At 38.7% G+C, this 53,307-nt stretch overlaps 1 long non-coding RNA gene across 1 annotated transcript; it reads right to left on the bottom strand.

Moving 5' to 3' along the window:
- Positions 1-21,216: 21,216 nt before the first annotated feature.
- LOC150001795 (uncharacterized) lies at positions 21,217-29,217 on the bottom strand. Its single transcript, XR_016512949.1, has 3 exons — positions 29,054-29,217; positions 28,081-28,187; positions 21,217-21,627 (listed from the first exon to the last, which is right to left on the bottom strand). It is a non-coding gene; the product is annotated as an uncharacterized LOC150001795 (long non-coding RNA).
- Positions 29,218-53,307: the final 24,090 nt, after the last annotated feature.

Raw genomic sequence — 53,307 nt, 5'->3', positions numbered from 1 at the left:
AACCAAAATAAAAAAAAAAAAAGAAAGTGTGTCATTTGAGAAAGTGAACACCCAAGAGGGTGCAGTAGGAACATCAACATCTTGAAACAGATAAAAAGAAGCTCATGAAGGATGGAGGTGAGGAACCAAAAGAGGGTGACATCATAGAAATCAAAGGAGCAATAATCAATATTGCCAAGTACTATAAAACGGTCAAACAAACAAAAGGAATGGTCAAATAAATGTGGACTGAAACAAAAAACTTGATGTTGCCATCATAAGAGTTTTTAGTGGAGTGGTCTGGAGAAAGTCACTTGAGGAGAGAATATAAAGTCGGGAAGTGAAGACAAAGAGAATCTTTGGAAACTTAAGGGTGAAGAAATGTAGAAAGATAAGGAGCAGTTGCAAGGGGATGTGGTGGTGAAAGGCTGGTCATATTCTTTTTTTTCAATAAGCTGGAAGAGGTTTGACTGTAAAAATGTTGATTTTTATATGGGTCAGAAGTTGAAGAAATAGTATCCCTTGAGGAGATGGGAGGGCACAGGTGGAAGAAACAGCCTCAGATGAGAGGAGGGGCATCTTCCAGCATGACCAGAGGAAAAATTATAATGTCTTTCTTCATCTCCTTTCCCTCTATTTTATTTAATTAAATGTATTATGCTTTCAGTGACTCTTTTAGCATTTTATGCAAATTATTTCTATTACAAATATCTTGGAGGTTTCTTATGGTCCAAAAATGTTACCATTTAAAAATTTACTTCCATAAACTATGTTTTAACCCAGTCAATCCATAATCACAACTATTTAAAAATTTATATGAATTGTAAGGAAAAATGAAAAAAGATTAAAGCATCCTCTTTATACCCATACAAATGGTCCCAAATTGAAGTAACACATCTTATTTGCAATTATATTACTTGGGCAAAATTATTTCAAACTTCAATGGAAAGAAGTCTATACATTTCTGTCCTGTTTGGTACTTTGCCCTCTCAAGCTCCTGTCTTTTTCACTGTATGATATTATATATAATATATAACATATATACCAGTTAATCAGAGATGCTTTCACTAAACCTTCATTTTATATTTGTGCTGTTCAATGGAAACATAAATGTTACTAACATAAAATGTTCAGCTAGGCTTGGTTCGGGTAGGAGTTCAGACTTCTACCTCTTTTCTTTTATCTGAAAGAGAAAATGTTAGGATACTTGTCAACTTATTTTCCACTTATTTACTCATTGGCAAATATTTATTGAACAGCAAGGTTTATTCTAGAGCCTGAAGTCACAGAAAGAAATATTACTTAGTTTCTTCCATGATCTCACTCTCTGGTACTGTCTCTGCATCGTAAAGGAAAGGTGTTATGATGTTATATGCAGTGAAGTTGGTTAAAGGAAAGGTTTATAACAGCCTGGAGGTAGGGAAGGGGCATCATGAAATTCTGACACATGAGCCTTTCTAAAGGATGAACAGTAGTTAAGTGTTCTTTCTGCTCTCCATAGTGGATAAGAGGCAAGAGCAGAAGAGAAAGGCAGTTGGAGATAAAGGGGGCACAAGGGAGAAAGGCAACTCCAAGGTAAAGAAAACAGTCATAGAGGGTTGAAAGAGCCTAACATACAGAGTGAACTGTGAATGTGATGCTATCCTGAAATGAAGGATCTGCGTGAGATCATGATGAGTTAGGCAATGCCAGCTGGGCCTAGAGCACAGAACTTTCCACAAATATGATAATAGATTGAGCTTCATATGACAACAGTGTGAAGCATCTCAAAGTTCAGTGGGAAGATTTACAACAAAAGAATGGCATTAAAAGATCTCAATTTTAGAAAAAAACACTGTGACATCAGTGTAGCAACTGAAGAAAGTGTGGTTGGGCATGAAACAGGAGATACTGAGATAATCAGAGGTCTGCTGCAGCAATCCGGGAGAGCAGGGCTAGGGGCCTAAGTGAAGACAAGACCACAGGTAAAGAGCAAAGAAGACAACTTTTCATATATTTGGGGGTGGATATCAATAAGATTTGGGGAGTGATTCTTTGTAGGGGTCACTTTGTAGGAGAAACAACCAAAAACTCCTAAGTTTCAGATGGGGATGAGTGAGTGATGTCTTTCACATGAATAGGGGTGTAAATGGAGGACCAGACCTGGAGGGAAGCTCATGGTTCAAGTCTGTAACATGATAAGGTGAAAGGAGGAGAATTATTACCACTACTGACAATTAAATTAGGATTATTATGATACACAGCATTGGTGAATCCCAAGGGAACAGTTAGTAGGGCAAAAGCCTTTCTGCACCATAGCATTAGACTTAAGTAATAACATGTTCAAGATCAACCTTGCTCTGTGCTATCCGTAATTTGTAAATAAATAAAGCTGATTACATATACTAAGGCCCTTTTAAAAAATCTTCACCCAAGAATATTTTTATTGAGTTTAGAGAGAGAGGAAAGGGCAGGGAGAGAGAGAGAGACATCGATGTGAGAGAGAAACCTGTATGTGCCTCAACCTGAGATTGAACCCACAACCTAGGTATGCACCTTGACCTGGAATTGACCTCACAACATTTTGGTGTATAGGATGACTTTTCAACCAACTGAGAAACCTGGCCAGGGAAAGGCATTTTTTAGCTAATCTGCCCTCTGCTCCAACACACTTATACATTTTCCATGAAATTCCCATGAGACAATATTTTGCAGTGGTGGTCTTTGTGACCATCAGCAAGTTGCTTAACCCCTCGGCACTCCAATTTCTTCACTGGAAATAATAATGGAACCTGTTTAATCTATTCTGTGAGGGTTCAATGATTTAAAATATATAAAATTTTCATTCATCCATTGATGGTCACTTAGGCTGTTTCCAGGACTTGGCTATTGTAAAAACTGCTAATATGAAAATAGGGTTGCATAGGTTCTTCTGAATTGGTGTTTCAGGATTCTTTGGGTATAATCCTAGCAGTGGAATTGCTGGATCAAAAGGTATTTCCATTTTTAGTTTTTTGAGGAAATTCCATACTGTTTTCCACACTGGCTGCACTAGTCTGCATTTCCACCAACAGAGCACTAGGGTTCCCTTTTCTCCACATCCTCACTAGCACTTGTTGTTTATTGATTTGTTACTGACGGCCATTCTGACAGATGTGAGGTGGTATCTCATTATGGCTTTAATTTGCATCGCTTTGATGGCTAGTTATGTTGAGCATCTTTTCATATGCCTATGGGCCCTCTATATGTCCCCCTTGGAGAAGTGTCTGTTCAGGACATTTGCCCATTTTTAAACTGCATTATCTGTCTTCCTGGTGTTGAGTCATATAAGTTTTTTATATATTTTGGAGATCAAACCCTTGTCTGAGGTATCATTGGCAAATATGTTTTCCCATATGGTTGCTTCCCTTTTCAGTTTGCAGCTGTTTTCTTTTACTAAATGGAATACTACACAGCAGAAAGAAAGAAGGAACTCCTACCTTTTGCAACCACATGGATGGAACTGGAGCGTATTATGCTAAGTGAAATTAGCAGGTAGTGAAAGACAAATACCAAATGATTTCACGTAATATAGGAACCTAATGAACAAAACAAACAAATGACCAAAATAGAACCAGAGGCATGGAAACAAGGAACAGACTGACAGTGGCCAGAGGGGATGGGGGAGGGGGAGAAGGGTGGAAAGAAGGGGAAGGGTTTAGTCAAGGAACTAGTATAAATGACCCATGGACATGGACAGTAGGGTGGGGATTGACTGTGGGAGAGGGGATGGGGTGGGAAGGGCCAGGGAGAACAATGGAGGGGGGACAACTGTAATAGAACAACAATAAATTTAAAAATAATAACAGTAAACTAAAATAAAATACGTGAAAGGCTTAAAATAGTCTTCAACCTATGATGAGCATTCAATAATTATCATCTATTGTCATGCAGAAATATGATTCTAAAATATTTTGATTAGTAATCCTGTATAAAAGTCCAGTTTATCTAAAGCTTGCAAAAGTATCTTTTCACAAAAATTCCTAACACTGTTAGGTAAGAATTGAATGAAGATGGTAGAGTAAAAATGCTAGGGAGACAAGCATGGGCATGGGGAAGGAAGAAGGATTACATGACTATAATGTTTTCAGATGATACATACTGAGATCTTTTTACACTAATGATTCAGTGATTGATAACTAAATGAGAACAAAGATTTTATTATGATACCTGTATGTAGGTTATCTTAGCATTATTATAACATCTGAGACAAATTGCACAACCCACAGAAAAGAAGGTCATGAATATCTATGACATGTTGTATTTTGTAACACATCATATTTCTGTGGTTCCTTTCAAGATGGAGTAACAGGGACCAGATTTAACCTACACCTTGAAACAATAAAAAACTGACAAAATATATGTAATGATGGTTTTAAAGACATTGGATGCACATCAGGCAAAGATGGACTGTTATCAATGAAAGATGGGAAAAAAATGAGATTAACTGTATAATTGCCCCATCTTACTGTCTTCTAAAAGTTCCCAGTTTGCAACATCAGAAAAAGGAATTCAGGCAGAACCAGGCAAAAATCCCTGTGTCAAGGAGGGTGAACTGAGAATCCAGAAAGATAGAATTTGCAGGCTATGGTAACAGAAAGTAGATAGCAAAACAGAGAGAGAACTCCTGGCATTTACATACCACCCCTACCCTCCAACCCAAGTATTCAGCTGTATATTGATCAGGCTGGGGAAGGAAATGTATAGAATATTAGTGGAAATTTTATTCAGTACTAATACAGGATTGGGAATGATGCATGTTTCCACCAGACAGACTGAAGAACATAATAATAATTTATATATTACTCAAGATCTTGCCTGAATAGTAGGAAAAAAATAGCTCTAGATTGAACACTGCTCTAGATCTGCCAAACAAATCTTAAAAATAACACCTAACAGAATCAAAGTACACCCCATAAGATAGCTCAAGGATATTTACAAAAAGACAAAAATATACAACATCTAACTAGGTAAAACTTATAGTGAATGGCATCCAATTGAAAATTGTCAGATATAAAAAGCAAGAAAATATAACCCATAATGAGGGGGAAAAATCAATCCAAATTGATCCAGAACTGATACAGATACTAAAATTAGCAGATAAGAACATTAAAATAGCAATCATAATTTTGTTCTATATAATACCACCAAGGAAAGAGGAATAAAAGATATAAAATGACCCAAATCAACTTCTAGATATGAAAAAACACCCTCTCTCATGAAAATGGGACTAATGGCAAGTTAGACATTGCAGAAATAAAGATTAGTGGGCTTTAAGACAAAACAAAGGAAACTATCCAAGTAAAACACAGGGAGAGAAAAATAACTAAAAAAGTGACAAGCCCATCAACACAGTGAAAGAAATATATAGCCATAAACACATTTAAAAATAAGAAAAGGTCAAAAATCAACAACCCAATTTTACACCTTGATGAACTAGAAAAAAAGGAAATAAAATTTAATGCTAGCAGAAGAAAGAAAATAATAAAGTTTAAACTATACATAAATAAAATAGAGACCAGAAAAAAACAATAGAGTCAACAAAACCAAAAGGTGATTCTTAGAAAGGCAAATTCAACAAACTATTAGCTAGACTGACAAAGAAAATAACAGATGACAAAATCAGAAATCAAAGGGGAAAATTACTACCAACCTTATAGAAATAAAATGGATTTTTAAAGAAATACTGTGAACCAATGTTTGCTAACAAATTAGATAACCTAGAAAAAATACACAAATTCCTACCAAAATACAAGTCACATGAAATGACTCAAAATGAAAAAAATCTCAACAGACTGATAACAAGTAAAGAAATGAACTCAGACTTCCGGCCAAGATGGAGGCTTAGACTGACACGCTCTGTCTTCCTCCACAACTGAGTAGGAATACAACTACCTCAAAACCAAAGATAACCAGAAATTCCAGAAAATAAAACTACGTGGAAACCCAATGTATGAAGTTATAAACCAGCGGTGCTTATCTGGACGGGTAAGAGGGGTGAAATTGGAATTGGGACGAAAAGGTTGGTCTGTGCTGTCCACAAGTAGCAGCGGAGATAGTGGTGGGACTGTGAAAAACGCCAGGGGAGCAATCCCGGCTACAGTTGAGACCTGGCAGCTCACAATTCCAACACTGGGGAAGGCAGACCCCCCATTGCCTTGGACTGTGAGGCTGTGGGGAGGGAGGCTCCTTGTCTCTCAGCGGAGAGTAATGGCAGGAATCCATCTTGGAACCCCGCCCCCACACAAAGCACCACAGAATGGTGAAAAGGTCCCGTCGCTGGGTAGTGATGAGTGCTCCGACCCCTACAGCCCGCCCAGGAAGGAAAGGTAAACAGAAAACTGTCAGGATGAGACAGACCATGATTGAAATCCCGGTGATGCAGCTCACCAGACAGCAGATGAGGGACCTAACTGATGAGCAAATAAGAAATCTTTCTGAGGCTCAGTTTAGAGCTATACTCATAAGGTGTCTTACAGAATTAACAAAAGATTTGGAACAAGACGAGGAAGGAATGAAAGCTAGTCATACTGAAATGAACAAAAAACACATATGAGACAAGTGGTGAGGAAATGAAAACCAGAGATCAAATCAACAAATTGGAACATAGGGAAGGAACAAACAATCAACCAGTGCAGAAAGAGGAAACAAAAAGGGAGGAACACGAGGAGGCTCAGAAACCTTTAAGACAGCTATAAGCGAACAAACATTCGAATAATAGGATTGCCAGAGGGCAAAGAAGAAGAACTAGAAATTGAAAAAGTATGTGAAAAAATAATGAAGCAGAACTTCCCGAACTTGGGAAAGGAAATAGATTTACAGGTCCAGGAAGCACAGAGAGTTCCAGAAAAACTGGACCCAGGGAGAACCACTCCAAGACACATTATAATCAAAATGTCAAAAATTAAAGATAAAGAGAGAATCTTAAAAGCAGCAAGAGAGAAGAAAAGAATCATGTACAAAGGGGTCCCAATTAGACTATCAGCTGACTTCTCAAGGGAGACCCTGCAGGCAAGAAGGGACTGGCAAGAAATATTCAAAGTAATGAAAATCATAAACCTACAGCCACAAATACTCTATCCAGCTAAATTGTCATTCAGAATAGAAGGGCAGAAAAAGTGCTTCCAGGAAAAAGTAAAACTGAAGGAATTCATTAGATCCAAACCACTGTTATATGAGATGTTAAAGGAACTGGTTTAGAAGAAGGAGGATCAAAATTATGAACATTAAAATGAAAACTGCATCACAACAATCAACAACAGAAGCTAGGGAATTGAAACAAAGGCAAACTAAGTAGGCAACAAGAGTGGAAAAAGAATTATAGGTATGGGGAACATATTGGGTGGACGTCAGCAGGGAGGGGGAAAGGGGAAAGGGAGGTAGATGGTACAGAAATTAGGAAGCATAGTAGGAGGAAATGGAGTAAACAGGAAGAGGTTGAGAAGAACTATATGCACAACCAATGGACATGGACTAAAAGGGGGGGACAACTGGAGAGAGGGGGTCAGTGCATGGAGGGGAGCAGAGGGAAAATAAATTGGAACAACTGTAACAGTATAATAAATAAAACGTATTTTAAAAAAAGAAAAAAAAGAAAGAAATGAACTCAGTAATCAAAAACCATGCACCAAAAGAGTCCAGGACCAGATGGCTTCAAAAATGATTTTTTTTTTTTAGTATATTTTATTGATTATTCTTACAGTCATCCCAATTTCTTTCCCCTTGCTCCCCTCTTCCCAGTACCCTGCTTTCCTCCAGTAATTTCACCCCCCTTAGTTCATGTCGATGGGTTATGCATATAAGTTCTATGGCTTCACCATTTCCTATATTATTCTTAACTTCCCACTGTCTATTTTGTACCACCCAATATGCTTCTTAGTCCCTGCACCATTTCCCCATTTCCCCCACTTTCTGCTCCTAGCTGATAACCCTCCAAATGATCCCTATACCTATAATTCTGTTCCTGTTCTGGTTGTTTGCTTAGTTTGTTTGTTTTTATTTTTTAGATTCAGCTGTTGATAGTTGTGAGTTTGTTGTCATTTTACTGTTCATAGTGTTATCTTTTTCTTAAATAAGTCCCTTTAACATTTCATATAATAATGGCTTGGTGATGATGAACTCCTTTAGCTTTACCTTGTCCTGGAAGCACCTTACCTGTCCTTCCATTCTAAATGATAGCTTTGCTAGATAGAGTAATCTTGGTTGTAGGTCCTTGCTTTTCATCACATTAAATACTTCTTGCCAGTCCCTTCTTGCCTGCAAAGTTTCTTTTCAGAAATCAGCTGATAGTCTTATAGGCACCCCATTGTAGGTGACTCTCTGCTTTTCTCTTGCTGCTTTTAACGTTCTCTCTTTATCTTGAACCTTTGGCATTTTAATTCTGATGTGTCTTGGTGTGGTCCTCTTAGGGTCTAGCTTCTTTGGGACTTCCTGTGCTTCCTGGACTTGTATGTCTGTTTCCTTCACCAAATTTGGTAAGTTTTCCTCCATTATTCTTCACATAAGTTTTCAATTTCTTGTTCTTCCTCTTCTCCTTCTGGCACCCCTATGATTCAGATGTTGGTATGTTTAAAGTTGTCCCAGAGGTTCCTAGGCCTCTCCTCATTTTTTTCAATTCTTGTTTCCTAATTCTGTACTGATTGACTCTTTTGTCCTTCCTTATGTTCCAAATCATTGATCTGAAGCCCAGTTTCTTTCCCTTCACCATTGATTTTATGTGGCTTTTCCTTTGTTTCATTTTGCACAGCCTTCACATTTTCCCTTATATATCTGCCATACATAAACATACCTGTCAAGTCTGTGAGCAACTTTATCACCAATGTTTTGAACTCTGCGTCTGTTAGGCTGGCTATCTCCTCATTTGTTAGGTTGCCTATCTCCTCGTCTCTTATTTCTCCCACTGGAACCTTGATTCATTCCCCCTTTTGGGCCACACTTCTCTTTCTCCTCATCTTGACAGGCTCCTGTGTCTGTTTGCCTCTGTGTCTTAGGTAGAGCTGTCACACCTGTTACATTTAAGGGGCAGAGCCTTAGGTATTTGTCAGTACAGGGCGACCCATTTCACCACATTGTGGCACTGTGTGAGGGGGAGGGGTCTTAGAAGGAATAATGCAGCTTGCTCAGCACTCGTCCCTTTTCCAGGCACTTCTCTCACTTTTGTATGGGACTGGCACCCCTCTAGCTTCTGTCCTGGCCATAGTTCCCAGAGTGGGTGGATTCTGCAGATATTCCAGGACTGTGGGGACCCTTTAAACAAGTGTACTCTACTGGGAGACTGACAGTTTCTTTCTCCATCCCAACCCCTACTTGTTTGCATAGTCAGAAGCAATGTGGCTTTATTTTCCAGTGCTGGGACCTGTGAGTTGCGCGGTGTGGTCTGGTGCTTGGAGCACTCCCCAGGTGTCCCTCCATGCTTTTTAAAATGTTTTACTGCACTTTCTACCAGCCTGCTGGTGCCGCCGCTGCTGCTAGCACCACCACACTGCGTCCTCTCCACCCCCGCTCTGCCCCTCCTGCCTGTCTGGATGATATTTCTTCTTTATATCTTTTTTTGTTGGACTTCTGTGCAGCTCGATTTTCTGGAACCTCTGGTTGTCTCTTGTTTTGAGGTAGTTGTATTCCTTCTTAGTTGTGGAGGGAGATGCAGCATGTGTGTCTAGGCCTCCATCTTGACCGGAAGTCCAAAAGTGAATTCTAACAAACATTTAATGACTTAATGCCAAGCTTTTTCAAATGCTTCCAGAAAATAGAAGAGGAACACTTTTAAACTTATTCTCTTAGGCCAGAATTACCCAGAAATCAGAGCTCTAAATGAAACGTTAGTGGGAAAAAAAAGAACTGTCAACCTAAAATTCTATATTTCAAAAAAAGAGGTGAAGCAACATCTTCTTATATATGATAACACTGTGTATGTTAGAGCTCCTCTTCCATATTCCATACCTATTGTTTTCTTGCTAATTATTCTTAATTTTTTTAATTATTAATTTTTTTAAGTTTTATCTAATTGTGTTTGCTTCATTCAATCCTTATTTCCAGTTTTTGCTATGGTTTAAGCAATTCCAATGGTCTTTTATGAGATTTTCAATATGGCCTTCATTTCTGAAATTTTGGGGTTGCTTATTCTTTGAAATGTACAAGCTTATATTTTATCACCTTCTATTTTCTTACCATATTTGATTGATAATTTTTATTTCTTTTTATTTTCATTTTAGGAGGAATAACTTCAATTAGGCATTTTCAACATTTTTCTCCATACTTTTCTACCCTGCTCTCTGCCCAGAGAAGCTGCCCTGTGTGAACTACCTTAGCAGTCTCCCTTGCCTTCAGGTTTCTGGTGATTTCAGCCCATGGAGAATACCACGAAAAGATTGGAAGGATGGAAAAGAATGAGACTGGTATTTATTCCACTGATTTATTTTCTGCTGTGTTGCTGTAGATGATTGCATTCTTCAACCAAAGGTGATAGCTCTGTCAATAAGTTCACTACACTTTAGTGCTTTTTCCAGCTTTTGGTAACCATTCCCCTCTCTTTGCCATTTTAGGCCAAGAGATAATTACAAGGTGCTATTACTAGCTCTCCAATACTATCATTTTTGGTTTCCCTACTTTAGTTTCTCATCATTGAATTTTCCTTGAATTGTCTTGGTTTGCATGACATATCCTGATGGTACCTTGACTGGATATAAGCTGAAACTACTTGATCCAGGTGACAATGCCTGAAGCATTGACAATTCTGGGTTTAGTATCAGTAATGTAGATAGATAGTTTTTCTTCCTTATAGTTCCTCATAAATGGAGAATTTGGTGGTAATATTTTATGAAAGATTTATCTGCTAGTGACAGAATAACTGCTTGAGAGGAACACAAAATAATCAGGAAATCAGTAAGTCAGAAGATCTGTTCTTGCTCTGATAATGTCTGAGGTCTATTCTGCTCTGCAACTTGATAACTTTCACTCTTATTATCCCCCATGTGTTTGTCATTGTCCAGATAGAGAAATACTTGCTCAAACCATTATCTGCCCAAGTTTATGAGGTCTTTGGCTGGTTCTCTGTTATGTGATCAGCTTCCATTCTGGACAGAGGGCTCATGAACAGATGACTGCTACTTGAGAACATATTTCACAATATCCAGCCCCCTGTGTTTGGCTTCACCCTTTGCTAGCTTAAAGAATGGTTTGGCCCTGGCTGCTGTAGCTCAGTGGATTGAGTGTCGGCCTGCGAGCCAAGTGTCGGTGGTTCGATTCCAAGTCAGGGCACATGAATAGGTTGCACATCAGGTCCCCAGTTGGAGGCCTGAGTGAGAGGCAACCACACAATGATGTTTCTCTCCCTCTATTTCTCCTTTCCCTTCTCTCTAAAAAAATAAAATAAATAAATAAATAAGCAAAAACAAACAAATAAATAAATAAATAAATAATTTTAAAAAAGATTTGATTTGCAAGTTGGGGTAAAAATATACAATCGGATAAGACCCATTTATTTCTTGCTCTCAGGTATCTTATGGTTTGAGGAGTAGGAAATATAAGAGGGAATTACATATAGACAAACATGTTTGTTATATCTCTGATAGTAATGTCTGATATGTTTTTCTATATAATCTTGATGGTTATTTTGTTTTTAATTCATTGCCTCTTAAAATTTTTGGAATAAAAAGAGTTCAAAGGGAACTACTGAAAGAATTAATGCAAAGATGGAGTGGAGCCAGACAGTATACAGGAATGGTAATGGAGGTCGTGAGAAATGAAAAAGAAAACGTTAAATGAGCCAAGGAAGTCTGTGTATTTCCAAGAACTAACAATTCAGGAATATTCAAGGTCTAAAAGAATTTTTAACTTCGTTTGAACTGATAAGTTATAACCAAATGGAGTGCCAATTATTTTGACTGGAGCACCCTTAGGAGCACACCCTGTGTGTAACTCCACCCTTGTGTCCAGGCTGTCCTTCCAGTGGTAGCTGCCCTAAATCTGAGCTTTAAGTAGAGCTCTCAAAGTGCCAGCATTTAGCCCTGGCTGGTGTTGCTCAGTGGGCTGAACACCAGCCTGCAAACCAAAGGGTCACTGGACTGATTCCCAGTCAGGGCACATGCCTGGGTGCGAGCCAGGTTCCCAGTTGTGGGCATGCGAGAGGCAACCACACATTGATGTTTCTCTCCCTCTCTTTATCCCTTCCTTCTTCTCTCTCTAAAAGTAAATAAATAAAATCTTTTTTTTTTAAGTGCCTGCATATTGCAAATACTTACAAAAATTCTCCAAAATGGGTGTTTTCCTGGAGACCCTTTGCTCTAACTCCTGAGTCAGGCTGAATTCTTGTTGTTGTCCCATAGCCCCTGTTGTCTTTCCATCACACCAGTCCATCCATTTCCCCAAAGCACCAATAACCTAGGCTGTCATGTACGAAATGTTGTGTATAAGTTTTAATATTAATATAGAGACACAGTATAACAGAAAGCAACTCAAAATAAAATAGGTAACATCAAATTAAATATTTAACATCCTCAGTGTCCTTGATCATTTCTGCCTCAGTGTCGTTATTCCTCCTAGGTCAATCTTTTAAAATATTTCTGTCCCAACTCAAACACTTCTCCAGGTCTTCTCACTGAGTCTTTAACCCCTTCTTAAAACCCCTAGGAGATACCCAAATTCTGGCTACTTTTGACTTTTTCAATTAGACTAGCTGGAGGAATTCACTTGGATTTTTCAATCACTATGTTCTATCAAAATACTTTCCTAAATTATCTTGAAAAAAAACTTTTGAGAAACAATATTGTTTTTGTTTGAATGGTCTTTTGGAACAGTGGCTTTCGTGTTATTTTAATCCTACCTTCTTATCAGTAAAAAATATGTACACATTCCCATTAAATACATATTTATTCATACTTTATACCCATGCACTGCTGATACAGTATTCCCTCACTTATTGCAGGTATTACATTCCAGACCCTCCCACGAAGTAGGAACCTTACATTTACTCTACACTCTTAAACCTATGTAACTTTAACAGCATACATATACAGTACCGCAAAATCCCATGATATAGTGAAAAATCCGTGATAAATAATTAAATATAATATTTTTTTAAAATCCCGTGATACAGTGAGGCCATAATAAGTGAACCGTAATATAGCAAGGGACTATTGTAGTTCATTTATGAAATATAATTATTTTACATAAGTAAAGTACTTTATATTACAAGTACAATATAGTTTATTATATAAAATAAATAGAAATAGGTTTCTACTGTTCTTTTTGCATCCCATGAAATTATTCTCTCCACTCTCTGAAGACTACTGCTCTAAAGCAAATGAATCAATGTAAAAAAAGAAAGAAAAAGTCCCGTGCTACAGCTGTATGACATTGACCTTATGGCATGGTGTATGTTAGATCCTGCATCATTTGTCCTTAAGGAGGTACAACTTCTATCCCTTTTTTAAGTAACCTACTTGATATTTCTTCCTGAAAAGCCCAGTGAAAAATCATGCAGAAATGGAAACTCAAAGGCCAGTTTCAAGATACAGATACATTTGTAATTATTGGTGGACTTTTTTCAGCTCTCTCCAAAATCTAGAGTGAGTTGGATTTTTGATAAGAGAGTGATGGAGCCAAGTCAGAATCTCCTGTTAAGATTCTTTAGTGCTCCAGCACAAAACTGTCTCTTCTGAAATGTTCACTGGGGGTGGGAAAAGGAACTGAGTCCTCTTTATGGATGCATAAAAGGTCCTGTTTAGTTCTTGACTTAGTACCGTAATTATATCACTGTTAACAACTCCACCTCCATTCCCCATTCCATTATTTGTCTGAATATGTCAATAGTCATGAAATCTTTTCATTTATGAGAAGAGGAAGAGGAACTCTGTATTAGGGTATCCCAGGACAATGGAGAGAAGAGGACTATTTCTCTTTCTACTCTGTCTTAAGGAATGGATTTGAGTTCCTGTGGAATATGTCAGTTTCTTTGCAGGAAACAGAATGCAACTCAAACAGAAACAGAAGAGACATTAATGAAGGTGCTATTTCCAGATGCGTGAGTAGAAATGAGAAAGCCAATAAGTAGTACTGATATAAGCAGAGACTAGCAACAGCATATCCAGGCCTGAAAACCCAAAGGGAGACAATATCCTTAATGGAACCCAGAGACCACCTCGTAGGAGCTGTAGCATGGAAAAGCTGCAGGCCATGCTGGAAGTAAGATGATTCAGTAGAGAAAGAACAGAGAATAAATACTTCAACCTCACTCCTCCCTCAGGATGGAATCTCCAGCTGGTAAGTCCCAAGGGCCAAATCCAACCAGTAGCCCATTAGCAGAAAGTACCCATAGTTCAGTGCATCAGGGCCAGGCTCCTGGTGCTCAGAGCAGGGCCAGGTGTAGAAAGCAGCACATGGAACAACACATAGGGTTAGAAAAGGGATGGTCAGGAACATACAGAAGTTTTTACCAAGAGACTTAAGAGATTCTCAACTGGAATGAATGTCAAAGCTAACAGAACTATGAAAGACAGAGCTGTGAGACTCTGGGCCAAAGCAAACAGCTTTGCAGGTCAACCGAGGATGTGTGGCTTGAATTTGGAGAGGGGCCCATTTATTCTGTCTGTCCTTAGAACCTAGTAGAGCTCTGGTGTTCCAAACACTGGAAGAGTCAGAGAATCTTGGGCATGCACATTAGAGATCTTGTGCTATTTTGAAGGGAGAAGATTTTGCCAACCAGCAGCATGGGCAGAAGAAAAAGGACAGGGCAGATCTATGTGGTGGCTGCAGTTGATGGTCCAGTCAGTGAACTTGTAGAGGAAGGCTTCCTGACCCTCAGATCTGTGGGCCTGCAGCAATAATGACTGGGTTAATAAAAACATACTTGACACTTTTCTATAACCAAAAGCTAGTGATGTCTGGGATATTTTGTGTTACACCTTATATTATTCAGAGTTCTCCAGAGGAAAAGAACCAATTATATCTATTTATATATGGGAGAGATTAATTATGAGGAATTATGGAGGCTCAGAAATCCTACCATCTTCTCTCTGCAAACTGGAGACCCAGAAAAATCAGTGATTGATTCAGTCCATGTCCAAAGGCCTGAGAACAAGAGGACCTGAGGAGTAAATTCTATTCTGAGGGCAGGAGAGATAAGCAGTGAGGTGTGAAAATGGGGTGTATACCTCCCTTCTTCCTACACCTTTTGTGCTATTCAGGCCTTGAACAGATCGGATGATATCCACCAATATGGGGGAGGGCAGTCTGCTTTACTGAATCCACTGATTCAAATTCTAATCTCATCTGAAAATGCCCTCACAAACCAACCCAAGAAATGTTTAGTTTGGACACCCCATGACCAGTGAGTTCAACACGTTAACCATCACACATGTGTTTAATGTATTTGTTTAGTTTAAGTGAGTAACTTGTGTGGATATCTAGAACCAACTACACATTTAGGTGAGAGAGAACACCTGATATGAAAGTAACATAGATCGGCTCAAAGGATATTGGGTCAAAGGAGAGCACTTTCCCAAGGAAGAACCACCTCCTAATCAAATACTTATTTGTAACACAAGGGCCATTGGCAGTTGAGATCTGAGATGGGAGAAGGATGAAGAGACAAGCAGGGAAGTGTCAGTAAAAGAAAGAATGAGACTCTGTTGGGAATGTCTGAGCTAAACCATCCCAGAAAAATTGCAGAGCATCTGATCACACAGTTGTCTGTCATTTTTCCTTCTCTTCCCAATATACACAAGGATGATAAAAATGATAATAGTCCATTATTGAAAATATGCTACATGCTGGGCACTGTTACTTGCACTTCATACAATATCATTTAATTTTCATATCAACTCTCTGAAGTAGATTCTATTCTCCACATTCCACATAGGAGGAAAATGAATGTCAGGGAGATACAGGGCCAGTCTCCTGTAAGGAAAGGATCCTCAGGTGCATCCTCTGGATAATCATTATATCTGAACCTGTACTCTTCGTTATACTAATCATGAGCCAAATGTGGCTACTCAGAATTAGAATGTGCTATAACCATAAATTACAAACCAGATTTTAAACAACTTATTATGAATAAAGAATGCAAAATATCTCAATTTTTATATTGATTACTGTTTATAATATTATAAATAGAATGAGTTAAAGTATATTATTTCATTTTACCTGTGTCATTTTAATTCTTAATATAGCTACCAGAAAATTTTAAATTACATATGTGGTTCACATTTGTGACTTGCATTATATTTCTATTGAACAGCACTAATCTAGAATTTTATTTGTAGTGAGTCATTAATTACTATAATTATGTATTGTTGCATAATAAATTACCCCTAAATCTAGTGGCTTAAAACAATCATTTCATTATATCTCTTAATTTTGGGGGCCAAGTGTTCAGGCAAAATTGGGTGAGCAATTTCTCTTACACAAGGTGGTGTGCACTGGAATCACTTGGTGGTATCCACATGGCAGCTCGGCTGGTCTGGAGGGCCCAAGCAACTTTACTTATATACCAGGTGCTTTGGGTGGAAGGCTGGGTTTATCTAGGTTTATCTTCCCTTCCTCTCTGTATAATCCCAGACTTCTCCAGGTTTTCTCTCCAGCAGAGTAGTCAGACTTTTGGACCTTTCAGTCTCCAAAGTGAGTGTTTCAGGGACAGGAAATGAAGGTTACCAGTCTCTTAAGGCCTGCTCCTAGAAATTGGCGATGTTGCCTCTGTGTTCTATTGGTTGGAGCTGTCACAAATTCCACCAATAGTGAATGGCTTGGGAATATAGATATATTGCTTCGACCTCTCAATGGAGCAGTGTTAAGAAATCTGTGTCCTTCAATTTACCTACTTAATCTAGAGCAGTGGTTCTCAAACTTCAGCTCACATCAGGATCACCTGGCACCTGAATGCTTGTTAAAATATATTATCATGCCCTGGTTGGGTTGTGCAGTTGATTGGAATGTTGTCCCTACACCAAAAGACTGCATGTTCAATTCCTGCTCAAGGCACTTACCTAAGTGTCAGATTTTATTTCAGCCAGTACACGTAGGGAAAGCAACCAATCGATGTTTCTCTCTCACATTGATGTCTCTCTCTCTCTCTCCTTCCCTCCCTCCCTTCCACTCTCTCTAAAATTAATAAACACATTTTTGGATGAGGATTAAAAAAATACATTATCATACTTCCCAGGTGTTGCTACTGGTGGTGGTCTGGGAACTACACTTGGAGTACCAGTGATTCATACATCAATATGACTAAGAGAATTTCCTACCCACTCCCCAACTGTTCCCCTTGAGATCTTTACCCTAAACCATCCCAATGTGTTTCCATGTATTATCATATATCCTATTTATACTATTTAGGGATAGAAGTAAAGCTGCTAGAATATCATACAATTCTTAGACTCAGAAAACAATCAAGGATGTGTTTGTTATTGTGAGGAGCCGAAGCAGACAAGAACTACACGTGGATTGTAAATGTCCTCGTAAATGCTGCCACAAAAGTACCTTATGTGGCAGTATTTTATAGGTATAAATAAATTGCTTACTGTATTTGTTATCTATTGCTGCAAAACATATGATTCTAAAATGTACTGGCTTATAAAAACAAATATTTATTATATCATAGTTTTATGTCAAGAATCTGGGAGCAGATCAGCCAAGTGGTTCTGGCTCAGGGTCTTTCATGAGGCTGTAGTCAGTGTCAGCCACAGCTACAAGAATCTCAAGATTCAGTTGAGAGAGGATCTTCTTCTGAGCTCACTCTATCTCTATTAACAGGTCTCAGAATATCCACTTCCAAGCTCACTCGCATGGCTGTTATAATGTCTCACTTTTTTGCCAGGTGTGCTACCTCATGACATGACACCTTATTGTCTTCACATTGAAGTAATCCAAGAGAGAGCGAAGAAAGAGTGCCCAAGATGCAAGCCACAGTCTTTATGTAACCCAACATTGGCAGTGATATTCCATTGCTCTGCCCTATTCTATTTATAATAAGCCTATAAAAAGGAAGAGTTTACACAGAGGCAGGAATATTAGTAGGCAGGGGCCATTAGAGGTCTTTTTATCTCTGATGTCCATCATATTAAAAGAAACTCAAGGAACACAACATTTGAGTAAGTCGAGTATGACTATACCCTAACTATAACTAATCACAATTCATCTTGGGATTACTATTAGACCCACATAATATGTCCCTGTTGGGGGAGAAAAATAATGTTTCTCACCTTTCTAAGTTTTTCTATCAGAATTAATAATCAAATTAACATGAGATGGATTGATTAGCAGGAGAAAAACAAATTAAAGTTTAATACAGTAACATGTATACCTGCTGTGGAGAGACCCAGAAAAACTGAGCAACTTGCCAAAATGGCAGAAGCCATCACTTTAAATAACTACTTCAGTTAAAAACAAAATAAGATGTTGGGGGCTAGAGAGTCAGTTATGAGAAACTTCAAATAAATTTTACATTTCAGAAGCTAAATTGATATATTACACCATATCTTGTTAAACCAGTCTCAATCTTGAGAACTGTGTCTCATTTCAGGAGGCAGTCTTCAGGTGGGTTCCCAAAGTTAAGCCTATATTGTGCAAGAATTAGGTAATTCATAAGAGGCATTTCTATGGAAACAAAAGAAAACCAAAAGTTAATGTTTATATAAACAAGTTATGATCCAAACTTATGAGTTCTGAAAGAAGGCAGTTGAGAAGATTTTTAAATGTCAGAGTCAAACATTGTTTTCAGTTTGAAAGTCTCTGATGATCTTTCTTCCACAGGCGCAAAGATTATTCATGTATGAGCTGTTGTGGTAATTTATCTAAAGTTTATATCAAGTTGTCTAGTGGTAGTTTGCAGGGCTTTGGAAAAAAGTGAAGTTTTAGTTCTCAATTATTCCAAATCAAAGGATGAAGAAAACTAAAAAATTTAGTTTGGAGAATGCAACCAAGTATTAAGGGAAACCAGAATAATTCTGGATCCAGTCCAGTTCAGAGGTAGAAAACAAAACCTCAAAGACAACTGTACTAGAATCTAATATCCATAAGTATGTATTATAGTTTCTATTGAAACATAATTTTTCTTTCTAAAATCACCCTCATTTTTACCAAAGGTAACCAAATTAAGATTAATTCACTTGGAAAATAATCTTGGCCTGATTATTTATAATAGCAATTGAACATATAGTCTCTGTTAGAACTGTTTTGATGGAATTTTTATAAGTAATCTCCAGATTGAACTTTTAACAGCTTCTCCAGTCTGAGACCAAGCTAAGGACTTGCCATCAGACTGCAACTGCAGTACCTATAGATTTGGGTTACTTCCTTTCTTCTGAGCTTTCCAAAACGTCTCGAGGTTCCTAAAACTTCCAGGGAGTAACCTTCCTTAGTCACCTGGTAAGGTTGCTGGGAACTCTGTAAAAAAAGTACTAGGCTGATTTTTCCAAGGGGATTTTTATTAGCTTACATAACCAATCTAGTTCCTTAAAACTATCTGGGCATATCTGAGTTTAAGCAAATCTCTTTCAAACATGACATTCTAGTCAAGCCTTATTAATATAACCAATTTCCAATTGTCTTGTTACAAGGAGAACAGATTCCTATTGAACTTATGCAGATAACAATGTTGCCATGAAAACAATATTCACTGAGAGTGTCCAAATTCTGGAGGGATAGTATAGAAAAGATAAATGTTCTTCAGTTCTTTCAGTCCCACATAATGAAGACTTCTTCTCTTTAATGCAGTTTTTTCATTAGTTTTTCTGACCATGCCTGATTATTGAGGGTGATAGGGACAGTGATGATTCTGAGAAGTCTGGAAGGCCTTCATCAGAGCTTGTACAATTTGCTTTAGTGAAATGGGTGCCTCAATCACTAGAGACTGTAGAAGGTATACCCCAAGTGGAAAACACAATTTCTAACAGGTTTTTGGGTTTTTTTTTTTTTTGTTTGTTTTTGCCACTGTACAGGTATTGGCTTTGCAGCAGGGGAAGACTTCAACACATCTGGAAAATATACTTACAACAGTATATATTGATAACCCATACTAAATGGCAATTGAATGAAGCCCAGCTTAAATGCACTATAGTAAATAAAGAATGCAAAAACTGAAAATGGAGTGTTCTAGGGAGCTGGGAAAAAAAAAAAAAAAGCAGCCATCTTGGGTTTCCCATTATCCCAACCATTTATTTAATTTATAGCCATTTTTTAACCATACAATATAATCTAGAAATTTGTCAACACTTATTTGACAAGGAGCCCATGCAATTTAACATACCAAATAGGCCTAACTAGTTTAAAGTTTCTTTTATAAGAAGAGAAAAGGAGACTCTTTGAAATGTCTAGGAATGAACTGCCGGGCAAGATGATGGCATAGGTCAATGTGGTACTCGCCTCCTCCCATAACTACATCGAAATACAGAACAACATCATTCAGAACCACCTGAAATCTGGCTGACGGAAGTCCTACAACTAGAGAATTAAATAAATAGCCATATGGAGACTCACAGGAGGGGTGTGATGTAGAACTGGCTGGTTCCATATCCAAGTGTGCCAAATAAAATTAGGAGGGATATATTGGCTGGTGTGGGCCCCCTGAGGAGCGAGGGGTTCCAGCCCCACATCAGGCCTCTCAACCCAGTGTTCCACTGCCAGGAAGACAAGTTCTCATAACTTATGGCTATAAAAACCAGCAGAGATTGAGGCTGAGTAAGACAGAGGGCTGCTAAAGCCCCAGGCAGTTCTTCTTAAAGGGCCCATACATGGACTTACCTGGACTCACTCCCTCTGAGCTTTAGTGCTGGGGTAGCAGCTTGAAAGTTACCAGAGACATACGGGTAGTCTGGTATCAGGGCAAGAGCTGGGAGTACAGCTTCTGCCACACAGAAGTGTTGGCGGAGGCCACTGTTCCTTTGACGAGCCCACTCCCCACAGAGGCATCAGGCAAGCATCATATCTGAGTCTCCATCAACTTGGCTTACACTGTTTTTCTTGATCTGGTGATTTCCTAAGACCCCACCCCACCCAACTTTCAGGCCCACCCAAGCTGTTTCCAGTGGCTTTTCCATACAAATGACTTACTTGGCTCATGCTTCAGATTTTCCTAAAATCTCTCAAATAGAAGCACCTTGAATCAGTGTACCTTATACTTCTTTCTAAGTGATCCCAGGCCTGGCACTAACAGTAGCCAGCCTTGGTTCATGGCTTGGCCTTTTCTGGACACCTCCAAGCCCAGTACAAGTAGCAGCCATCTGCAGATCACTTTGTAGCTCATGCCAGAGGGGCCCAGGTGGCAGCTGACCTTGGCCTGCACCTCCCCAGAGGCCCCATAGCCAGTACACACAATGGACAGCTTCAGACCATGTTAAAGTACCACCACCCACTCACCTCCACAGCGACATACTCAAAAAGTGGACTCAGTGGGCACCAGAGCCCCTCTGGAGTAAGTCCTGCTCTGTGGGTGGGCCCCTGCACAGCTGGTTCTACATGGTGGTTGGAAGTTGGTGGTTGTAGCCAGTCCTTGCAGCTGATTGGCCTAGGGTTAAATCCTTTCCATTGACATGCCAACAGCAATCAAGGCTCAACTATAAGAGGAGGTGCACACGGCCCACATGAGGTCACAACTCTAGTGCCCGGTTTAGGTGATTGGGGAGGCTATGCCACTGGAACCTACAGAAAGAGATGGAGAGAAACACTGTTGTATGAGAGATACATCAATTCGTTGCCTCTCTCACACCCCCAACTGGGGACCTGGATCGCAACCCAGGCATGTGTCCTGACTGGAAATTGAACCTGGAACCTTTTGGTTTCCAGGCCAATGCTCAGTACAATGAGCCACACCAACCAGGGCACAAAGAAGCATATTTTAAAGTAATGAATTCTATTCCCATTAGTTTCCTAAAAAGGCTATTACACATAATTTAAATATATTGCTACTCATTTCTTTCTGTGCAGCAGGGTTATAGAATGGTTCTATTATATTATTTTAAAGTAAAATTAATAATCATAGTATAATAATGATGGTTCTTATAAGCAAAAAGATCGAGGCGGAAGCAGCGTCAACAGCAGCAACAACGGCCATCTGCCTTCACCTGTAACAAGTGTGGCAGGGATTGTCACTCCCGAGTCGGACTGCACAGCCATTCTCGGCGGTGCAGATAGACTCTCAAGAAGCTACGCCATCGTCTCTCGAGACGGACGGCTGCCAACGACGATATAAGCAAAAATAGAAATAAGCATCCATTTAATTATTGATTAGAGCCATAAAGCATGAAACCAATATTGACTAATAATAGCATTTATTTTTATATGGATCAACATTTTGAACCTATATTTAAAAAAAAAAAAAATTTGCAGAAAGGTGTCCCTTTATTAGGAAAAGAAGTACATTTGACCCTTGAACAACATGAAGGTTAGGGATGCTAATGCCCCATAGTTAAAAACCTGCATATATCATTAACCATTTTATCCCCCACAAACTTAACTATTAATATTCTGCTCTTGACCAGAAGGCTTACCAATAACAAACAGTTGAGTAACACATATTTATGTTATATGTATTATATACTGTATTCTTATAATAAAATAAGCTAGAGAAAAATGGTATTAAAAGTCAACAGAAAAGAAAATACATTTCTAGTGCTGTACATGTTTATTGAAAAAAAATCTGTCTATAATTGGAACCTCACAGTTCAAACATTTATTGTTCAAGAGTCAACTGTAATATTGTTCTGAATACCATATGCCAGGCACTACACCACTATTTAACACATGTTGTTATCTTGTGTCAAAACCCTATAACATAGAAAACTGGGGCTCCAAGATTATAAATGTAGTAGGCAGTTAGACAAAACATGAACAGTTACAGAAGGTCAACAAGGCAGAAAGCCCCAGGTGCCTAGCAATGAGCTATTGTCAAGTGGGACCTCACCCCCAGGGTGACCTTTCCTCCCTTATCATATCACTAGCCATGTCATAGACCCCTTAGAGGAACAGAACAAAGGGGCTGCATAATAGCCTCATACAACTCCCATACAAGCCCTTGTACTACCACTCCCTAAACATGAAGCCCTCAAAACAATGAGATTCTGACCCACATCAAATAATCTTAGGAACAAAGCCTCAGTTCTGTTGACCACATAGATAGAGTTTTGGTCAAAGTAGATATAATATCTAGGCCTCAATTGTGTTTTACTTCCAGACTCAGAAAAGCAGAAAAAACAGAACAATGCCATGCCTGACATCAGGACCAGATGCAAAGACTAATCATCCCCTCCCCTAGAGCTGATCAATCAGTGGAGACCACAACCCTGAAAGGCCACATAGGGAAAAGCTGATGAATATTCTATGAATATTCTATTGAGATCCTCCTCTGGAACCTTGCCTAAGTTCCCCACCAGTAGTCAGGATGGAGGTCAGGATGGACCCAGTGCGATCTCTCTCTCTTTGTCTCTCTGTCTCTCTCTCTCTCTCTCTCTCTCTCTCTCTCTCTCTCTCTCTATCTTTTCTTTTTCCAGGGCAGTGCTCTGCCTGGAGCACAACCACTCCCTTCCCCTCTTTTTTCCCCAGGTGCGTTACCACTACCTTTTTTTCTCTTAAGCTCCATGGGCACTTCATTTGCTCCTGCAACTCTTTTCCTGAGCCTATGCAGACCAGCTGGCTTCTTTCGTGGCTCACTTCTTCTACCTCTGTGACTTTCTACAATAAATAAAGTTTTGCTTGTATTTGAGTCTTGGCTCTGAATTCTTTCTTAGCCAGAAATCAAATACCAATGTTGTTGAACCTAAATCCAATTGCTGGTAATATTCTGGTGCCATTTTGCTGCTAACATAAATACCTCACCCAACATTCCATAGTTACTAAATATTTTTAAATCCAGAATCTCCAAATGACTCCAAAGCTTTTTCATCTAACTATGCTGCCTTATTAACTGGTAAGCACATTGTTTGGCAATTTGATTAATTGAATTTAATTTTAAAGGTAGCATTATTAGAAGCAAAGCATAAGAGCATGTTAATTTTTATATCAGATAAGTAGAGCCCAAGTTGGTAGTTTTGTTACAGAGTGGGGGTGTCCAAAAATCCCCAAAGCCTGCGGGTTGGGGGATGGGAAAAGGAAGCAGCTTTTAAAGATGCCTTCACCTGCCTGTGGCTAGTGGCTAGTGTCTTTGTTACACAAATGGCTTTGATATTTTCAAGGCCCCAAGAAGATGAGAGGGGTTTTGGACCATAGAATGGTACAGAAAGAGCATACTGAGCCTGTGCAGGGTTCGGTAAATGGTCAGAACTGGTTACCACACCCACTGTGTCAGAGAACGCAGTCAGGGGTTTAAAAGGTGGCAGACATTTTAGCTAAGTTCTCCATGTAGTTTTGAGAAGGGAGAATACCATGCAGCTTTGAAAGGGCAAAGGAAGAACCATGCATGATCCAGTGTAACATGGCACATGTTTTCCTGGACTGTTATAGGGAGGCTGATGACATCGTACCTCATATCCTGAAGGAGACAGCTGACAGATAAGGGATGGGGAACTTCTGGGAATGTTTTTGGCTTCTAGCCTTTTGGGGAGCAAGGGAAGTGCTGGGTCCTGTGGAAAAACAGGGCTCTGAGCTGAAGTGCTCACTGTCCTCCCCAGGTTAGAATATTGTAAATAAAGACCTGTTTTCCTCAACACTAGTTGTTGGGTTTTACACCACGGCTCCACGTGAAAGAACCCTCTTTTGTTCTGTAACAGTTTGAATTGTGTTTATTTAGCTTATTTGATACCAGTATTGATTTTAATTATGTAACACCACTTGGTCATATAGGGTGTTCTGAACAAACTTAAGAACAGTCCCACAGGCTCTAATACTGCTATGCTTAGACTACATCCAGATGTCTTCCACCTTTTAAAATTTCTTTTGCTTAATGAATCCATGTCTGGGAAGGTAAATCTAGGAGGTATTTTCAGCTTTCTGGGTACACACTTCTCTTAGTAAGAATCAAATCACATCAATTCTCCTTCAATTCTGAAAATGCTTCCTCTAAGTCACTTGACTACAGGAACTACTCTTTTCCTCCAGATACCACAGGCAGCCACCATAGATTTACCAGCTATCAGTCATTTTCAAGAGGCAGCTCTCTGCAGTTAAGCATAACCTGAATAAGTTAAAGTTTCTATAGTCACTATCATGGGGTTCTAGTTTAGAGATGGAGACAAAGAACATTCTAAGATTAAAGCTCAGTAAGAATAAATGCAAAAAGGAGAACAGCCTGGATGGTGTGTAGGGAAAGCCAATAGCTGTGCTTTGGGGAAATAAATATTACTTGAAAAAAAAGGTAGGAGTTAAGTCTGAAAGAGATATTTTAGGTCAACTTGTACAAAGCTAAGGATATTGAACTCTATTATATAGTTAACAGAAAACAGATAACAGTTTTCTTGAGAAAAAGGGAACAATCAATCCTCACACATTTTCATAAAAAAATAATTTGGTGATGATTGAGAGCAGAAAATTTGAAAATTTTTGAAATCATAGTAAAACCCATTCAATTGAAACCAATCTGTTACAATGGTGAAAAACTGATTATAAAGCAAGTGACATAAGAGTATTTAATGAATAACTCCGCCTATGAAACACAACATATCTAGGCAACAGACAGTAGTTAAAGCAACAAAAATTTCATTATAAAGAACTAACTCAGAATTTTCTATTCTTGAATAATTTTGAATAAAGTGTACCCGGAATGCATGGTGAGGTACAAAACAGACAACTACAACTACAAGGAAGAAGAAGCTCTTGATTTGAGCTCTATACTCTTGATGGACCCACACGGCGGGCCAAAGAGCCTTTGTCAGTTGAGTGATGACACCCATCTGTGTCAGAAAGAGAATCACAACAGTTGTGATTATAATGACAATCATAGAATAGTTCAAGGTAATGAATTCCCTGCGGTTGAGATCTTTGTAGAACTCAAAGCATCGACGTTGTGAGTAACCTGGATCTATGCCATATTGTAAGAAAAATATTGGCAAAAAAATTAGGCTACCTACCATCCAAATAATGGCGCTTAAAACTACTGCATGGTACTTTTGTAACTCTTGCATTTGGATTTTCTTAAAATAGATGAGTAATCGGAGTATGACAATGGTCACATAGAAAACAAAGGTGAAGTACATATGCCAGTATATTATGCTGCTAACCAATCGGCATGTAAAGGATCCAAACGCCCAGATGTCTAGTACATAATAGCTGAGGCGGAATGGAAGGCTGATCAAGAGAATCAAGTGCAGTATTATGATATTAAGAACAATTGTGGCAATCATTGATTGGCTCTTCCTTTTGAACATTAAATATGTCATTAATACTGTTCCAGTAGTACCTCCAAGAAAAACCACACCATAGAGTATTATCAGAATCATCCTGCAGTGTGCGTTGCAGTAGCTTGGGTCTATGTTTGAGATGTTTGACAAGGTGGTTGTATTGATTGATTCCATGTTTCATGACAAAGTGCTTAGAAGATCGTAAGCCCTTAAATAAAAAGTTTTACAAAATTATGATGAATACATTAAAACTTTACAACTACATTAATAGTATTAAGTTTTGCAATCCTAGCCAATTATTTACAAACCTAAAACTGTATATTCAATAAATATTGTCAGAAACTCCACCTGATTACTCAAACATATTGAAGATACAGATATGAGTGAAACAAAATTACAAACATAAATTTTTAATATAAAATGTATAACTGTACATTCAGGCATTCTATTAACATATTTGTCTAAGCTCAAGTACCAAGGCCAGGATCAGTGTGAGACATGCTGGCCTCTAGCATAAAATTTAAGAAATGACCAAAAACTCAGTCATTAAATTAAATAGTATTTAAATGCAATATCTCTTAAAATCAGAATCAATGCAAAAAATTTATGATGGACAAAATTAGAAAATTTTTTAATTGGGTCACTGTACACATAGTGCATATTCATATCAGATCTATAAAGATCATCTTTCCTATTGTCATAAAATCCAATTTGAGATAGTGTAAGAAGGTATATCAGATAACATTTTAAACTATTTTCTGTGAACAATTTTTGAACAAGAGGCAGGATATAATATATATTACCTGCATTCTTTTCTTTCTTCCTAACCCTGAATTTTTCATAAACTGATGTATTACATTTTGGTGAAAAGTCTGGGTTTAAAAGTAGGTTCTATTCAGTTTCTGCGTTTTTTGAGAATGGATGTGTAAAGGGCAGTGTTGTGTAGCAGAAAGAGTGCTGGCAATCTACCATTCTTCAGCTAAGTGCCAACTCTGCCATTTAGTTTTTGTGCAAATGTGCATGGAACTCTAGTTGTGAAATGGGAAAGGTCGTACTGCCTACTTTAAAGGGTTACTAGAAAATTAAATGAGTTAGTGTATTCAAGACAGCTTTATAACTGAAATAAAAAGCCATATAAAAGTTATGGTTGTTAAGGTGAAACAATAAAAACAAAAAGACATTAATATCCTTTCTCCTTACTCTATATAGGGGCAGATACATGGTTATATTACATAAAATTGCTGCTGCATCAGTGAGTATTAATTAATATCTGACAATTTAAAAAATAAACTTTTTCAAACCTTTGACTAGACTGCATGAGACCCAGACTCTTCCCTCAGAAAGCGTCAATGTCCATTTTCCTCATCTATCTCCTGCCCACCTGGCAAAAGCATAAGTTTGAGCATTTGTATCTGAGGGAGAAGTTATTCCACCATGAACATCTAAATATTTTAGCATTTTTATTCTGCTACTACAGAATTTCCTTAGAATAACTTGGTTTTGTTTGTGAAAAACTACATTGGACCTGGCATATTTCATACCCTCAAATAAGATTTTATTGTAACTTAAAAACATAATTATAACTTGCATAACAACCTGAATTCGATGTGCTTAAATATGAATTTAAGCAAAGTACACATACACACACATATTATATATATAAAATATATGATACTTATATGCTTTTGTGTAAAACTGAATATTCAGATGACTTATAAACAGCAAATAAGATACTTAGTTTTAAAATTTTATTAGCCTTCAAGTATAAACAGACAAGATTTAAGTTTGAAATTATTTTAAAGCATTGAAAATCTAAATTATTTACCTGTTCCACAGTTTGAATGGACACATTGAGAAACAGACAGGTTGCACTGCCACTTACTAACTGGCTAATCATGAGATGAATAGTTAACTGTAAAGTTGTCTCTTCAGCTGTAAATATGAAAATGAGAAGATCTATTTTGCCAGACTGTTTTGAGAAGTACATCAGATTGCATCTATAAAGAACATAACAGATTTACTGACATAGAATAGGTCATCAAAGTGTCAATACTACTTCTCCCTCCGTAATATACACTAAGGTCTTTCATAAACACAAGGTCCCATTCTTTTTTAGTTACTTCTCAGAATTGTTCTATGGATATTTAAATATGCAGTGATGAATTGACTAAAAAGGGAGAAGTTGAATCATCACTTTTCTTTTCCCTTGGGCCATTACCCTTATGACCATCACAGCCCCAACATTATTCTTCTAAAACCTGTAATTTCTTTGCTCATTAAAACCAAGCACTGAAATTTCTAGATTTGTTTTCTATGCAGAAACATATTACTACCCAAACTACTTACTGTTAGAATGTACTGGGTCTTGGAGGACCTGAGTGACCACCAGTGCTAAAACAAAGAGGGTCTGTGTCAACTGCCCTGCACCTGATCACAAGGTTCCCTATTAACACAGGCAACAAAGGCATAGCCACTGGCATCATACCAAGGGCTAGTTACACCCCCCCTTAACCCTTCCCCTCTCCCTTCATCATTTCCCAGAGACAAGGGCCATTAGTCTCTTGACAGCCATTCCTAGTCAGAGGACATTGTTCTTTCGCAAATACCTATACCCTGGACTCTGGAGCCAACCAGCACAGAGACCCATCCCCTGCTGATGGTCTGCTCCACACCCTTAAAAACCCCTCTACCCCTTCCCTTGAGGCTGCGGTATATATCTGCTTGAACATCCTTCAATAAAGGCTTTGAACTGATCCACCCAACTCCTCCCTTCTTCTGGGCACAAACCTAACACTTACTTGTTCTTTTCCTCTTATGATTTTCTTCTGGTGGAGGACTCAAAGCACCCTGGTCATTGGTGATCTGCATCAGGGCAGGCAATAAGAGCAGTTTGGTATAATCAAGACTCCACTAATGCCAACAGTCAAGAGAGATCATGGGATGAATGATGAACTGGGGAATAGCTCGATATTTAGACAGAGTTCTGAAGTTAAAAACCAAGATGGAGGACCCTGATAAAAGGATTGAACCACAAACGGATGTTTGTTTCCACAGCAAGTGGTTAAACAGTTTCAATATTATTTCCATAAGTAAAGAGTTTCATTTTTACTATCAATGACTAATCTAGAGGAATATCTCTTACTACTGTGAAAAACTTAGTTCTTTTTAAAATGCTTTTTCTTATCACACTTGTATGTTTTACCCAAAATGTTTCATTTTCAGAATAAAAATGACCTGTACAAGTACTTTCTGTGAGATTTTCTGTCTCAGCAGCAGGCTCAAAATATTTATAGCTTTGCCTTTCAATTTCCAGACTCCCTTCCTTTATTAACTACCATTTGGAAATTAGGCTCTTTTTGAAGCTCAATCCTTTTGTGACGTTACTTCAACAAGAGGGTTTATTTCATTTCTCTCAAAATGTTACAGAGTGGGGGTCCCCAAAAATCCCCAGAGCCTACAGGTTGGAGGATGGGGAGACGGGAACAACTTTTAAAATGCCTTTGCATAACTATGGCAGGTAGCTAGTATCTTAGTTATGCAAATAGCTTTGGTTCTTACAAGGCCCCAAGGAGATGGGAGAGATTTTGACTATGAAATAGTGAGGAAAGAGCATACCGAGCCTGTGTAAGTTTCTGTGAATGGTCAGAACTGGTTACCATGCCCACTGTGTCACAGGATGCAGTCAGGGATTTAAAAATAGGTGGCAGGCATTTTGGCTAGGAGAATACCATGTGGCTTTGAAAGGGAACAGAAAACTCCACGCAGTTTACAAGAAGGCTGCAAACTTCACGTGATTCTGCATTAAGAGCTGGAGGGCACCGCAACACAGGCAAAACCTCCCCAATCCGGCTTGAATGATTGGGAGCTGCTGGTAAAACTGCACTCTGTCTGGGAAGTAGGAAAACTGTACCTCTGACTTTTCTAAAACTAGCCTGGTTTGGTAGGGTGAGGCAGAACTATGTGTTTGTGGGTGTTTTAAAGAAAATAAGACTTAATGACAGAACTCTGCCAATAATCTAAATCTGCATAACCTTTAAATAAACAATTATTTTTCTCTTCATCAAACTCTGGTATTAAGAGTTATGCTTCTGGCGATGGGCAGTCAGGCCTCTCATAACTGAAAAGCCCGTGGGTTCTGTTACAAAGTCTTTCATTTTCTTACATCAGCCTTCTCACTTCCTGTCCTAACTTCATAGTCATCTTTAGATATGCTAAGAACTCAAAGCCTATTTAAGAAAGTATTCTGTTTAGTACACATAACGATGTAGGAAACCAACCTGCTTTCAGAAGTTCCAGGCAACCCCAAACCCAAATCATATTATTGTTTAGCTACAGGAATGCAAGAAAACCAAAACTCTTTCACTGTATAGCAAGCTCATTATGGTCTGCATTTAGGTAACAAGTGATAAAATTCTCATTTGCTTTGGAAAAGAATGAGAATCAAACCCTCTTATGTCATTTGCTATATAATTGTCCGATAGTGCTGTGGCCACAGAAATATAAAATAAAACCAAAACATAATGAAGCTACGTATATGCTTAATTATTCTAAGAAAAACTTTCAATAGAAGATACAGTTTTCAACTCTTATTATCAAAAGCAAATTTGTACCAATTCAACTCAGCTGGAAAAATTTCCCTTGAACCAATTTTCAACCAATTATATATATACAATGAGTATATATGTCCTTAAATCAAATTAATCAAATTAATTTATAAATAGAAAAATCTCAGTTATTTGCTTGTATTTGGACATATTTTCAGATAGGACTCATTTTTCAGATATAAACACGTTCCTGGAATGTAGGGGACTGGTGGCACTGCTTTAGAAGATTGTGATCCCTACACAATGCCCTGAAAACAGAGGCAAAGAATGCAGGCTGAAAACAGCCTAGGGAAGTCACAGACTTCTGAGCAAGAACAGGGCAGCAATAAAAAAAGAGATAGCAATCATCTGGTGCAGGCTGACCTTCGCAAAGGGTATTCAAAGCTCTGTAAATGATTTACCCTCATCCTGTTTTACCTAGCAGATGCATCATGCTTGTCAAGATTCCTGCACATACGCTACTAAATAAAACTGGACACAAGGGAAGGGTTGGGAGCATTCTCCTCTTTGAGGTGTTCCCCTTTCTCTCCCCAGGCAGGTGGTCTCTGGGTCATTTCATCTGCATCCTGGGTCCTGAGGGTCCAGGAACCCTGCACTGGAATCTGCAGGATAAAACATGTTCCCAATAAAACTATGCAATATTTAGTGGTTGCTCGTCTGACAAAGGACTAAACTAGCAATGAGTTAGTTGTGACCAAGAGTGGAGCATAAAAATAAAACTGTTATTTTTTGGAAGTATAAATGGTCAGTACACAAATTAATTGTTAACATCGATTAAATAAGAATTACGAAGTATTGAAATGTATGTATTTATATTTACAGCACAGTAAAAAGAATGCATATATTTCATATTTTTTCCTACTATATTCAGAATTCAGGTCTTTTTCTTTAAGCAGTGTCCAGATTTTAAAGAGAAATAACAAAACCTTAATATGAGAGTTAGAAATCACATAGCCCAGGACAGTACAACTCTCTTATGTAAGAAGTAGAACTACCACAATTCAGGGAGTTTTGAAAATTACCAATAGCCACATGGCTAGTTAGGGAGCAGATAAGGATGAAAACCATATCCCTGTTCCAAGCATACATGTCCACTGCACCATGTTGCACATATGGTGAACTTGAGATAATATCTGGTGACACATTAACAATCTATGGCTTGATTTTCCACCTTCTTCTCTTTAATATCTGGAATCTTACTTTTGGAGTAGACCTTAATGTGTAAGTACAAATAATTTTAAATCCTAGAGAATTAAAAGTCTTCTTTAAATATAGTTCTTCACCTCCCCCCAACACACACACACACACACACACACACACACACACACACACACACGCAATGTTAGAATAAGGGATTAACATTGGATATTAGCCTAAAATAGCTTTCAGAAGGTGAAGTCAATCTGTCCTCTGCAGGAACAGGTCCAAAGCATATGCTGCTGGAGAGGTTACCATCTTGCCCATGCCTCCCCTTCTATGGCACATGTGATTTGAGATGGCCATTGGTGGGCAATCTCAGCTCCCTGAAAGAATGGAGTACAGGTCACTTGTCTGTCTAGAGTTGTTCATTTGCTACTGTACCAAACAAAAATGGGACCCTGCTGTCCACCCTCTAGCAAATTTCAGAGACAAAGGTTGGTGGGGAAGGAAAAAGGTCTTTATTAGGACACTGCACAATTTGGGGGAATGGGGAACTCTCCAGCTCCAGGGCAATCTCTTTCACAAAACACAGAAAAAAACCTGTTTGTTTCCCAAAAGACCGAAACCCAAACCCATGCCCAGAAATGCCACTCCATCTTTATCTGTCATTTGGAGCTTGAGACTGCTAAGCAGATGGTTATCTGGCTTCAGACTCCCCCAAGGGTGTGCTGCATAGCTCATGTCACCATTGCCACACTGCAGCTTCCCACACTGGGGGCCAGGGCCTGCCTGCTGGCCACATGGCTTCCAGGGACCTCCTGTCTCCTAGTGCTCTGGCACATGTGTCCTTGCCATGGATCCCCAAGGAAGAGAAGAACTGCAAATATCTGCCTTCTCTCAATTTAAATCTCCCAGCCCAAGCTTCCGTGCAATCCAGAGGCTTCCAGCACCCCAGCCAATCCCATCCTTTTCCTAGGTTAGACTGACAGGGTTTTCCCAGCACAGTATCTCCCCTTCCACCATGTACCAGAAGGGAGTAGGAGGACTTTGCACAACCTCATGCATCTTCTGTGCAAGGCCTCTTCCTGCTGCATCTCTGCCAGGGGTAGGGGAATCTGTAATCATGGGCTGCACTAGCTTGTTAATCACTGGCTGCCCAAACCCTTCCCTCTCCAGAGTCTGGCCAGGCCGTCTAGCCAGATCAACCTATGTCACTGCTATGAAATATCCTTAGGAAAGTGGTAACAAAATCTGTAACTGCCAGTTCTCAAGCCTGTTTACACTCAAAAGTCATTAACCAAGATCTTTAAATGCCAGGCCTGGTGCCCTATTTGACTCAAATGTCCAGAGACTAAGCCTACCTAGACACTGGAAGCTGTATCTGAGACTTTGATATCTCCCACTCCAGGTACCTGCATTCTAAGTCCCTCTTTCTGTTTATGTGCATGGTTCAATCTTTCTCACTCTCTCCCAGGTGCAACATAACTTTCTTCCATGGAGACATAAGATTTGAAACTAGAAGAGTCCAGAGAGACCACTCCATCCTTCTCATCCATTTCACTGATAGGATATGGAGACCCAGGAAGGTCATTCTGTCCCTCTCACTCCTTCCTCTAAAGAGAGTGACTCATCTTTAGGTGCAAACAAACTGAAGAGCATCAAACAAGCAGGTTACAAGAAACCCATATTTCTTTAAAAAATTAAATATTCTCTAGCATTTATTTTCTAGTGTTGATATAGTCTAAAATAGTAAAGTCTAAGTTGGTGCACAATAGTCTTGGATGGTTGAAAGCCATGGATAATAGTCTTCAAATATGGATATAAATGTATACTTTATTTTATCAGTGTGTTCTCTATAGTTGATTAAAAAATTACATGATTTTAAGTAGAGCAAGAGAGATTGAGATTAGACATCAAGAAGGAAACTTTAATGGTGGCAGAGAGAGGTTTATGCTGGCCCCAAAAAACCTTCCATTAACATGCTCAGCTTTGATTCATACCACACTACACTCCATGCCTCAATTTTTTTTCCCTCCTTGAGTCCACCTAGGTGCTTGTATATTGTGTCCTCTGCTTCTATGTGTCTTTCTGCCTGGAGTCCTTTAATCACTTCCACATGTCAGGTTGCAGCTTGTCATTTAGTTCTCAGTGCTGATATCACCTCCTTGAGGAAGCCCCCTCTGACTGTCACAGTGTTAGGCAACTGTTTAGGTTCTATCTCCATGCCCTGTTTTAAATCTTTACCTATGAATTTTCCACTAGGTATTTTAATTGCTTAATTGTTTATCATGGGTTTTTTGTCTGCCTCCAGTATTTCAATGTACTTAGCTTTTGAACTTTAAGATCAAACAGCACATACTGCCTAGCCTTTCAAAGTTTTGGTCAATGATTTGATAGTGTAAACAGGTTTGAGAATTAGCCACTACTGATTGATTTACTACTTTCCTAAATATTTACTACACCAGACCTTAATTGTATTGTTCATTGTTATTTCCCAATGCCCAAAACAGTGGCTGGCACATACTTGTTGAATGAATTTAATGTTTGTTGAATGAATGTATAAATGCACATGATTTTCTAAGAATGACTAGAAATAATGTTCCTTTTGAAGATAATTATTTAATAGTTTTTAACTTTTCTTGAGCCAGGATTGAATGTGGAAGGTAGAATTTACCTAAAATTGGCTCTATCAAATCCAAGTAAATCATTTTAAAGGAGAAGGAACTGAGGCCAGAGCCTGAGTAGAAGCCATGCAGATACCCTGCCTCTAATACTCGCAGCCCATCCTCATTTTCTAACCTGCTCTTCCACCCAAGGTAACTGACTATCTGACCATCTTCCAGGCCACAACAATGGAAGTGTCCTCATATTTCAAGAGTCTTGTGCCTTTTTTAGGTAACCGTGTCTCCTAGCCATTTGGAAGCATTTCAGAGCATGGAGACATTCAATCAATAGTGAAGAAATATTTTGTTCATTATAAATCATTCCTATAATCTTTCTTTTAGCTTTAGATCTCCAAACGCTTTGTGTGATTCATCTCCTGTACCAATCTTCTTTCAGTGTAGAAAAATTAGGTTACCTTTTTGGAGGTTACTGTATAATGTGGTTTCATTTTTTTCCTTCTGCTTTATTCTATTCCTTTTTGAAAGGAAGGTAATGTTTCCTCAGAACACAAGAAAGAAACAGGTGGTTTTACTAACACATTGAGGCGGAGGTGCCTCCAACACCCTAGGCTCGGTTGGAAACTGCTCTGTCCAGCAGAGGTTTCATGACCACGGTGGAACAAAACTATCCAGGACACTACATTATGTCTTGTGGGGGATGAAGGTGGCTGTTCTCTCTAGGGGAGAACAGCAATCAGACCTCCATCCCTCATGCCTTTTATTGAGGAGGATACATATGGGAGATACAAGGTCAAAATTTGTGAATCATCAATAGCTTTTAGGCATTTGGATTAGAGTTGACAATAATAGATTACATGTACCAGTACATGTACCAGTCTGTGTCAGGGTCTATTAAACATCTTGATGCCACACTGGCATTAGGCGCAAGGTTTCATACATTCCCTGCTAGAGGTTGTTTATGTTACATTATAGGTAAGAAAATCAGAGCAAGTTCTAAAGCATAATAAGCATTCTTTAAATCCAATTCCCATGGAAAACCTCTGAGTGGCTTTCAGTTATGTCTTCCGCACAGCCTTATATTGAGACTTAAAGACAGGCACAGCCAAGGTGCCAGCAGCAGGTCATTCTCAGGCCAGGGCTACAATTCCCTAAACCACAAGGAGAGATTCCCTACAACACATGACACATACTAGACTGAAGAATAAAATTTAACCCAGATCAATAGTTTAACTCAACTGCTTTCTGAAATGATAATTATCTTAGTATTTCAATATGGTTAACAGTGAATCTGATTATTATGTCAAGAGAAGGACTTGGCAAAATTTCACAGGAAGAACCTTTTTCAGGATATAATAATATACAGAAGCTGTGCTAGGCCACACACTATAGTACTTTTAAAATAACCTTCTAGAGGGGAAAATCCCAAACTCTTTCTATGAAGCTAGCATTATCCTAATCCCCAAACCAGGTCAAGACACAACAAAGAAAGAAAACTACAGGCCAATATCACTGATGAACATCGATGCTAAAATCCTCAATAAAATATTGGCAAACAGGATCCAGCAATACATCAAAAACATCATACATCATGATCAAGTGGGCTTCATTCCAGGGATGCAAGGATGGTTTAATATTCGCAAATCAATAAATATAATACATCACCTAAACAGAATGAAAGACGAAAATCACATGATCATATCAATAGATGCAGAAAAAGCATTTGATAAAGCACAACACCCATTTATGATGAAAACACTCAGCAAAATGGGAATAGAGGGAGCATACCTTAACATAATTAAGGCTATATATGAGAAGCCTGAGGCCAACATCATACTCAATGGACAAAAACTGAAAGCATTCCTCCTGAACTCGGTAACTAGACAAGGTTGTCCACTCTCTCCACTCCTTTTCAACATAGTGTTGGAAGTCCTAGCCACAGCAATCAGACAAGAAAAAGAAATAAAAGGCATCCAAATTGGGAAAGAGGAAGTAAAACTTTCATTATATGCAGATGACATGATAGTATACCTAGAAAATCCTATAAACTCCACTAAAAGACTACTCGATATAATAAGTGAATTTGGCAAAATCGCAGGGTACAAAATAAATATAAGAAATCTAAGGCATTTCTGTACACCAACAATAAAATAGCAGAGACAGAGACAAAAAAGAAAATACCATTTACTACAGCAACAAGAAAAATAAAGTACCTAGGAGTAAACTTAACCAAAGTGATAAAAGACCTGTACTCTGAAAATTACATAACAATGAAGAAAGAAATTAAAGAAGAAACAAATAAATGGAAGCAAATACCATGTTCTTGGATGGGAAGAATCAACATCATCAAAACGGCCATACTACCCAAAGCAATTTACAGATTCAATGCAATCCCTATTAAAATACCAATGACATATTTCACAGACCTAGAACAAATGTTCCATAAATTCATATGGAACCAAAAAAGACCCCGAATAGCAAAAGCAATCTTGAGACAGAAGAACACAGCAGGAGGAATCACAACACCAGATATCAAACAATACTACAAAGCCACTGTAATCAAAACAGTCTGGTACTGGCATAAGAACAGACATATAGATCAGTGGAACAGAATAGAGAGTCCAGAAATAAACCCAGGCCTCTATGGTCAACTAATCTTTGATAAAGGAGGAAGGAACATAAAATGGAGTGAGAAGAGCCCCTTTAACAAATGGTGCTGGGAGAACTGGATAGGGACCTGCAAAAAAATGAAACTAGACCACCAACTTACACCACACACGAGAATAAACTCAAGATGGATCAAAGACTTAAATGTAAGCCGTGACACCATAAAAGTCCTAGAGGAAAACATAGGCAAGAAAATATCAGATATCTCACGTAACAATCTCTTCACGGATACATCTCCTAAGCAAGAGAAATAAAGGAAAAAATAAATAAATGGGATTACATCAAACTAAAGAGTTTCTGCTCAGCAAAAGAAAACATCAGCAAGATGAAAAGGAAACCAACCATATGGGAAAACATATTTGCCAATGATATCTCAGACAGGGGACTGATTTCCAAAATATATAAAGAGCTTATACGACTCAACATCAAGAAAACAAACAACCCAATTAAAAAATGGGCAAAGGACCTGAACAAACACTTCTCCGAAGAGGACATACAGAAGGTCCATAGACACATGAAAAAATGTTCAACATCATTAGCCATCAGGGAGATGCAAATAAAAACCACAATGAGATACCATCTTATACCAGTCAGAATGGCCATCATCAACAAATCAACAAGCAACAAGTGCTGGCGAGGATGTGGAGAAACGGGAACCCTACTGCACTGTTGGTGGGAATGCAGACTGGTGCAGCCACTATGGAAAACAGTATGGAATTACCTCAAAAGATTAAAAATGGAACTGCCTTTTGAACCAGCGACTCCACTACTAGGATTATACCCGAAGAATCTTGAAACACCAATTGAAAAGAACTTATGCACCCCTATGTTCATTGCAGCACTGTTTACAATAGCTAAGTGCTGGAAACAACCTAAGTGCCCATCTGTAGATGAGTGGATCAAAAAACAGTGGTACATTTACACAATGGAATACTATGTAGCAGAAAGAAAGAAGGAACTCCTGCCATTTGCAACAACATGGATGGAACTAGAGAGAATTATGCTTAGTGAAATAAGCCAGGCAAAGAAAGAAAAATACCATGTGATATCACCTAATACAGGAAACTAAAGAACAACACAAACAAAGGAACTAAATAGAACAAAGAGCAGAATAGCAGTCAATGGGGGGAGGGGAGAGGGAGAGAAGGGGGACAAGTAAGGGAAGGGTTTAGTCAAAGAACCTGCGTGAAGGACTCATGGACATGGATAGCGGGGAGGGATATGATTGCGGGAGGGGGGGTGGGGTGGGTGGGGGAGAGAAATTAGGGGAAAAAGGGACAACTGTAATTGAAAAACGAAAATAAAAAAAAGAATAACCTTCTAGAGCAATGTTTCTCAAATGTTGTTGTTATGACATCTGGATATCTTGTTAAAATGCAGATTCAGATTCAGTAGGTCTGTGTAGGGGCCTGCGATTCTGCATTTCTAACTGGCATCCAGGTGATGTATAAGCTGCTGATGCATGGACCAGACTTTGAGTAGTAAGACTATACTACATTGTCCAATATTGTAGCCATTCAACACATGTGGCTATGGCAATTACTTTAAACTAAACTAACAACTCATTAGCTAAATTTCAAGTGTTCAATTACAGAAAGTTCTATTGAACAGATTTACTAAAGAAAGCACAATTTATTAAATAATTACTAGTCCCCATGATCTTACCTCCTCTCTTTCCTAGTTATAAGCTGACAATCTTTTATTTAAAGAATGTCAAGCATTTGATGGTGAAGCAGGTATGTTTAGAACTGGGGGAGATGGACAGAAGAGAACCAGGAGAAGAGTTGTTGAGAAATTCAAAGAATAAAGGAATTTCAAGAATGGGAAGCTCAACAGCAACAAATGTTCTCAAGAGGACAAGTAACCTATGGTTTGAAAGCTGTCCTTTGACTGTGAAGGTTTGAGTAGAGTGAAAGGGCAATAGTTGGTGGAATATAGGATCAAATGAAGGTTTTTAAAGATATAAGATTTTTGCTTATTTGTATGATAAAATTTGAAAATGCCAGTCATGAGCCACAAGGGAGAATGGCCATAGGAATTTATTGAAGTCAAAGTGGGACCTGTGGTGATCTAGTTCATGCTTTGAATGTTCAAAGAACTTAAATGCCACACTCATCAGGTGCATTTGAGATCTTGCCCCCCAGCATATGTCATCGGTTTGGTTCAAATAAACTTTTTTTTAATCTTTTTAAAAATTCTCACCTCAGGACATGTTTATTGGTTTCAGAGAGTGGGAAAGAAGAAAGAGAGAAAGAGATATATTGATGTGAGAGAAAAATGTGGGTCATTTGCCTTCTCACATGCCCCAACCAAAAATGGAACCTGTAACCTAGGTATGTACCCTGACCGGAAATCAAACCCATGACCTTTCAGTTTATGGGGAGTCTCTCCAATCAACTGAGCCACACCAGTAAAGCCTCCAAAAAACTCTCATTTCTTCCTGTATAAATAGACAAATAATTGTTTTGTCTTTATTATACCACTGACTACAGAACTCTTGGCTCTTTTACAGGCTCTAGTTAGGATGAAGAGTAATTTCACTAATCGCTTTTTACTTCACTAGTCAGTGGTATAATAAACTGTCTTTTCAAGGAGAGGCCAAGTGCTTGGGATTTTGTCAATCAAAATCTGATACCTTATTCAGGGCGTGAAAAGCAATTTTAACTAGAACAGTTTACTTCTGAGTTCTGAGTGATGGCAGAACTTTGGGCTGGCTTCCCTGTGAATCTCATGGCTTTTCTTCCTCTCATGGCTACAACATGGTAGTCTTTGTTTCAGTTTTCAGGTTCTCACACAGTTTTATGGAGAGACAGAAAAAGGAACTGTGCCTCTTTTTATCAGGGAGAAAAACATTTCTGGAAACCCTCCAACACATCTGTCTATACAACTCTTTGGCTGGAATGGGTTATTTGTTGTCTCCACAACAAATCTTAGAACATTTGTGGTTTACATTCTGTGGCTGTAGAAGGATCTCCCTTCCCTGAGCCTCCTTCCCTGCAGTACTGAAATGGGCTGCAGTACACAGGGAAGGAGTAGGGATACCTCTTCAGCAGGCAACATTTGGTGTCTTCATCTGTCCTCTCAGTAACACCATCAAAAAATTCTAAATACAAGGAACCGGTCCCTGTACAATTTACTGCATAAATTATTTATGATCTATCCATTACTAAATGAAAAAAGTTATGGTCAAGAAGATAAGCTCTTAAATATAACTCAGAGCACTACCAATTGTTTCTCCATTCACTGTCCTCTAAAACACAGTGCCTATTCCCTCCCAGCACGTCCCCTCCTGTGCAGGCCCTGGGAGTCTTCCCTTTGTGTCAACTCAACCTTTGTGTTGAGGTACACTAGCTACATTTCTTAATTTGGGCCTTGTCTCACTTTAAATTTTTTGAAACCAAATATTCCTTCTTCCAACCTTTTCATTTTATTTTGATCAAGTCTCATTTCAGATATTTCACCTCTATCATATTTATTTCTTCAAGGGGAAATGAAGAAACATTTCTTTTAAAATGCTATAGAAAAGTAGTCTGGGTTCTCTTTCTGAAATGACATGAAATCATGAAAACATTTATGACTAATGATTTCTGTGAGTCATGTAACTCAGAAATATATAGACTTCATGCTTGATTCAGTAATGTTTCATAAATTTATTGTTCAGTTTGTAAAATACATTAAAGCTATTTCAAAAGAATACTTACAGTAAGACTATTTTAGTTGACATTTGTATTTCTTCTTTCCCTTTCTTTTCCCAAAATTAAAAATAAAAAGTGAAACATGATCTCAAAATCAAAATAACCTTAAATTTGAATATTCAACAGTCAAGTTTTTTTTTCCCTTAAGAACAAGAAATGGCATCGCTAAACAATTAGCCATTGTATCTAAAATCTATAAAGAAGTCTTGAAAAACACAGGAGACTTCCGGCCAAGATGGAGGCCTAGACTGACACGCTCTGTCTCCCTCCACAACTAAGAAGGAATACAACTACTGCAAAACCAGAAATAACCAGAAGTTACAGAAAATAAATGGAAGTCCAACATATGAAGTTATGAAGAAGTGGTGTTCATCCAGACAGGTAGGAGGGGCAAAGCCGGGGAGGAAAGTTCAAGCTGTGCTGTCCACGGCAGCAGCAGCAACGGAGGTAGAACAGCAGTAAGCACAGACACCCGTGTTTAGGGGGAGGCGAGAAGTGCTTGGGGAGCACTTCCAGCTCAAGACTAAACCTGTCAGCTTGGGATTCCAAAGCCAGGAAGGCAGACCTCCATTGCCTTGGACTGTGAGGCATGGAGGGGGTGGGGATGGAGGAGGATGCTCCTGGTCTCTCAGTGGAGAGTGAACAGCAGGAAGCTATCTTGGACCCCCACCTCTGCAGAAAACGTCACAGCGTGGTGAGACGGGTCACCCGGTTGTGATGAGTGCACAGGGCTCCGCCCCCTATAGCGTAGGAGGTGTGACAGCCCTGCCCAGGAACCAAAGGTAAACACAAAACAGGCAGGATGGCACAGATTATGATAGAGATCCCGGTGACGCAGTTGACCAGACAGCCAATATCTAATCTAACGAAGCAGCAGATAGGAAATCTTTCTGAGGCTCAGTTAGGAGCTTTGGTTATAAAAATGCTTACAGACCTGACAGCAAATCTTATACAAGACGGGGAAGGAATGAAGGCTAGTCCTGCTGAAATGAACAAAAACACATATGAAACAAGTGGTGAGAGAGAGAAAACCAGGGATCAAATCAACAAATCAGAGCATAGGGAAGAACAAACAATCAACCAGTGCAGAAAGAAGAAACAAGAAGTGAGGAAAATGAGGAGAGGCTCAGAAACTTATCAGACAGCTATAAGCAGGTCAACATCTGAATCATAGGGCTGCCAGAAGGAGAAGAAGAAGAACTAGAAATTGAAAAATTATGTGAAAACGGGACTTCCGGCCAAGATGGAGGCTTAGACGGACACGCTCGGTCTCCCTCTACAACTAGAGAGGAATACAACTACTTCAAAACAAAAGATAACTAGAAATTCCAGAAAATAAAACTACACGGAAGTCCAACGTATGGAGTTATAAACCAGCGGCACCCTTTGGGCAGGTAGGAAGAGCGAAAGGGGGCGGTGCTGTTTGCGGTCACACCAGGGACAGCGGCAGGGAGAACAGTCCCAGCGGCAGGGAGAACAATCCCAGCGGCAGGGAAGACAACCCCGGCTGCAGTCAAACTCCAGCAGCTTGCAACCCCAACACTGGGGAAAGCAGCCACCACATCTCCTTGAACAGTGAGGCCCAGAGGGCAGGAGGATGGATCCCGGTCTCTTAGCGGAATAACTGCGGGAATCCATCTTGGACCCCCGCCCCCACACAAAGCGCCACAGGGCTGCGAAATAGGTTGCGGAACGGCACCAGTCGCTGGGTTGTGACGACAAAGCACCACAGCGCGGTGAAAAAGGTTGCAGAAGGGCGCCAGGTCGCTGGGTTGTGACAAGTACATAGGCACTGCCCCCTATAGCCGGCCCAAGAAAACAAAACGCATCTGTCAGAATGAGGCAGACAACTATAGAAATCCCGGTGGCGCAGCTCACCAGGCAACAGATGAGGAATCTAACAGATGAACAAATAAGAAACCTGTCAGAGGCTCAGTTCAGGGCCATTGTTATCAGGTGGCTTACGGAATTAACAAAAGATCTGGAAAAAGATGAGAAAGAAGCGAAAAACACTAATAATGAAAGGAACAAAACCACATACGAGACAGATGGTGAGGAAAAAAAATCCAGAGTTCAAATCAACAAACCGGAACATAGAGAAGGAGCAAACAGTCAACCAGTGCAGAGAGAGGAAACGGAAAGCAAGGATGAGAGGATCAGAAACCTCTGGGACAGCTATAAAAGGCCCAACATAAGAATCATTGGTTTGCCAGAGAATGAGGAAGATGAACTAGAACTTGAAAAATTGAGTGAAAATATAATAAAGCAGAACTTCCCAAACTTGGGGAAGGAAATAGACTTACAGGTCCAGGAAGCACAGAGAGTTCCAAAAAAACTGGACCCAGGGAGAACCACTCCAAGACACATTATAATCAAAATGTCAAAAGTTAAAGATAAAGAGAGAATCTTAAAAGCAGCAAGAGAGAAGAAAAGAATCATGTACAAAAGGGTCCCAATTAGACTATCAGCTGACTTCTCAAGGGAGACCCTACAGGCAAGAAGGGACTGGCAAGAAATATTCAAAGTAATGAAAAACAAAAACCTACAACCACGAATACTCTATCCAGCAAAATTGTCATTCAGAATAGAAGGGCAGAGAAAGTGTTTCCAGGACAAAACAAAACTGAAGGAATTCATTAGATCCAAACCACTGTTATATGAGCTGTTAAAGGGACTGGTTTAGAAAAAGGAGGATCAAAACTATGAACACTAAAATGAAAACTGCATCACAAGAAACAACAACAGAAGCTAGGGAATTGAAACAAAGGCAAACTAAACAGGCAACGAGAGTGGAAAAAGAACTATAGGTATGGGGAGCATATTGGGGGGAGGTCAGCAGGGAGGGGGAATGGGGAGAGGGAGGGAGATGATATAGGAATTAAGGATCATGGTAGGAGGGAATGGAATAGACAGAGAGAGGTTGAGAAGAACTATATGCACAACTAATGGACATGGTCTAAAAGGGGGGGACAACTGGAGGGAGGGGGCCACCGGGTGGAGGGGAGCAGAGGGAAGGGAAATTGGGACATCTGTAACATTATAATCAATAAAACACATTTAAAAAAAAAGAAAAAAAGAAAAATTATGTGAAAACATAATGAAGCAGAACTTCCCGAACTTGGGAAAGGAAATAGACTTACAGGTCCAGGAAGTACAGAGAGTTCCAAAACAACTGGACCCAGGAAGAACCACACCAAGACACATTATAATCAAAATGTCAAAAATTAAGGACAAAGAGAGAATCTTAAAAGCAGGAAGAGAGAAGAAGAGAATTACATACAAAGGGGTCCCAATAAGACTATCAGCTGATTTCTCAAAAGAAGTTCTGCAGGCAAGAAGGGACTGGCAAGAAATATTCAAAATAATGAAAAACAAAAACCTACAACCACGATTACTCTACCCAGTGAAGCTGTCATTCAGAATAGGAGGGCAGAGAAAGTGCTTCCAGGACAAAGTAAAACTGAAGGAGTTCATCAGATCCAAACCACTGTTATATGAAATGTTAAAGGGACTTGTTTAGGAGAAAGAGGATCAAAACTATGAATATTAAAATGAAAACTGTATCACAACAACCAACAACAGAAGCTATGGAATTGAAACAAAGGCAGACTAAGTAGGCAACAAGAGTGGGAAAAGAATTATAGGTATGGAGAACATTTTGGGGGGATGTCAGTGGGGAGGGGTAATGGGGGGAAAGGAAGGGAGATGGTATAAGAATTAAGAAGCATAGTAGGAGGGAGTGGAGTAGATAGGAAGATGTTGAGAACTATATGCACAATTAATGGGCATGGACTAAGGAGGGAGGCAACTGGAGGGAGAGGGGTCACTGGGTGGAGGGAAACAAGGGGAAAAGAAATTAGGACAACTGTAATAGCATAAACAATAAAGCATATTTTAAAAGAAAAAAATAGAAATAAATAAATAAATAAATGGGAAAAAAGAAGAAGAAGTCCTCCTGGCTGGGCAAGTTTTAAAAATCCAGGAGACTAATTGTTAAGAAAAAAACTTATAATCATAAAACCATCAGTGTTCAAAGAAACATCTATAATTTAGTTAGACACTAATCTTACTGTAAGAAGTTAAAACTAGAAAGGTGATGACAGTTGCTCAAATCTCGCCTGGAGTAGGATTCAGAAACAACTCTTGACTTACTTAGGCGAGACCCGCACTGATAAATATGACAGCCCCGAATGGCTACAGAGTACTTTAAATGTGGTGCACCCTAGTTGAGATATTTTGCAAATATAAACTACATACTGAATTTAGAATACTTAATATTTTTAAAAGTAAAATATATTATTAATTTTTCATTTTGATTATAAGTTGAAGCAATATTTTGAATATATCAGGTTACATAAAAGGTTATATTAATTTCATCTATTTATTTTTTACTTTATTAAAATGTGGCTACCAGAGAATTCAGTAGTGTATTTTGAAATCAGTTAGTGTAACACCGCCAAGTTTGGGGTTGGGGGTATGTGTGTGTTCAAGATTACTTTGGCTATTTTCTGTCTTTTGTGGTTCCATATGAATTTTAGAATTGTTTTTTTCTATTTCTGTGAAAATGCCATTGAAATTTTCATAGAAATGGTATTGAATCTGCAGATTGCTTTAGATACTATAAACATTTTAAATATTCTTCCAATTCATGAATATAGAAATATTTCCATTTATTTGTGTCTTCTTCATTTTCTTTCATCAATGTCTTATAGTATTCAGCATACAGATCTTTTGCATTCTTGACAAATTCATTCTTACATATTTTCTTTAGGTAACTATGCACTGTAACCTTCCCACATCACATTTTGGGGATTATTTTACCTCAGTTTAGGAATTTTTTTTCTGTAGTCTGATTAACTCAAATCATTTATTTCAGTTATAGTGATTGGCTTACTAGCTAGCAATGCACCTCCTTCCCCCATGCTGACAAATTCCTAGCATTGTGTTTGACTGAAAAAATAAGGAAGCTTTTCCATTTGTGCTGCTTGGTAAGATAAGATGTGCCCTTGACTCACACGTTGTGACTCCCTTGAATTGTATCACTTCTTGTTCTTTGGAGATTTGTAAGGTACCTCATAGTTTCAGAATGTTTCAATTGCACACAGTCTTGGTTTGTCTACTCTAAAGTCTATGACTCCCATATCTAAGCATTAACCAATTCTCCTATAGAGAACTAATTTCCCATTGTTTTAGACAAGTTTTTTCCTCTTCTTCTCAAGGTGTTGAGGGGGTTTTTTATGGTTTACTTTTTAAATCTAAATAAATTAAAATTTTATTTGTTTAATCTAAAGTTATTTCCAGCTTTCTTCAAAATTCTATTAGGCAGCTTTCTTCAAGATTCTATTAGGCAGCAGCTAGGAATGAGTAGCCAGAGGGGGGAAAAAGGCAGAGCCCTCACCATTTACTCTAACAAGGGACTTAATACAGGAGGCTAGAAGCAGAGGAAGACATGTTTTACCTATTGACCCAGCAGTCCTGAGCCTGGTCCAATAAGATTGCCCAACATTCCAAACAACACAAGCAAAACTACGAGAGTACAAGAGACCCTGCTTCTGCAAGCTTCTGTAACAATCTTACTAAGAATCCCAGATGTCATAAACATCTGAAGGCCTATAAGGCAGAAGAGGAGTTCTTGAAATTCTATGCACCATTTACACTATTGGAGAATAATCCCCACACATACCTACATTTGGATAGTAACATCCCACAGAGGAAGCTGGCACCACGTTTACCCACCAATCAATATGTAATTCCCTCACCCCCATCCTGCCAACTATGTAAGTCCTCAGAACAAAGGACCCAATTCCATTTGTCACCCTGGTTCTTGCCACTCTTGCTTCTTGTCACACTGCTCTTGCCACCCAAGCTCTTGCCTTTCACACCCACCTCAGCAAAGCCCATTCTCTTCCATGAGAACATATCACTAATAAAGTTTGCTTACATGCTAATAGGCTTGCTGATTTGTAATTCTTTACTGTTACTCCTGTAACAATTCTGTAACAGATCTAGGGAGGGGTCTCCAAAGTCCCCACAGCTCATGGTTTCATAGATGGGGAAAGGAGATAGTACAGCTTTTAAGGTACTTTGAATATCTATGGCAAATTGGTTACTAGATAATAGCTGTGCTTCAGCCCAGGGCAAAAGGGTGGATGACAAGCTTAAGATACTAGCCTTTCCTGAAGGGAAGCTATGCTGCCCCCAGATAAAAGGATGGATGATAGGCTTAAGATACTTTTCATAACAATGACACATGGTGCTCAGAGTCAGCGTATAACATTAGGGAGAACCATGAGTATAAAAGGAAGAGAAGCCACACAGTCCGAAATGGTGTATATGGGAGTTAGCTAGGAGATCTACAGTGTGAGAGGGAAGCTATGTGGTTTGGAGAAAGAGTCTGCCACTAGGTCTAGAGTAAGAAAGAGGAAACCCACTGGGAAACCTGCCTGGAGAACATGGCAGCATGGTTGATGGGGCTGGAATTGCAGAGACCTGCCTAACCAAACATGAATTAGTAGGAGATGCCTGAAATGCTGAACTGTGAACAGGAATACTGAGTCATGGATTTCTACTTTTCTGAAAGATGGTACCTCTGACTGGTGTATTCTGAAAATTGCCTGGTATGGCAGCGAGAGGCAGTACTAAGTGTTTTGGGGTGTTTTAAGGGGAGTGGAACATAACAGTAGAAACTCACCATTATTTTGAATCTGTAAACCTTTTAAATGAACACTCTTTCCTTTTCCACTAAACTTTTTTTAAGTATATTTTATTGATTATGTTGTTACAGTTGTCTCAATTTCCTTTCCCATTTCTCTCCTCTTCCCAGTACCCATCTTCCCCCCAGCAATCCCACCCCCCTTAGTTCATGTCCAAGGGTCTTACATATAAGTTCTTTGGCTTCACCATTTCCGATATTATCCTTAACTTTCCCCTGTCTATTTTGTACCAATCAATTATGCTTCTTAGTCCCTGCACCATTTCCCTGTTTCTCCCCCTTCCTCCTCCCAGCTGATGACCCTCCAAATGATCCGCATACTTATGATTCTGTTCCTGTTCTGGTTGCTTGCTTAGTTTGTTTTTGTTTTTATTTTTTATGTTCTTTTGTTGATAATTGTGAGTTTGTCATCATTTTAATGTTCAAAGTGTTGATCTTTTTCTTAAATAAGTCCTTTTAATATTTCATATAATAATGGCTTGGTGATGATGAACTTCTTTAGTTTTACCTTGTCTTGGAAGCACTTTATCTGCCCTTCCATTCTAAATGATAGCTTTGCTGGATAGAGTAGTCTTGGTTGTAGGTCCTTGCTTTTAATCACATTGAATACTGCTTGCCAGTTCCTTCTTGCTTGTGAAGTTTCTTTTGAGAAATCAGCTGATAGTGTTATAGGTATCCCTTTGTAGGTAACTCTGCTTTTCTCTTGATGCTTTTAAGGTTCTCTCTTTATCTTTAGCCTTTGGCATTTTAATTATGATGTGTCTTGGTGTGATTTTCTTTGGGTCTCGCTTCTTTGGGGCTCTCTGTTTTTCCTGTATTTATCTGTCTATTTCCTTCGCAACATTTGAAAGTTTTTATCCATTATTTTTCACATAAGTTTTCAATTTCTTGCTCTTCCTCTTCTCCTTCTGGCACCCTTATGATTTGGATGTTGGCACGTTTAAAGTTGTCCCAGAGGTTCCTAAGCCTCTCCTCATTTTTTTCAATTCTTGGTTCCTCATTTTGTACTGGTTGACTGTTTTTTTTCTTCATTATATTTTAAATCATTGATTTGAACCCTGGTGTCTTTTCCTTCACCATTGGTTTTGTATGGATTTTCCTTCATTTCATTTAGCATAGCCTTCACTTCTTCCCTTATGCATCTGCCATACTTAAGCATATCTGTCAAACCTGTGGGCATCTTTATCACCAGTATTTTGAACTCTTCATCTGTTAGGCTGGCTATCTCCTTGTTTGTTAGATTGGCACTCTCCTCCTCGCTTAATTCTCCCACTGGAACTTTAATCCATTCCCTCTTTTGGGCCATACTTCTCTGTCTCCCCATCTTGACAAGCTCCTGTGTTTGTCTCTGTATCTTAGGTAGAGCTGTCACACGTGCATGGATGAGTATTTCTTTTTTATATCTTTGTTGGATTTCCATGCAGCTCAAATTTCTGGAACCTCTGGTTGTCTTTAGTTTTGAGGTATTTGTATTCCTTCTTAGTTGTCAGGGGAGACGTGGTATGTCTGCATAGGCATCCATCTTGACCAGTAGTCCCCTCCACCAAAGTTTTGTATTGAGAGTCACGCTTCTTGGTGTTGGACAATCAGAGCCCATAGCTGTTCTAGAGCAGCATAGCCTGGGGTTCTGTAACAATTCCATGTTTCTTTAATAACTTAGGACCTCCTTCTACAGAAGTTCTCCTACCTGGCCCTCTCTATGGGATTTTCTGATATTATAGGCACAATATATCTGTAACTTCAATATTCAAAAATAGAATGGAAAGATTTAATTTCTATCTCACCAGATTTATACCCCACTGAATGGCTTTCTTCACCTATTCAACATCTTATACATCCTTCCATTTAAAAATAATTAAGTTCTATGGCTTGTCAGCAGCTCTCCTTAATACTGTATCCAAATTATCCACTCTTTCCACTTCTATTAAACACAGTTTTGTAAGTTATAGGCACAGCAATAAGACAAGAAAAAGAAATAAAAGGCATCCAAATTCAAAAAAAGAAAGTAAAACTCATTGTTTGCAGATGATATGATACGGTACATAGAAAACCCTGTAGATGCCACCAAAAAGTGACTTGACCTAATAAGTGGATTTGGCAAAATAGCAGGGTACAAAGTCAATATTCAGAAATTGAAGGAATTTCTGCACACCAAAGATAAAATATCAGAGACAGGAACGTGAAAAAAATCTCATTTACTATAGCAACAAAATAAGTAAAGTACTTAGGAATAAACTTAACCAAGAAGGTAAAAGACCTATACTCAGAAACCTATAGAACACTGAAGAAAGAAATTAAGAAAGATACAAATAAATGGAAGCATATACCATGTTCATGGATGGGAAGAATTAACATCATTAAAATATCCATACAACCCAAAGCAATTTATAGATTCAATGTAATCCCTATTAAAATATCAATGGCCTATTTCACAGACCTAGAACAAATACTTCAAAAATTTATATGGAACCAAAAAAAGACTTAAATAGCCTCAGCAATCTTGAGAAAGAAAAACACAGTAACAGGAATCACAATACCTGATATCAAAATATACTACAAGGTCCTGTAATCAAAATAGACTGGTGCTGGCATAAGAACAGACATACAGATTATTGGAACAGAATAGAGAGCCCATAAATAAACCCAGGTCTCTATGGTCAATTAGTACTTGACAAAAAGGGAAGGAGCATAAAATGGAGTGAAAATAGGCTCTTCAACAAATTGTGTTGGGAGATCTGGACAGGGTCATACAAAAAAAATGAAGCTAAACCACCAACTTAGACCATACACCAGAATAAACTCAAGATGGATAAAAGACTTAAATGTGTGCCATGATACCATAGAAGTCATAGAGGAAACCATAGGCACTAAAAGTTCAGATATTCCACATGGCAATATTTTTGCCAACATATCTCCTAGGGCAAGGGGAAAAAAAGAAAGGATAACAAATGGGACCCCATCAAACTAAAGAGTTTCTGCTCAGAGAAAGAAAACATCATCAAGATGAAAAGGGAAGCAACTGTATGGGAGAACATATTTGCCAATAATACCTCAGCCAAGTGTTTGATCTCCAAAATATATATAAACTTTATATGACTCAACACTAAGAAGATGGATAATCCAATTAAAAAGCGGACAATAAACCTGAACAGACACTTCTCTAAGGAGAATATACAGAGGGCTCATAGGCATAAAAGAATGCTCAACATCACTAGCCATCAAAGAGATGCAAATTAAAACCACGATGAGATGCCATTTTACACCCGTCAGAATGGCCATCATTAACAAATCAACAAACGATTGCTGGCAAGGATGTGGATAAACGGGAACCCTACTGCACTGTTGGTGGAAATGCAAACTGGTGCAACCACTATGGAAAAGAGTATGAAATTTCCTCAAAAAACTGAAAATGAAAATGCCTTTTGATCCAGCAATTCCATTGCTAAAATTATACCCAAAGAATCCTAAAACACCAATTCAAAAGAATCATGCACCGCTATGTTCATAGCAGCACTATTTACAATAGCCAAGTGCTGGAAACAGCCTAAGTGTGCATCAGTGGATGAGTGGCTCAAAGAACTGTGGTACATTTACACAATGGAGTACTACACAGCAGAAATAAAGAAGGATGGAACTTGAGAGTATTATGCTAATTGAAATAAGCCAGGTGGCAAAAGACAAATATCATATTATCTCACCTAATACAGGAAACTAATGAACAAAACAAACAAATGAGCAAAATAAAATCAGAGGCATGTGAACAAGGATCAGGCTGATGGTGACTAGAGGGGAGGGTGGAGGGGGAAAAGGGGGAAAAGAAGGGGAAGGGTCTAGTCAGGGAACTAGTGTAAATGGCCCGTGGACATGGACAACAGAGTGGGGTTTGACTGTGGGAGAGGGTGGAGGTGGGCAGACCTGGGAAGAGCAAAGGGGGAAAAATGGGACAGTTGTAATAGAAAAACAATAAATAATAATAACATTGTAATAACTATGTATGGGAATAGGAGGGTACTGGAAACATCAGGGGAACACTTTATAAATAAATGATCATCTAACTACTATGCTATACATCTGTTACAGAGCAAAAGGGAGTTTTTTCACATGGGGCCTTGGTGTAAAACCCAACAACTAGTGTTGAAGAAAACAAGTCTTTATTTACAATATTCCAACCTAGGGAGGGTAGTGAGCACTTCAGCTCAGAGCTCTGTTCTCCCACAGGACCCAGTACTTCCCTTACTCCCCAAAAGACTAGAAGTCAAAAACATGCCCAAAATTTCCCCATCCCTTATCTGTCAGTTGTTTCATTCAGGACCTGGGGTATGATGTCATCAGCCTCTGTATAACAGTCCAGGAAAACATGTGCTGTGTTGCACTGGATCACGCATGGTTCTCTCTCTGCCTTTTCAAAACCGAATGGATTTCTCTTTCCTTGTAAAACTGCATGGTGCCCTCCTGCCTCCTTACAAAATGCATGATTCACTCTACTCTCAAAATGACTGCTGCCTTATTTTTAAATCCCTTACTGTGTCCTGTGATGCAGTGGACAAGGTGACCATTCACAAAACATTGTGCAGGCCCTGTATGCTCCTTCCTTACCGTTCTCTGGTCAAAATCCCTCCCATCTCCTTAGGGCCTTGGAAGAACCAAAGCCGTTTGCATAACTAGGACCCTCGCTACTAACCATAGATATCCAAAGGCATCTTGAAAGCTGAGTCTTTCCCCCACCCCACAACCACAGGCTCTGGGGAATTTTGGGGACCCCACTCTATAACACAACTGAAACTAATACAAAATAATATTGAATTTAAACTGTAATTAAAAAATAAAATAAAAATAAATAAAACCCCCTGATGTGGGCTTTCAAAATAAATTTAAAAAATACTGTAGCCAAATAAAATATAAGATGTCCAGTTAAATTTGAGTTTCATATAAACAATAAATAACATTTTAGTACAAGTATATCCTGCACACTATTTTTTTTTTCTTTTCTGAAAATGGCAATTTTATCCCTAACCTCTTTCCGGAATCAGTCAGTGTCTTCTCTGAATTTTCATATCACTTTGTTGGTTATTTTGTTTCATACATATTTCATTCTTCCTTGTTTTATAGTAAATTTAAATACTTGCCTTTGCTATAAGTGTAGGAACACTTCTGTGAATGAGAAAGGGGTTCTATGAAAAGTAACTTCACAGAACAATCTGAGAAGATAATGGTGGTAGTCATGCCCCAGGCATATAACTTTTTAGTAAAAGATTTATCTTTGCCTTAAGCAAGCTCTGTCCATTGTTTCTGTACATCTAGATTAATACACCTTTGAAATAAGCTTAACCATCCACAAGAGAGCACATAATCTTATTAACTATTTTGTATTCCAATCCCGCTTTGATTTTCCCCACCTTCATATAATCTTTCTTATGGTCTCTTCTTAATTTCAACTGCTACAAAACTGATATTCTCCAGAGCATCTGAGATAAGTTTGGCTCAAATAAACTCATAAAAATTCTCCACAGGTTTGAACTTTTATTATAATGACATTTTAAAGGTAGAAATAATAGGGGAACTCAAGAGTTAAAAAGTTTAGCCTTAGTTGATAAGGCTTAAGTGATTAATGCT

The sequence above is a fragment of the Furipterus horrens genome, unplaced genomic scaffold (assembly GCF_987537825.1).
Source record: "Furipterus horrens unplaced genomic scaffold, mFurHor1.1.pri manual_scaffold_9, whole genome shotgun sequence".
Classification (NCBI taxonomy): domain Eukaryota; kingdom Metazoa; phylum Chordata; class Mammalia; order Chiroptera; family Furipteridae; genus Furipterus; species Furipterus horrens.
This window is presented reverse-complemented; position numbering and strand designations above follow the sequence as displayed.